Source organism: Colletotrichum aenigma (assembly GCF_013390185.1).
Source record: "Colletotrichum aenigma strain Cg56 chromosome Unknown KSG_Cg56_contig09, whole genome shotgun sequence".
NCBI lineage: Eukaryota > Fungi > Ascomycota > Sordariomycetes > Glomerellales > Glomerellaceae > Colletotrichum > Colletotrichum aenigma.
Window position 1 is genome coordinate 1,905,634 of NW_023500915.1, and position 60,948 is coordinate 1,966,581.

The following is a 60,948-nucleotide window of genomic DNA, read 5'->3' on the forward strand; positions in this document are numbered from 1 at the left end:
GAGGAGTGGCATTGTTTGACTGTTTGGGCGATTTGGTGTCACCCCCGGTCGAGGCGTCGGTCGGCGAAGTTCCCATGATGACGACGATGATGTATTATATTGGGGGAAAAGAGGGTTATTGACGTTTGTGGGGTAAGACGCCGATGGCAAAAAGTGACGGTAGCAGGGGGAGGTATGATGTGTGGTGGTGTTGGAAAAAGCCAGATGAGGTCAGAGGAGGATGGCACGCAGAAGGATAGGCTCAAAAGGATGACAGAGTGGAAGCGAAGGGGAGCGAAAATAGCCCCAAGGTGGGTTGGTAGGCGATACAGAGACAAGAGAGCCAAGTGTGAGAGGAAAGTTAGTCGTCAGAGGCAGCAGCTACGCTATTGCAGCGCTCCTCTGAATTGGAAGCGGCACAAGCTGGAATGGAGAAGCTTTCTGATGATCGACTGCGACGTATCTGGGAAGGGGGGAAGAGTCGTTGTTGACAGACTCTACGGCCGGCAACGAAGTCGTTCGAGAAAAAAAAAAATTACTGAGGTGGACTGCGTGTTGCGTCAGGTATGCGCTGGATGTGTGCACCAGCGGAAGCGGCCAGATGCGATGGTCTGGGAGGTGGTTCTGGTGCTGCTGCTAGGTTGGGGGTGCAGAACGAGTCGAGGCGAGAGAAGGTTGTTGGGAAAAAACGGCAGACGTCACAGGTCAAGTATGACGTTGCGGAGGACGATTTTAAAAAAGGCGAAGGCGCACGAGAGAAAAGAAAATGGGTGGGCGGCGGCGCACACTCTGACACCAGCACGCCCACGTTCAACCACGTCCACACGTCCATGTCCATGTCCCTGCCTGGCCCAGTGTCCCGTCTTGTCTTCTCTCTCTTTCTCGACGCCCACACCCATGCCCACGTCCACCGTCCACCCCCGTTCCCCCGTCCCGGTTCTTTCGTGTTTCTTTTCCTTGCCTCCAACAGCGAATGCGACCGGTGCTGCTTGCTAATCGCACACGTACCTCAAGATGGACTCATCCAGATTGCTTCAAGCGGGTACTTCAGTCTGCTACCGCTGGCTCAGGACCATGTCTTCCATGTTGCTCCTGCTTCCTGCGACTTCAGGCAGGTACTTCGTAGCTACCGGGCACGTAGCGAGCGCGCTTCACATCCACGTCCCCCATCCCCCCGGCCTGCGAGAAACGCTGGGACGAAAGTGGGACGGTGTTTCCCGCACTGTGCGCTGACTGACCCAGGATACCTATCCGTGGACGGCTTGCGAATGAGGAAAGGGTTCCACCACACCACATCCATCTGCCCAACAGGGTGCGCCAATGAGGAACGCATTTTTCTCGACAATGGCGTCGTTGGATTCTCCGTTCGCCGCCTCGCCTGGTGGTGAGGTGCGTCCATACCCGAGTTTCTGCCCGTCGTTGCAGTGCCCACTCCCAGGAGGTCGCGCGACTCTCTCTCCGTTCTACCTTCCTTCTCCTCACTGGGTCTTGCGCGCATCCCGTTGCCGTTCTGTATCAGCAGTGCCGATGGTGACATGGAGCTCAAAAAACACTAAGGTTGGGTCTCCGTCTTTGTACCCATCCATCAAACTCCGTCCCATCTTGCTGCGTCAAGAAAGGAACGGTAGACAAGTCTGCCGAAGCCGCGCACCATTCTCGCGTCCCGTCTTGTCGCTCGACTCGGGCTTCCTGCCTCCCCTCCAAATTTCAACTGTCCTCATGGTTTTGCCTTTCGCCTTCGCCCTATCTTTGATTTATCAGCTGAAGAAACTGGTCGTTGTTGCTGCGGTGCCTCGGCGGCTCGGCCAGTGCTTCCCCTGGCTGGCAATCTGCACACCACCATCCGTCGTTGTCCGTTACCGACATTGATATCGAAGTACTTCTCTCTACGACTATTATTGATCTCGTCGTCCACCGTGCCGCCCCCCGTCTTGTCGTCTTCGAGTCAAAATCCGACACACTGTATGATGCGATGTTGACCATTGTCCTGCAGAAGCGAGTCCGCCGAGACTCGAATTCGCACTGTAAGGTGCGGGCCACCCGCCGGCCTGCGTGTGCTGTCGACGTATGATATGGCTTGGAATGCAACCTTCAAGGGGGTCCGTACGCCCCCGTAATGCAGCAGCCAGTATATGCAGCCAACGTTTCCTACTGTGGCCCCCGCCCCATCTGGTGGCCCCTGCATTGATTGCATCACTTTTCTCTTAGTCGCAATCATCACAACCCGCCCGTCGTCGCTTTTGTCACTCTTCCACAGGCTGCTCGTGACTTTTTATTTTTTTTTCTCTCCCTTTCCGTCCCCTGCGCTCCCCGAAAGTGGCTCCGCGCCAGACTTCACGATCGCCCACTGCCCGGCCCTTCATAACTGCCTGCCGAGCCGCGCTCTTCTTCTCCTACATGAACCCGGGCTCATCCACCAAGGCACCAAAAACCCAGTACATTGTTCTCGCCAAACCAGCAATTCGCACGTCTGGCCTTGTCTTTCATGGTCTAGACCTGTCAACGCCATCGGACCATCTGCACCGTGTGTGCTATATCGAGTGCCTAAAGATGCAGGCGATCATCCGGAGGAATCTGGCCACCAAGAAGAGCGTTACGGTGAACTGATCGGCACTCATTATTGCTCTTTTGGGGCAAACGACACCCTCCCCCATCGCGATATGGTCTTTCAGCCTGAACAGTGCGACCATGAACTGTCTTCCGTATTGAATACCCTCCGCTCTCAATTGTCATCGACTTACGGCTGCCACGCGAAACTCTGCTGTGTCAGACTGTGTTGTTCCATCTGGGAGCAACCAAATCATGGCGGTCTTGTTCTTGTTTTCGCGGATTTCTAATCTGCATCTACATGACCCGGTTGCCGACACGAGCGAGGGATGGCCCTCGAGCGCATCTGGTGCCGTTTTCGAGAACTCTATCAATCTTCCGTCCCAAACTAAAAACAGATATTGTCAGTAAACCCGTGACGTAATGCGTGTCTGAAGGATGAGCCCATCGCGTCGCACACCCAAAAGACACTCCTGCGTACACGCGAAAGCTGCTACTTGTTGAACTTCATGCCAATTCGGGATCCGTATCGGTGATAGAAGATAGAGTTCGACAGTAATGGCAGTTTGCGTGCACTATCGAGAAAGGATTTTCGATACAGTGGTCAATAATGTGCTTTGCGCTCTCTGGGGTTTCTGTTCGTAAAGGGACTTGGTATGAGCGTGGCTCGACAGCGTGCTAGTGCTGTGACGCAATTTGTTGGAATCAGCAGTCGTCCAGTTAAGGCGGGGAGACTCGATGCCAGGCCTCCCTGGCCGAGTCCTCTCCATCGCAGGTTCTCATTGGAGGCGGGAGTCAGCAATTTGCCATTCCTATTGGCAACCGTTATGATTTCCGCTGTTTGCCCGGCCATGGCTTGGGCCAATGTCTGAACGAAAAGGGGGCGCACTGTCCCGGATACTTTTCAGCTTTTTTTCCTTCGCATTGGTGGCGTCACAGGACATGACGTAATTGTGTCTCGTCAAACTATCAACGAATGGGATACCTTTGTAGTCTCCCAGCGGAAGCAGCCAAGCAAACGATACCAGATGCCTTGCCGCGACTGGTCGTCCGGCACCATCGGGAGACGAATGTCGAGGGGAGGGGTGGTGCGCATGGTACGGAAAGCACATCGCATGCATCGCATCGTACAGCGAAGCATTGCCAGACAGTGAATAGCCCAAACACTTGACGGCACACTTCCTCCACCAGACGGGCGGTTCAGCCCAGTCGCGCGGACGGTGTCTCTAAGAACTGGAGCCTTCTCATCGACGATGAATCCGCGATCTCAACAGACCCCAATCCTCACAGTGGCCAGATCTTTGCAGAAGTTTTCTACACAGTCTTTCCGACCCACAGGTTCGCTACGAAATGACGGCGTGCTCCCGTCCACGTCCATGGTCGCTTCCGCTAGGATGGTGCCGATTCGGTTCAGTGCTTGGCCTCCGAGGCGTTGAGCTTTTGGACCGACCATGAGCGGCGCGAGACTGCAGATTCACATCAAAACGGATACGTTTCTCCGGAGCAGAGCTGCTTCGTCGGTTACCGTCTTATGACGCACTAGACCCAGAGTGCCGCCCCTGCGACCGCCCACCCACAGGATACACTGTGCTGAAAGTTTGAATTTCGCGACCGCGTCGCACCGCACTGTACGGATGACCTGCTGGCTCCATCCTTGATGCATCTGGAGCTCCAAGGCGCACCCCCCCGACGGCGCGATACGGTGACTTGGCTTTTCCTGGACGGAGCACGGAGGAGTCGCGTTTTGAGCAAACAATGTCCTCCTGCAGCATTCTGACCGAACAATGACGGATCGACAATTCTTGTCTATTGGACGCGACGGCTCGTCCGATATCCTTCAAGCTGGTTCTCGCTCGACGCTGTGCATCTCTCCTTATCTTGAGATAATCGATCTAGAGCCGATACGACGCCAGGACAACGGGAGGAATTCCAGCTCGGACTTCTCGACATATCGTCTCGCATCTTGGCACTACAAAATGGATTAATAATGGAAGCAAACATCAGATTCTGCTTAGCGTGGTATCCTGTGGTCCATCCCCTCGGTTCAGCACTATTCGGGTCTGTTTGAGCCTCATCTCGCATTCCTGCCTCGCGGAGAATCTCGTCCGATAGTCCTTGGCGGCCACCGGCATTCAGCTTCGCGACTTGACATCGCATCTTCAGAATGAATGTGTGCGTGCGCTCACCTGTCGCCTGATCCAGCCAAGAGCCTCACTGTCCATCCATTCATGGTGCTGCATCGCCAAATCTTGTCGACGATCTCATCCCCAACCCGTCGAACTTTCCACCCACCATCTTTGCTGAAGGGGCGTTAGTGAACCGCAGTCAAGGACACCTACCCCCCTGCCATCCCACCCAGATCGCTTTCGGATCTTGCATCGGAGTCGATGCCGGACGGGCGTCGTCAAAATTCACAGTTTACGCCGCGTGGCATTGCTGCTGCGCGTAGCACGAGACCTCACAATCTGTGGTGCTGCGTGAATGGCTGCCGCTAGATTCAAGGACCATGTTTCAGTGAACGCTAACGGCAGGCCATGCTGCGACCTCAGCTGCGCCAGCCATTGAACCTGCGAGCGCGTAGGCTCGCGACGCCTTGTTGGTTTCTTGGGTGGAACAATCTATGCCGATGGCAATGTCAACAAACCACATGCGGTTCAACGTCGAAAGCCATGGTTTTGCAACGACGAACCACAGGTATCAGAGCATGTCATTTAGCCTTTCAGCGGCCGTTGGCACATCTGTCCGTCTTACGACTGAGCGTAGCAGGTTTCGCCACTAAATGTCTTCAAGACGTTGATGATCACATTCCTCAACCGGCTCACAAGGTAAGATGGGCTCCAAATTCTCGATGGACAGCGATCAAGGATCTACCATTATGTTATGGCGCGTATTGGCTGAGGGTTGTAAGCATGTATTGATTCTAAGTCCAAGACAACACATGAAGACAGAAGCACTTCACTGCTCACACTGCTTCCCCAGACTCGGAATGAGGCTTTGAGCGCCATCGCATGATATGCAGGCAGCCCCCATGCCGCCATCACGGCCCGGGGACTCACAGCTTGGTGGGAGCTCTGCGTTCCTTGAAGCTGTCCCGCTTCTCCACCCGGAAGCCATGTCTCGGTGCGTGAACTCTCACCGAGCCTTTCTCTCCGCTGACCTCAATCACCACCTCATCCCCATTGATGCTCACAAGCTTCCCCGAGTCCTTGTGCGTAGCACCCGTGTCGGTAGGCCAGACGACCACTTCTTCGCCCGCCTTAAGGCCCGCAGCGGCCACAAGCGCGTCATTGGTTTCAACCTTGCCCTCGGGCTCGTTGTACGGCGACGCTGTCACAATCTTCGCGGCTTCATCTCCGGATACTGTCTCGACCTTGGGCGCCGCCTTCTTCGCAGCCGATATCTGCTTCTGGAACCGTGCAATCCAGGCGAATACCTTGGTGAACTTCTCAGCCGAGATGTACTCCTTGGGAAGCGCGCCGGGAATGCCAGTCAGCCAGTGAACCAGCCAAATAGCCTCGATATCTGCCAAACTAGGACCGTCCGTCTTGAGAACCCAGTCGCGACCGTCGGCCAGCAACGTCGTCTCAAGGAACTCCATGTTACGGCGCACCTCGTTGACTGCATCCGGCTTGTTGCGCTCCATGGCCTCAGCCGACAGCGGCGCACCGACGTAGCCGCTGCGGTCCTTGAACCACGCGGGGTCGCGCAGCATAGGTAAGTTGGTAGGGAGGACGCTCATCGCGTTGCGGAAGACGCCGCCGTCAATGGTCAGGACCTCGAGCAAGCGCTCGAGAGCAGCTTGGTCCGGGCCCGAAGCACCGAGACGCGGGCGCGAAGGGTAGAGGGATTCCAGCTTTCGAAGCATAAGCCGCGAATCCAAATAGACATCGCGGCCGATGGAAAGAATCGGGATTCGCCGGTGAGCGACGCCAAGTTTTTCAACGTCGGGCCGGGGCATCACCGGCGGTTGCATCTGGTGATATGTAAGCCGGGTTGCTTAATTGTGTACTGGTCCAAGGTACCCACGCATTGAACATAGGGAATGCCCCTCAAGGCAAGGTACCACACCACTCGTCTCGCATATGGCGAGGAAGGGTAGTGGTACAGCACTATTTTTCTCTCTTCACCAGACGAAGCCATTGTGAATGCTGCAATCAGGGCTATCAGAAGTTGACTACACAAAAGTGAACTTTGAGAGTTGACGATAGCCGGAAGTTGGTTGCTTCCCGTACTTTGAAATGCGGTCGACACGGGCCGGTTTTGCGAGGTACACTTTCTCCACGAAAGTGGGAATGCGTTGAAGATAATAGTGACATTGGGGTCCATGACGTGAGAGAGATTGGGTCCAGAACGAGATGCCGAGGCACCCAACACGGCACCGAGCTTCGAGCCAAGTCTGATGCGGGGTTCAGGGGCCTCCCTCCAGACCCAATGGCATTAGATTAATTGGACCCTCACCGAGGTGAGCGAGCCAATCGGGTGTTATACTTCAGACCTCACCACCTTCATCCTCGCGGTGCCTGAACACAACGACAGAGATCCTTTTTGAAGCAGCCACCAGTATTCACTGTTCCCAATGTCCATTTCAAGTCAATAAGTATGCAGACGCCCATCTTTGGTCAAGGCAGACTCGGACATCTAAGCCTACATGTCAGCCTTCCTGCCTGGATGCCCAAACCAATCAGATTTCAACACGTCATTCTCGCACTGCAGCTGGCGGGAAGTGCCAAATTCCAATTCGACTTCTGAAGCACCCACGAAGTCAAAGGTTCCAAGACTACAAGATTCGCGACAACCTCGCGCGATCCACCGGCGTGACATTGTTTTCTATCGAAACTCTCATCCCACAATTCCCGGGCACCAAAACACCAATCATGTCACACGAAAACGCCAAGCCAACCCTTTCAACAGAATGGAGCGACCTCTTCTCTATAAACCGCACGCATGAGCCAACATCGTACAAGGCCCTCGACAATCTCGACCGCAAGCCTACTCTCGCATTCCTGCATCATCTATTCTGGGACGAAATTCGGGCGTGGACGCAGAATGATGTTACCGAGATGTCTGAGATTACCCACCCGGACCTCACTGGCTCGGGAAAGATCTTCATCGGTGGCATGAACCACGCGCTCAACGAGGAAATCCTCGTCAGGCATGACATTCGCGCCGTGATCACGATACACCCCAAGGACTCGCTGGCATGGGATAAGAGCGACCCGAATGGGGGCCTGCGGCGATTCGAGAACGGGGGCAGCATTGTCGAGTGGCCGCTCATTATCCCGCTCGAGGACAACGCCAACTCGAACCTCATTGAGCACTTTGACGAGACCAACGAGTTCATCCAAAAACACTCCTCTGAGGGGAGGAACATTCTTATCCACTGCAAGTCGGGCAGGTCACGGTCGGTGGCCGTGCTAATTGCGTACCTCCAAAAGAAGTTCTACGACGAGAAGCTGCAGCCCGTCAACGACAAAGACGAGGCGAGAGATAAGATGCAGGAGTACCGCGAGGCTGCGACAGAGTCAATACGCAGCCAGAGGCTTCCCGTCATCGTCATCATGGAGCGGTTCCAGGATCTCTTGGCGCTGTACGACCTCCGACTCATCGACCACCCAGACTTCGAGAAGGACCAAAAGGCTCTCTTTCCCGCGCCCATGTCTGCCATTAGGATGATGCCGTCGCGCGTCGACTCTATTCTCAAAGACCCTGCCGATGAGAAGGCGCCCATCAACACTCCTGCCACGCCGCCCAACAGCAAGGTGGTGCAGACCAAGGGCGGCGCGGCGGTGCTCAAGATCTGTGTGGCGTGGGTGTTCTTCAGGAGTAACCAGAAGCCGACAGAGGCGGTGATTCACCAGTTCTTCGAGATTAACGAGGCGTATTTCTACGAGCTCGAGGGATTGGATTACAAGGGGCGGTCGTACGCAGGGGTGAAGCATATGTGCCCTGGTTTGGTGAAGTACTGTTTGGGTTATGCCCGGGAGTATAGACTTATACTGCCACGCCATACGGAGGAGCACGCCCTTTTGGTTATTGAGAAGGCGAAGTGAGATATTCGGCATATGAGCATAGAAAGGCAAATAGAAATGATTAGACGACCCGTATATAACTTGGGTAGCCTACTTAACGTGAAGGAGTTCCATAAGCACCTGATTTCATTTACACCATAGTTGTGCGCGCTCATGAACAAGTAAATAAGTGTAGACCCGCTAAATAAGATAGATATTCATGAGCACTGGGCCATTGGGTTTAGTACTACGTCAAAACCAGCCCATTGCTTATCCCCGTCGGTAACCTCTCATCCACATCTCCGACTGCAGATGAACACCACAGTTGGCAGTCTTCCATGGCGTCAGCGGATAGCAAATGCTGAAATCGAAACGACGGAACAGCTGCGGGACATCTCAGCGTTAGCAATCACAGCGAGCACAGCGAGAGAGAGGACCTTACCTCGAAAAACACCTTGTTCAGCTCCATCACCGCAACAGGCTTCCCCAGACACTGGTGCCGTCCGTAGCTAAAGACTAGCTCCCACACCCCCTCCATCTCACGGAGCTTCTCCGCAGACGTGCACGAACCGCCGTCCGCCTCCATGATCCAGCGCTCAGGGCGGAACTCTGCCGAATCCTTTCCCCATGTCTCCTGGCGCCGGAGGACAGCCCACACGGACCAGCCGATCCGCGTGCCGCCGGGGATGAAGGTGCCCTTCCAGACGTCTCCCTCCGGCGGCGCCTCCTTCGCGGCGAAGCTCGCTGCCGGCTGGAAGATGCGCAAGCCTTCCTTGATGACGGCTTGCAGATAGGGCAGGACGCGGGCCTCCGCGTCGGCGATCACGGGCTGGGCGGTGTGCGGGGCGGCGGCATCGATCTCGGCGAGGAGACGGTTGAGGACGCGGGGGTTGGTGATTACGTGGAGTATCGTGGCGCGGATTGTTGTTGCTGATGTGTCGGAGCCGGCGAAGCTATCAAGATGTCAGAGTGTATGTCATGTGTGAGAGGGACAGGGGAGACGGACACTTGGAGAAGAATCTCAGACTCTGCCTCTTCTTGAGTCATCCCGTGAGCGATGAAAGACCCCAGCATGTCCCGTTGGACTTTCTTGTCTGGGCCGAAGCGCTCAGCAGCATACTTTTTCGCGATGCTAGGCAATGTGTTAGCTTCGTTGGATACCCCCTTGAAAGACAGGAGCTCACCCCATGACTTTTCCCATCCCGATTATATCCTTGTCGGAAGGCAGCACCGATCTGAAGAGCGGGTTGGAAAGTATTCTCGTTACCACCCACGGGAAGACGGTGAGCGTTATGAAGGACGGCATAGCCTTTTCCGTTGTCTCAATGTAGTCGTACACATCACCATCTTCCGCCATGAAACCCATTGGGTCTCCAAAAGCCAGGTCCGTAATGACGTCCAACGTGAAGTACTGGACCTTGCGCGCAAAGTCAAAGGGCTGGCCAGCATCGATGTATCTCCCCAGAAGGCGGAAGAAGTTTGACAGATTGTTGTCAAGCTTCTTCGCAAAGTCTTGAACGTGTTTGCCGTTGTACTTTGAAAAATGTCAGTTCGATCCCATGAAGCATTTGAGATGAGGGTTGCGTTTACACCAGCGGCCATTTTGGCACGAAGTTTTGCATGCTCGTCTTCATCCCTCATGGACAAGACGTTATTCTTCTTGGGATGGAAGCGCACCGCGTCATACCAATCGGCCCTGCGGTAACTGCTCCGCGCACCGAGGACGCGCTTCACCAGCTCTGGGTCTTCCATGATGAGGTCATTGGGTCCAACACGGGCGAGGTTGCCTGGGAGCACAGTTGGTGGTTAGAAGCAAACTTTGAGTTGTCAAGTTGCTGTCCATTCGGCGCTGAGGTGTCGGCGATGACAGTTCCCCAACCTGTCTTCCGAAGAAGAATAGACAACAGCGGAGTTTACTCACCATATTTCTTGACTACATCGTAGAAGTCGAGATGCGCTTTCGGCCCCCAGACAGTCTTCAGATGCCACAGCTTAGAGAAGGCTGCCAAGGGTGGGCCTCTGAAGTGCCGGAGGCGCAGGTATTGTTTCACGGTAGAGAATAGCCACCACAGGATAAATATCCCGAGTATGCAGTTTGCGGCGGCACGCGTGGGGCTGGACTCTCTGGGCACGGCTCTTTGGGCGGCCTGCAGGAGGTCAGAGATGGCAGCCATGTCTGAATATCTGCGGAAGACAGCCGCGAGGACTTGATTTCAAAGAGAGATTCAGGGACAAGACTAGAAGAAGAGACGGAAGAAACACCTAGTTTTAAATAAGGAAGATTATCCCATTCCTCACTGGATGCGCGGGGTAACACAGGAGCTATGCGAAACAAGAGGAATCTGGTCACTCTGTCACCAACATTACGGAGGCCTTAGAGGCTTTTTTCTTCCCAGCATCCTTCTCGTCTAAGGACTCCATACAGCCTTAGCCTTGCCCTTGCAAGCGTGTTGGTGACCAATTACATCACCCTGCCGAGGTGTAAGCCGGCGGGCGCGTTGCTTTTTCGTTCTCCCGAGATGCAAGGGACTTGAGCAGTCCGTGATGGGTCACTCGTGGGGCGATTAGGAAAGAGGTAGGGGGTGATAAATGGTAAAACGGTTAGTATTGTTCGTGTAATCAGCGAACGGTTTTCCTGCTTCGCCCTCCCCCATGTTTGCTTCTGGAGCCGGGCAAACAACGGGGCCTTTTCAGATGACGAGGCAGCAAGGGGGTTGGTGAAAGCTGCCCGGGTGCTGGTACGGTATCTTGCATCTTGCACCCAAAAGACTTGCCAACTTGACTCGTTTGATGCAGGTGCATATGAGGTTGCCAAGGGTTGATACTCGCTAACCAATCCTGTTGGCTGTGCCTCATTCACACATGCAGCTTATGCGCTTGGCCCTGGACAGATGCAACGGCTGGTTGATGCCTAGCGTTGATTGAACCCCTGTCAACAGACCATGAACCACGATGGAAAATTTGCTGCAGAATTGATAATTGAGTTCGACTACTGCGGCAAGATGTCCAGATAGCGGCGAGCGCCGGACAGGATCCCGGGGTTTCGTTCGCGGTCTTGAGACCGGACTTGCCCTGCCAAGACCCCACGCCGGGGGCTAACAACCCGGGCAGCCGTTCGGAAGCGGCTAGATGTTTTCAGCCTCCCAACAACGGGCCGCGGTGGGGTGATGGGGAGCAACAGTTGCGCGATTATCGGGGTGAGACCCGCATGGAAAGGATAGGCAGCCATGTGTGCGATCGGGCTGGGTCAATCTCTCTTGTTCCAACCGAAAGCGCTTGCCGAGTTGTTGGCACATGGTAAAACGGTAAAGCATGAACAGAACCGGAGACCGCACAACGAGAACCCCCGTTACTAGATCGCCGATGAAGTATCGGTGTGGTTCAGTCTGAGATACTCTGATAAGGAATCATCAATGCCAGAGATCAGAGATTGCCGTCCCGGCCCAGTCGGTCCGGAATCATGTTCGGTAGGATTGCCGGAAGCATATAGTTTTCCTGAAGCATTCAGTCACCAGGAGGAATCTAAATATGAAAAGGGAAGGGGAAATATAACAGTTTTTAAACCGGAACGAGGACTCCATCGCGATCTATCTTTCCGCAGTACACGAACAGCAACCTCAGCTTGCAACTCTCAAGTGCCAAATTGTTGGCTTGATGAAAGCTGCACACCAACAACAGTCCTGTTCGTGATCAGAATCTTTAGCGATGTCTTAGTAGTAGTTTCTCATCGAGACCACCTATGTTTGCTGTGATAAAGCATCCACTTTTCTCATTGCTATACTCCACTACCGTCGTCGTCGTCGTCGTCGTCGTCGTCGCTGCTACCATCATTACTTCTACTATAGTCTTCGATAGGAGTAACTAAGTCCACATAACATAGCCGCGCAGATACATCTCAGACGACATTTTATTACCTCTTACCTACGTCCATGTCTAACCGCAGGTCTGACCGTGAGCGTACATGAGAACATCCTCCTCTCTGTGCTCTCTCGATACAGGGAAATCCTAGACATTCCCGGAACTGCACAGGGAATTGCCCGACAATTCATCTGATTATTTGACTCCGGATGGTCTCGCAAGTGCTTCCGGTTCCCCGGAACCTTACTGAAAACCCGATTGTAGCCCGACAAATCGGAAAGATTGGCAAGTTCGACACATCCCATTGCTGGGAGTTGCAATGTTGCAGTACCGAATGAAACAACGGAGCCTGGCCCGGTCCAATTAGTGAAGATCGCGAATTCCTGGACAACTATTTGCTTTCAGTTGCATAGACCGTCCGAGTCGCTGAGTGCTTGCCGCTCTGATGCTAGAGCTGGAGCTTGCTTACATCAAACCCCAAGCCGACTCGAAGGCCGGAAACTGGTGTCAATGATACCTCTTGGTAGGTGCTCTACTTCTAATCCTTCGATATGTATGAAGACGACGAAGAGGTATCTGAGCAGCCGGTGGGCTGACAAGCTTGATCGAAAGAGGTCACCATTGGGAGCGCTTGCTTGAGCTCACGGCTTTCGCAAGACTGCCGATCGAGGTATTGATCGAAATCACGATTCACATTGGAATGCGTCCGCCTGCTGTTTCGAAACGGACTGAAGATTGTCCCCGGATCAAATATGATTGGGAGCTGATGTTGATGCTTTCAACTTCATCGAAACGCTGCAGCTGGTTTGCGCCGAGCCCAGGTCGCAACATGCGGAATGCAGGGCTCGAAGTCTACACCCGGACAGCACTGACCCACAAGACTTGCAAGACACACAAAGTCAGCCAGGGTAGCAAGTAGGAGAAGCACCATGTCACGCACGCATGGGCTGAAATGGCAAGCTGAGAGCAACTGGACCCAAGCGAACGCAGCCTTGGGACGGAATGGAATGGGGAGCCGGAGCGGCGCGCCATGTGGAAAGTGTAAACGCGGGGAACTGGCGTAAGCTGCCGTGTTGACCAAGGCAATATTGGCTTGCTGACAAGAAAGTGCAGATTGGGACCGTGTCCCAATCAAACGCAGCGGTGCTACAAGCCGTGTACACCGCCTTGGATGGCGGTCCTTCTCCTGAGGGTGGCATGGAGGCGTCGGATGGCTACCGAGCCGCGACCACAACAGAAATGGAACAGCCAGTCAGTCTTGAAGGCATGGAAAGCGTTGCACACCGCAATTTTGCGTGTTGCAGCAGACGTTCAAGAGAGGCCGGTATGCCTGCAACTAGGTTAGCTAGATGAGATGAGGTTATTCATTGGCCGCCCAAGCTTGAAAATCTGGAGGAAGCTTCAGCCCAAGCGTGACGGGAGTTGCAGATGAAGGCCTCTGCAGACTGAAGCACGTAAGTCGCATCCACGGTGCACCGTTAGCGGTATCATGGGTTGGGGAACGAATAAGGCGAAGGTCAAACTGTGACCCTTGTCGAAGCGCAAGTCCCCGGAGAGGAGCCGGGAGGCGTGGTCCAGCCTGTAACCGCTGGCATGATGATGAAATGAGAGCTTCATGTTTGCTCAATCTGCTCAAGGATGCGCATAGGCACAGCCGTGACGGCAGCGGGCTGAGCCACCCGTTGATGAGAAGTTCTGAATGAATGGTTGTACACCCCTGTCTCGAGTACAATAGGAACGCCCTGAACATTTCAAACCACCAGACGATCGAGGAAACGTGGCGAAGTGAAATATACCTGGAGTATGGTCTGGTGTATCCGAAGAAATGAGTCAAAGTCCAGGGGATGACATCGGCGATGGTTGGTAGGAAGTCTATGTTGATTTGGCGAGGTGATTGTACGACCGAGGCGTGCTTTTGCTGCGAACTCCAAAATAAAGATTGACCATGACTCCTGACGAGGCTGGCGGAAAGGTGTAAGTGGCAGAGCGCCACGTCTTGCTCGAGATTTTTGGGCAGCCTTTCTGCCAGATTCTGTCAGCTTGGTCTCTACTCGTACCAAGAATGCCCGGTAATCAGCCCTTGTCTTGTCGGCCAGCTGTCATGTTTGGGGTTAGCAGGTGCGCCTCGTGGCAGATACAGCGCAAGGAAGGAGTGTGTGGTTGCTCGCCCGGCGTGCCGGCGTATCTCTATGAAGGTAGAGGGAAGGCAAGTTGTCGGTGCCCGGAGGAGGGACGTGGAGGGGGGGAGGCAAGGAGGGAGCCGTGAGTCTCCCGTCCCCCAGAGTTTTGGGAATGTAGGAAGTTGGGGTTTCCTTACTGGCGGCCTTCTCCGCAAACTGTAAACCTGAAAAAGTGAGGTGCAGGACATGGGTGTCCACCCCAAACTCAAACCCCACATTCCCCTTGCGTAACTTCTGGGGGACCTCACCGAGGGAAGTTCCAGGTTCCCGTCTTTCAATTTTTTCCCACCCCTCTCGGTTGTCCAATGTGCGTATATCCGTACAGCGCACGAATGAATACTCGCCGTGCAGTGCCCGTCTTTCGTCCCGTCCCACGAAGAGGTCGGACTCTTGTAATTGTACGCACCAGGCAGAAGTTACTTATCTCAACAATGATCGGACGTGGACGTCGTGGGATGGTGTAGCTAGCCAGAGGGCAGTGTGTGCATCTGATACCTACCTTGCTTGCCCTTGTATTCAACAAGTATTGTCCCAGGGCGCGCCATGACCAGCTAGGTATCACAATTGGAGGATATTTCCATCTATCTCGTTCGTGTCTTTCTGCCGGTTCCTGATTACATTGCCCTGTCGCTTCTGCAATCAGACAGGGATCGCTGAAACTAGCCGGTTCTGGTGCTGCGTTGCTGTGCCTTTCGGCGGCAAATCTCTTTGCTAAATGGCAACAGGACAAATAAGGTCGCTGATCCTCCAATCCACTCTCCAAAAACCAATGGTCAAGATGGTTTAGGGGGTCAGTGAGGCAACACTAGATGGAATGAAAGCCTGGGAGATGCGAGCTGCAGACCTGATCTATCGATCTCGACTGCTGCCTTGCTACCTGGCGGCATTCTTGAGCTGGAAATGTATCCAAGGATGGAACCTGGAAATGGGTATGTGTTCCGACTTCCGGCCGATGGAACGACCTTGCAGTCGTCGAGCGAGCTCTCGCGCCTTACTTTTCGTCCCGTCAATCCGTTTGGTTCACACTTATCCTAAAAGCAAGGTCCAGGCTACCGTGGGATCATTCCCGTGTCCACATAAGCAAAAAACACCTGCGAATTGCCTTCTTCATAAGGTGATAGGAGGAAAGACACCACCACTGGGATTATCCAAGGCAACTGGCGGTAAACGAAGAACCCTCAGTGCCCAGAACAAAATTCGCTTCTGCTTGCTTCCCCAACCGAATTACATCCGCAATTTCTGGCGCTGCCCCATCAGCACATTACCCGCCGATGCGATTCATGGATAGGATACGCAATCGGCAACTTGTGCGGTACAGATACGAAAACACCTTGCTCCAAACCCAACCAAGCTGCCCCGAGAAACGCAGCCCGCGAGTTTGGACGCAACAAGAAGTTACAAGATAGATACGCGCGATACCAGCTCAACCCCTTTGGCTTCTATTGTTCTCCTTGTATCGCCAGGTAAATTACCCCCATTTTCCGACACTCCCCTCTTACACCGAACACCCGAACGGTCAGCCCATCCGGCCGCTTCCCGAGCTCTCTCTCAAAGGGGTAAGCTGCCCTAATCCTGGTCGGAGAACATGTCCACCCTTGACCCCCCAGCTGTCATGGAACATTCCTCCCCTTCTACCCTTCCCCATAAGCCGGGGAGTATCTGGGAGCTTGTTTGGGGCTAGCCAACATAGCAGGACGACACCGACAGAGGAAGAAAAAAACAAGACGCGACACAACATGAAGGCTTGGCCCATCGCCTAGTTAGCTGCCTTTTCTGTGGACAAGAAATTTATTTTGCCCTGCTTCGAGTAAGGTACATCACCACCCCCAAATGTCAGTGTACATACCTCTTCTGGTACATCAGACGGCTGCTCCTCATAAATCATAAATAAGTCCGGCCATTTCCACTGAGACAACGTCTTGCGCAATCGTCCGCACTCAGTCCAGTCATCTTCAGCCAGATACTCACTGATTGCCCGTCTCAAACCTCCGATTGTCATTAGATTACGACATTGCACATCGCAAGCCTCAGCGTGCCAGCTCCGCACTCTTCATCTGCCTCTTGTTTGCTTTGGATCTGGCCGTGTCTCTGTCTCTGACCCTCTTTCCTCCCCCAGTCGTGCTCATCTCCCTTTCTTCGTCCATCCTCAACCCCTGACTCTCTTCCCCACGCCTTCCGTTGGATTCTCTCCCGGCTGCTGCAACCTTACCCGTGCTGCGTTGATTCGGCCCTCTGCCCATAGCCCACACTTTCGACCATTCGGTTGGGTCTTTTGCCCAAGCATTCCACACACCCTCGCCGTGTTTGCGCACCGACTTGCCCAGCCTTTGGGGCCGACGATACAAGGAGAGGAATTGTGAAATCTCTGTTACGGATCGCGCACAAACGCCCGGCCGCACCCTTTCCTCTGTCTCTCTACTGCTCGGTCAGCCGATTCTGATCCAGGCCGTCCAGTTTAAATATTCCGCCATCTGCACTCACTCAGACCCGGCACACTCCAGCTACACACCACATCAACCTCACATCAAGGCCATCCCTCTCCACATTACCGCCTGTTTCGGCACCTACATCAGCCTCTTCGTAACTATCGGACAAGACAACGGACCCCGTTCTTCATAAAAAGACCCGTCTCTTCCCCGGACTCATCTTCTCGGATCCATCCTCTTCAGTACGTGGACCCCCGGAACCGGAGCATCAGCCAGCTGTCTCGTCTAACACTGCTTGCCAGCAACTCCCTCCATCAAAATGCCCGCCAGCCAGATCGCATCACCTCTTCCCATCCCTCCCCAGAGGAGGAATCTTCGTCTGATGACAGGCCAAGATCTTTATACCAGCCTGAACGCGACTCTGGCTTCAACCACCCACCGTCCGGTGACGCCTGTCCACATGATCCAAGAGCAGGACTACAGCGTCCCGGCGCCTCCACCGCCGAGTCCCGTCTCTTTTGCCGCAGAGCACTGGCAATCTTCAATTCGTCATTAGACACCAGTAGCCAGCAGAGGGGACGGTGATTAGCAAGGCAAGATATCCTGTTTGATACAGGATATATTCAACATCATGTACAATCAGCATACGGACGAACGACAACGGGAGTCTTGGGCGAATACGGAGCGGGAAAAAGTCATTTCATTTGAAACTGGATTTTTACAAAAGTAGGATTATCATGGGCATTAGGGTTTTCTTCTCAGCATTCTTCGGAGAAGCAGTAACAACCTGTACTGGCTTGAGACGAAGGACGACTTCTCGGAGCAGCTAGCAATCGGTTTCTCTCACTTCTGCGTATTGTTTGACATGCAGTCGTCGGCAAATTGAACCTAATAATGAAGACTCATAAGGTCGCTTCGCATGGATACGGTGTTTGGGCGCTCAAGGATGGTGACTCGTTCGATGAATCGTTCACCTTGCGCAAAAAGACCGTCCCATGTTTGTCCAATAGCGCTTCATGGTGTGATCCCCAGGTTTGAACACGCAGAGATCTGAGGCGGCCAGGGACAAGCAAGTGAGCAACGTCGGGCGATGCTTAAATAGCGACTGCCTAAAATGGATTGCGACGTCAACTGTCTGGGAGGAGCTCGCTGAGAAATGCCAAGCAGCAGCTTCACCGAGCTGGAGTATTATTTTTTTTATTACTTTTTTTCCCCTCCCGGTGCCCTTTCCCCCATTCCCCTGCTTGCCGTTTTGGTCTGTTGCCATGCCGTTGGGAAGGATGTTGCCGAGGTTGGCCCGTCACGGGAGCACGGACCATCCACACCAACGCGCCCCACCTCTTTACGCGACTTCCATCGTGAATTGCAGCCAAAACGCGTCCAGAAGTCGCGTCCGCGGCCCCTGACCGGGGCGCGTAGCTGCGATCCATGCTTGCTCATTTTGACCTCCCCACTCTACTTTCCAATATACAAAACCTCTGCACATACGTCGTGACTTCCCTGACGACCCAACGTTCCAAATTCTTCCCAATTAAGGACTTCAGTTGTACTTGCCAACTAACAAACCCCATCCCCTCCTTCCAGACTCCGTTCACCGTCCTATCGACCTCTACTCACCTTCCCAAGAGCTTTTCGATACAGACAGCAGCTGCACATCTCGACGCAATGGCTCGCGCAGCTTCACGCCGACAGGTCAAGCCTGCCGCGCCTCCTGCTTCCAACCTCATCAGCAAGTACACTCGCGTATCCAAGGCCCAGGCTCTTCCCGTGGATGATGCCGTGAAGAAGGCCTTCTACATTGAGCTCCCGACGCAGAGCATCTCGACCGCGGAAGTCACAATCAAGACCGAGGACTCTCCTGTCAAGAACCTTCCTACACCTCCTCCCACACTGTCCGCCACGCCGTCCAGGAAGCGCAAGGCGGCTTCCGTCGAAGAAAACACCTCCCCCGTCAGGAAAGCCAGGAGCAATGCCCCTTCGCCCGAGTCTCTGAAGCGTCAACGCATCTCCAAGGACGGCTGGAAGGACGAGCCCGTTCCCGCCAAGAAGGAGTTTAACTCTCCCAAGGCGACGACTACTTCCCCCAAGAACACCACTGCCACTGCCGTCGACGCCCACCGCAGGTCTCAAAAGTCGACCCTCATCTCCCACGCCAAGACCGAAGGACGCAAAGCCACGAAGGTCACGCGATCGAAGAGACGCAACGCCCCTACCGAGCCGACGATCGAGGAGGAGCCTGCGACGAAGCAACTGCCTGCCGAGCTCCTCGAGCTTCTGGACCTGCAACGGGCCATCCTGAAGACCGTCGCGCTCCAGATCACACACCAGAACAGCAACGCTCCGCTGGACATCAGCACCATCACTCCTCACATCACGCGGACATGGGGGAAGCGCAAGGTCACTATGGACGACATCCGCAGGTGCATCGCCATCCAAGATATGAAGCCTACTGGCCAGGAACAGCAAATGCTCGGGTCCCCGTTCATTGTAACCGACTACGGCCGCGGCAAGCTCTGCCTGGAGATGGACTTCACAAAGAGCAACGGCCGCATTGACGAGCAGAAGCTCTGCGAGCAATTCGAGGAGAACCTCCACATCGTCTGCACGGAGCGGGCTACCGACGAGATGACCGACCTGGACGTGTGCTTCGAGAACCTGAGCTTCAACGACCTGCCCAAGTCCGAAATCATCGTCCGCAACAACATCTTCAAGACAAACCCGACCCTCGCCAAGGGACAGCGCGCGCTGACCGAGCTCAAGAACGGCATTGTCATGAAGAAGCAGGAGCAGGAGGCCAAGACACAAGCTGCCAAGGCTGCTGCGACCAACCCCAACGGCACCAAGATGAGCCTTCTCGACAGACTGAGGGCCAAGGAGATTGCCAACTCGCAGATCGAGCTTCCCAGCGGCCCCGAGATGGTGAGAAGGCGGGCGCTGCACCGCATCGGCGACATCGCGGCCATCATCTCCATGCTCGTCGCTGCGTCAAACTCTGCTGGACAGCCAGTCATGTCTTTCCAGATGCCCGTTCTGCAGCAGAAGCTGAAGGACTCGGTCAGAGTGCCTATGCCTGTGGAGGAGGGCATTGAGACGGTGCGCATGCTGGCCACCGACGTCGCGCCAGAGTGGCTGAAGATTGCGAGAATTGGCGGAAAGGACCACGTCGTCATCCAGACAAGGCGCAAGCCGTATGATGCTGAGCTCGCGGCGAGAGTGAAGAGACTTTCTTGATGGACACACCAAACTTGTGGAGGATATATACAGGGTTTCGACTGACGACGCATGGCATAGCGTGTTTTTGCATATGGAGTTTGGAAGATACCACGAGTGCTGGAATTTGACGCGGGAGGAAATGGCTCACGTACATAGAGAGCCGCTGCGAGTCACGATACCAAATGCCTCGAGTAATGAAATAAAAGTTGTAATCGTCAGCCTCGGTGTGCCAACTTCATCTATTGTGCTGTAAAAACGTCTAGGAACCGTAACCTTCATAAAGCCAGCCGCAAGACATTTATTTTTCAGTCTTGTTCATGCTATGCAACCCCAGGTCGTGGAAAATGACCAAATTTCTTTTCGCCTTCCAAAGACCACAGACTCCCAGGCGTGGGAAGAGAGCAAGAAGGGGGGCCGCGCACGCCGTTCTGGCCCGCTTCGCTCCATAAGGTATCCCAATCGCTGCATCCCGTCGCTCTACCCCCCCTCCCTTCGGCGATCAGCCCAAGGCAAACAAAATGAAAACACCGCGAGTCGCTTATTTCTTCTTGGCGAAACGAGGGGCGCCGATGTCGTTGCCCCTCAGCTTGACGTTGAGGACACGCTCCATCGCGGCGAGGACCTTCTGGTCGGGGGCGGCGGAGCCGCGCTCGAACTCGGCGACAACGGTCTGGGTGGTGTTGCACTTGGTGGCGAGGTCCTTCTGGGTCATCTTGGGCTCCATCTTCTGGCGCGTCTGGGAGATGGCGTCGCCAACCTCCTTGCCGACGGTGTTGGGCTTGATGATGTCGTCGGAGCGGTCGACCTTTGTCAGGCGCTGACCCTCGACACCGGGTCTGGAGGACTGTCACGGAGCATCAAATGTCAGCAACCGATTCTGAAAAGTATTCAATTGCTTTGGGGCAGAGCTCAAGGCCGGGTTTGGCTTTGGGAGATGCCATCATGAGAGTGGGTCATGGAGGGGTTGGGCGCGGTGATGTCAAGGGCGCGAATTCTGGCAAGGAGGAAGGAGGAGGATGGGGAGGTTGGCAACGTACAGCATTGCCGGCAGCGAACTTCTTCTCAGTGCCAATGACGGAACCACTGCGCTGGGCGGCGTTGAGGGCGCTCTTTCCCTTGATGACAGTCTCTCTCGAAGAGGCTCCGCCGCGGGCCTTGGAGCCGATCTTGGTGACGTTGTCCCAGTCATCCATTTTGGCGGTGTCGTGTGTGTGGAAGGTATGTAGGTTGCTTAGGTGGTGCTTATCGGCGGGGTACAGAAAAGAACAGGTGTTGATGTTCTTTCCCTTTGGCTGTTGGTATTGTGTGGGTTTAGGTGGTGTGTAGGAGTTCACGACCCTTTCAAGTTTTTTGTTGCGTCAGTTTTTTTGGAATGCAGTCCCGGTTTGGCAGGCTGGAGGGGTGGTGGACAATGGCTCGGAATAAATATGGTGGTGGAAGACGATGGACGGGGATGGATGGCAAAATCGGTGGACCTGAGTCAACCAGCGGAGGGAAGAGGGGCGGCCATCCCTGCATAACGCAAGTGCGCCTACCTTAGGCGAAGAAGGGGCAGAAGGAGGAGGGATTTTTGGCGGGGTGAGGCTGCTGCTAAGCTGCCGGCTGCTTGCTTTCTCCAGCCCAGCGCCCAGCTGACGGGCCACGGCGCAGAACTCGCCCAACCTGCTTATTTTTACTCCCAGGTCAATGACTGCGCCACACGGAGACGGCGCTGCGGCTTGGGCAGCCAGAGGTCTGGCCGTAGAGGTGTCCCCAGGTGCTTGCTCATCGGACAAGACCGCTAAAATCCGAAAGCGGCCTCCTAGCTGAGTGACTCTTCCCCGGTTCCATACTGACGTCGGATGCCCCTTCGGCGTTTACTTACCCGTTGCACGATACGGTATCCTCGTCCTCGGCACGTGAGGTCTTCTTTGTCATCTCGAGTTTGTGACCACTGTAGTCTGTTTGCTTCTATTATTCTCATCATACCTACCGATATGCTATGTGCGTTACAGATGCAACTTCTGTTCAGTCAATAGGGCACGCATTGACTTCATACAACAAAACCTCATCAAGCAAACAATGCTCTGCCTCGAGATGGTTGGTGTGATTATCGTTCCCAGCTGACTAAGGCACTCGGACTCCCACTCTCACACTCCAAATGTCTTGATCTCATCGAACATGTGCATCGGCCCACAACCCGCACCTCCTCCACTGAACCGGAGCCAGATCTGGCCAAAGGAAACTGTTAGACCTGGTCGCACTCCACCCCCAAGACCACGATAGCAAAACCGTTTCTCGTTTGATAGCACTTGTTTATGTACCGTGCGCATTCCGTTCCCGCGAAGAAACCATGAACCCTTCTTCGTCGTAGAACTCCCTGGTGCCTCTGAGCGCCATATACTTAATTCACACTACCCACGCCGCGCCTTTGCTCCTCGGCCGCCCGGGTTACAACCTCCACTGTCCCGTCCCGTCTCACCCAGAGGCCCGGAACTCCTGTAAACCTTCAACAACATGCGGACCGCTGATCCGGGACCGCTCCGGCCATTCGCCCTGCTGGCGGGCCTCGGCTACTTTGCGCTCGCCGGCGGCTGGCTGGACACCCTCCTCGTGCTCGTCCTTTCAGCGTGGCAGAACCGGCACGCCGTCACGGACCTGGTCGAGGAACACGTAGACGCCGCAACGCTCCAGCATGCAGTCTACACGCTCCCCGGCGCCGCGCTCGCCCTGCTGGTCTTGGCGTTGATCCGCTTCGGCGGCTCTTTCTTGGAGGAGGATGATGGAACGAAAGCCAAATTCACGACGCCGATGCGGCCGTTGCTGATCCCCGCCAAAACGACGCATCGGCGGACGTTTCCCGAGAAGCACGACTTTGCGTACTCGTATCTCGTTGTCGGCATCCCGGTTGGCTGGACAGGAAACTACGGCGGCATGGTCTCGAGCGGGATTGACAAGCGCAACTGGTCGTCGTGGCTCGTCTCGTGGTTCTCGTTGCTGTCGCCGCCCTCGAAGGGATGGTTCGACATCGATCCGGCGGACTACCTCGAGAGGGGCAGTGGGCATCTTGGGCTGAGGGGGAAGCTAGATGCATACTTGACTTCCCAAGTACGTCGAGTCACTCAACTTCTGAGAACTGCATAGCTAACCTGAAGCAGGGCGCGGATCCGGCGCAGTATCCAACTGCCTATCTAGTCACCGCCGCGAGGTTTCTGGGATACCACTTTAATCCCGTCTCCTTCTGGTATCTCTATTCCAAGGAAAATGAGCTGACGGCCATGATCCTTGAGGTGAACAACACCTTTGACGAAAGGAGGATGTACTTCCTCACCTCGGACGTCATCTCTGCCGGCCAGCGTGTCGAGGGGAGCGAAAAGGTAAAGGCCTCCTCGCAAGACTCGCTGGCCAGCAATGAGTCCACGCAGACGTCGGCCGTGAGAATGACCAAGCACTGGCCCAAGGACTTCCACGTCTCCCCGTTCAACTCGCGAAAGGGCTCCTATTCCCTCTCGGCCGTCGACTTCTTCAGCACCGGCCCCCACGGCCTGCCTAACCTCGACACCACCATTACCTTGAAATCCTCCAAAGATCACCCAAAACTCATCGCCCGCCTCTTCTCGTCCGCCCCCGCAATCGACCCGGCCATCATGCCCCTCTCACAGAAGCTCACCTTTTTGTGCAGCTGGTGGTGGGTAGGCTTCGTTACCTTCCCACGCATCGTCCACCAGGCCGCCCTGCTCTTCTTCCGCAGGAGCCTGCACGTCTGGTTCCGTCCGGAGCCCCTCAAACAAAGCATGGGCAGGAACGCCGACGCGGCAGAACGAGGCCTGGAGCCCTTCTTCCGGGACTACCTCCGCCACCTCGTCGAAAAGTCATCCGCCGCCCTATCCGTGAAGTACACCCCCTCCGGCATCGCAGCTGACTTGGCGCCCACGGAAGTGATGCTCTCCCCCGCCGCCCAAAAGCAGCCGAAGCGCACAGAGGAACTGGAGTTCAAGGTCCTCACGCCGGCCTTCTACTCCCGCTTCGTGCACTACGCCCACGACCTCGAGGCCGTCTGCTGCGAGTTCCAGGACAACTGCACAATCCACATCTCTCGCCCCGACCTTCTTCCCAAACTCATCCTTAAGAAGCCCACCCCGCCGCTCAAGACGACAAACCTGATGGATTTCATCTACTTCAGGGCCATCCGCGCCCTTCGGAGGAGGCCTGAACGTATCGAGAGGCCGCTCACATCCAGCGCTACACCGGCGTCCTCTACAGCCGGCAAAGACGTGGAGAAGATTGACATCCGCGACTTCCGGATATCTTCGATGGACGGTTTCGTTCTCGGGGGCGACGACTCAGCAAAGCGCAGCGCATACAGGTCCCTGGTCTTGCGGACGTTCCTTGCCGACCGCTTCGCCCTGGGAAGCGTCGAGCTCCTGGGTATGCAACACTTCATCCTGCGCGCCGGCTTTGCCTGGATTCTCGCGTCGACGATTGCTCCGCTGCTCGTGAGATCGTGAAACCATGTAGGACGCTACAAAAGGTGAGTAAGCGCCACGCATGACCATGCCGGTCTGTGGAATTAGATGAGGTCTTCCGTCAGAGAGAGAGAGACAGGAGGCCAGGCCAGACACGTTTAGTTTCTGGATAAAACACGTCGAAAAATACAAGCAAAAAAAGAAATAAAATGATTCCAAACTATCTCCCGGAACGTCCCAAAACGTGGCGCAAGGGGAAAACATGCAAGTTTCTCCAGTCGATTTTAGGCTTCATGTAGGTAGACGGTGATCAAACATGCGACCGCCGTGCCGGACTGCGTCGCCCAGCGTCTAGATCGTCCTGACGCGAGTGAGTTGTCTCCGTGGCCCGTCGTCATTGGGGGAGAGAGCTTGCTTTCCTCTCTCTCTCCCCTCAGATAAGGCCGGGCGGGCCCCAAGGCAAACATGACAGGTCACCCACATATTCGTTTAACCTGATGTGCTCGTTGCAGCAGACATACGCAACTCTGATGACGGTGCATCTTGTCTGCCGCGGAGATGCCAATGGGATGCCACCAATTTTGTTAATCCATCAAACTGTGGAGCTGTGTATTCATGTTTGCGTTCCGGTACAGGCGGTATTTCAAATACCGCCATCGTGCATGGTCTTCCACGGTGGATACATATCCGGCGGGATTTTCGTTGGCTTTTCGAGGGGGCGGTGACGCCGCATTGCATAGTATTTGCATAAGGTCCCTTTCGCTGGTTGGGGTCACCTTACCTTGCCTTTTCTGGCCCTGGGCAAGCTTTGGGACAGCAAGCTACCTCCCAGACTCTAGTCCTGCAGCTTGCCCTGTCCGTGTCCTTACCCGTCCTTCTATCGTTCGGTCTGAAGTCCCTCTCACCAGGGAGAATTTGTCAAAAGGAGAGTTTGTCCGATGTGCCACTTTGACAGATATCAGTCATCCAATAACGCAACGGCCGCTGGTGTATGGTGTAAGGTATGGATGGTGGCAGCTTACTCGGGCTTGCCTCCCGATCTTCAAATGGAGCTTACCCGGCGCTCACTGCCCCGCCATGAGTGGTTCCCCGACTTCTGGGAGGCCAGGGGATCATGGAGGGGGAGCCGCGGGTGGATGTCTTGGGGGTTTGGGTAACGTCACGCGCCCCATGAGGCAGCTGGCCCAGAAATCGACTCGTACCGTATCTGGTGGCTGCAGCTTCCCCATCTGTGATGATTTGCGAAGCCCTCGCAGGTGCGCTTGGCTCAACCACGCAGTCGGCAAGCCGTGTGGTGTTTGGCCTCGACTCGAGGTGCCGGGCGCTAAGGTAGGCAGGTAACTACCATTGCTAGCCCGGGCACCCGCTGCTCTGGCGTAGGTAGGTAGTGTGCTTAAGGTACCGGGAAGGTGCAGGAGCGCTAGGACAGGCCCCGCATCAAATTCCAAATCGTCCCGTTGTCAAGGCGGGGCAGCTTTCGAGAATGCCTCCAACACTTCGAGAAGCTCGACGCCCGAGCTGTCAGCAAACCGCAGCTGAGGATAAACGAGAACTCATCCAAAGCTTGATATTAGATGATGGGGATGGACTCAAATGACAAATACGCATGCCAAAAGTGAATTGAGAGCTTTGCCCCAGGAGCTGGCCGTCAACGTTCCAAAACTGAGGTTCGGTTTGATCTCCCTCTGCTCCGGGCCCCTCCGTGTGCCTCCGTGGGGTTGTTTGTTCGACTTCGAGACAGGAACATGCTATGCTCGCCTGACTAGGAATAGCTCTGTCGTGACACGCATCCCACGCGCTGCAGTCTTGATTGGAACCCCAGGAGGGATCGATGACTGTCCATCGTCGTGTCTGAGCAAGAGTGTTTCTTGTCTCCCGTCACGCTGCCCTGTCCAACAAACGTGAACAAGGATGGTTTGTCCAACGACACTGAACATGACATGCCAGGATGCCAGGATCGCCATGGCCTGCAGCGCTGACAGAAACGTTTCTTGGCTGAGGTGGGCCCTTCTCCTCACTGCCCCTCGGAGGCGTTCGAGCAAAACTTCGTCGTCCATGTTGCGTTCGAGGTAGAAGCCATGGTTCAGGCGTACAGCCACGGCGCAGGCGTCGAGGAGACTTCGAAGACGGTCGATGTCGTGTATATAAGAACAGGTCCGTGGTCTGCCATCGACACAGCATTTCTTTCGTCACTCTCCCGGACAAACGAACTCCCTCGCAAGAAAGCCTTCCCCAACAACATCAGCTTGAGTCGCGTCGGTAGCCATTCCGCCGTCGGAAAACTCCAATTTCACGGTTTCGGTCCATCTCCCCACCTGTCCGATTCTACCCCAAGTCTCGATAGGGTAAGTGACGTCGTCATAAAGAGGTCAGCGCGCAAGGCGCCAGGGAGCCACCAGCTAAAACTTGCAGCGGAATCAGATCAGAGATACCCCGCCCCCTCCATCGACAGAAAACAAAAAGGGCTCGTCCCCGTCTGTAATCGTTCGGTAGCCTTCACGTCGAAGTTTGCTGCACTGCACTGTCTCTTGTCAACTCAAAATCACCTTTCTCGAAGCTTAAGAACCCTTCTCTGACCCCAGCCTCATCGTACATCATGCCTCTGTCCGGACACTGCCTTTGCAAGGCCGTCACCTACAAGGTTGACGTTGACGCCCCCCTCATCACTGGTTATGACCACTGCGATGACTGTCAGCGCCAAAGCGGCTCAACCTATTGTGAGTAGAACCTAATGACAGGCCGATCAGCAGCCGAGAGCGTGCTGGATCGTTTTCGGATGAATGATCTCCTGGGCAACTCTTTCCCAACGTCTTGCTGACTCTGAGAAGCCCTCGTTGTCGTCGTTCCAAAGGACAAGCTTACCATCAACGGTCCCACCAAGAGCTGGGCTGGAAAGGGCTCTTCCGGCAAGGCCGTCCACCGTATCTTCTGCTCTGAGTGTGGCTCTCCGATTGCCCACGACCCCGATGCGGCCCCAGAGATCATTGCTCTGAAGGGCGGAACCCTCGACTCCGAGATCAAGAAGACATTGAAGCCTGTGAGTCGCGCCATCGCTCTCTGGCGTCGCCGTGCGCGGCACGATAAAGTGCAAGCCGAAGCTAACCACCGACTTTTAGGATACCGAAATTTGGACCGTCGGCAAGCTGCCCTTCTGCCAGGAGCATCTGGAGAAGCCTTTCGAGCACATGCCTCAGTAAATGCCGGTCATAGCTGGCGACGCAGAAGAAAGAGAAGTAGATATGGAACACGGAATCCAGCATGACGAAGGGTCTAGGGTCGGACTTATATCCATAGAGGGGTCCTTGACTAGGATGCCTTTAGGTGTGCCCAGGTGGAGTGCCCCAGGTTTGGTGCTGCTGCGAAGTGGGTTGGAGTGAGAACCCGGAGGGTTATGATGGAATCGGACCCAACTCAACCAGTCCGACCCAGTTCCGTCGTTACCTAGATCCTCCAAGATAGCGGGAGCGTCCCTTAAGAAGGACCCTCTCATGCAATGAAAGAAATAGCTCTCATCCGCTGGCTACAACCTTTCTTTTGATTCGCTGCGTCCGTTGTGCGGCCCGTGGCAGGCATCAAGGAAGCTTTGATTTAAGTCGCACCTACTTTCAGAAGTGCAATCGCATCAACACCAAAAAACGGCAATTTAGAGGAAACGGAATTTTGCATGGCTCGTTACTACTTCAAATCGTCTGTTTCATCCTCATTAAGCCTGTCAGTCCGTGAACAACTTTCAATTCTAAGTCTCCTTCTCAGCAACATGTCCTTACAATCCAGCGAAAACAGCCAAACCAGCGGCACCGGCGACAAGACCACCAGCAGCGGCAAAGGTAGGCATAGCACCGCTGCCAGAAGAAGAGGAGCTGGCGGCAGCGCCAGAAGCTGTGCCAGAGCCGGCCGAGGTGGTGGCAGCCGACGTCGAGCTGCCCGACGTCGAGCGGGTCGTAGCGGTGTTAGTGGGCTCCGCGGTTGTGGACTCGGCGGCGGTCGTCTCGCCTCCGGTGCCCGCCGCGCTGGCAGCTGCTCCGGTTATGCTGCCGGGTCCTTGGGGACCACTGGCCGTGTAATACAAAGAGATGGCCGTGTTACTGACGGCGCGGTCACTAGTGGCAGTGCCCCCGGTGGTGACAGGAGTGGCAGCCTGTTGGATAGATGAGTAGACGCTGGCGAAGACGGCTGTGGGAGTGCCGGTGCAGAGAGCGTTGGAGGCTGATGACAGAATGCCACTATAGTACGCCAGGTCTCTTTCGCTCCTCAGACCATGAACGTAAAGGCAACGTTCGCAGGCAAGCTTCTCGGCGAAGAAGGAGCCGCCGCACATGCACTGGGCATGGGCTTCGTAGTAAACGGCGTCGGTACCGTTAGGTTTGCAGGCGACCTCAATGTTCTCAATCTGGACACAAGGGGGCAGTTGGCCAGTTGTCTCGGGCTTGCAAACCACATCCTGGTAGGGAGCCTTATCCTGACGGGCGCCCAGGAAGCTCGGGGTGTAGAAGGCCATGGCCGTGGACGGAAGAAAGGCCGTGAGGCCGGAGAGGATAGTCGTCTGTCTCATGTTGTTCGTCTGGGAGGAGCTTTGCAATTGCGGTGTCGGATACCAAAAAGACAAAAAATTTGTTTAATGGTGGGGTCAATGATATCAACGTCCTCAATATGGGTATTGGGGATGAAAATGCGTGAGGTCTTGGTAGTGTAAGTCGTGATGCTAACTGTGGGTTGGGAATGAACAGATCATGTTGGAAGAAGAGCTCGACGGCGAAGACGACCACAGAAAAGTGGGAGAAGGACGAAGAAATTGGCCGACGATGGACTCGCTGCCAAGGGAAGCAGCAGTCCAAATCACGAGGTGCCTGACGCTTGCCGAATTGTCTGCCTAAACAGCTGGGCACCTTTCCCAATCTGCGTACCTTACCTCCCTCGCCTTGTTCGTGCAGCATCATGGGTTGGTGCAGGAGCGAATGCGTGGGCTGCCATCTTGGCCACAGCCAAACGGGAAGGCGTCGCGGGTGCGCCGTACAAAGTTTGGATCTTTCGTACGACACCATGCCCTTTTGACGCGGAGCTTGGCAGCTTGGGTCAGAATTTTGCCGTCATTACCGTCAAAAATGCGCTATTAAAGGGACACGATGTTGGTTGAGAATGTCGAACGAGAGCTTTGGCGGCCGACTATCTCACCGCGGAAATTGATCTTGCGGCACAGTCAATCAGTGACTCGATGTGCTGTGATTGACCAGTCACAGAAGGGGGAGCTCTCGCACAGAGTTGCACCGGGGGGCATTTCTTTCCATTTAGAGACTGGATCGACAGGGATCAGCTGCATGGTTCTTTAAGCTCGGGCGCAAGACGTGGAGCCCGGGGAGCTCAACACAGCAAATACATCGCCGTCTTTCTGCTCCTCCCTCTTGCTATCCCACCACGCTCGGAAAAGAAGCGATCGTAGGTAGGTACTCGAGACGTGTGCGACGTACTACATTCCACAACATGCTACTCGAACAACATTCAGGACGACCCTGTCCGTCATTTGCATTCTTCTCTACACTTATCGTCCTTAAAAAAGTATTAGGTGACGATTGAAGCCATGGGACACTGCCCAGCTAGCAATGACTCTTACGGATATAGCCGTCACCCAATGGTCAAGTGTCTATCAAGAGCAAATAGCACGAACATGGGCAGATCTGCCTCTGCCCTTGAGAAAGTTGAGAGCACGCAGAGATTTGTACCAAACCCCCTTACCCCGGACTTTCCTTCCAGCTGAATTAAGCTTGATTGCCGAAGCATGGTCTAGCCTGTTCATCCATGTGGATGCTTCTCCAAGCGGAAGACACCCGGACGATCATCTTGACACGGCCGCTCTTGTGAGAGCCACTGCATAGAACGTTGCTTGCAACAGCTTGCAACATCAAACGATGATAGACAGGGCTCAAGACGTCCAACACAAATGCAGACCTTTCTGTCTATTTTCGATGGATTCTTGGCTATCCACTCGGTTGTATCAACTTGAATCCAGTAACGCACTCTAAGGGCCTGCGAGGTTAGCTTGATGCTAAACTTCGCCGGACTCGACGCCTCCGACTTCAGCCCTACTGCTGGCGTGCTCCGCTGCACGATACGCTATCCCAACGACCTCGACTTTCATTGTTCTCGCGCTGAGGCTTGCCTCGCAGCTGACAAGACATTGCAACACAGGGAGACTTGCCCGACCTCAGCCATAAGCAAGGCTGGCCATTCACATCAAACGTTTGTCTTTTTGAACCCCGAATTACGAGCCATGAGGCTTTGTTTCAACGGGACAATTCGCTGGTCTTCTCGGGCTTTGCTACACCAAGCCCGCCCTAGCTAGCCTCCTTGCAGCTGGCCATGCTCGGGCTGGCGTGCGAATCCGTCTGGGCAATGGCGAGGTCGCGGGGAGGCTACCAGCAAGACAGCTCGAATGTGAGTAGCCAAGAGTCTTGCGGCTTACGACGTGCTCAGAGGCGCCCGAAGACTTTAAAGCTGTCCTCCTTCCTCTATGTGCAGCCTTCTTGTCGCCAGGGCCTTTTCGTCTTCCTTATGCGATGAGCTTGGAAGGCACCTTCGTCGACCATGCATCTCCTCCAGATCTACACGTTGGCAATTGCTTGCTCCCCATTAGCCTCAGCATGGGGCAATCTCGAGCAGCGCCAGGCCTCTACACAGAGCCTGATCGATGCGCTGGGCAACTATACCGACCTCTCAAGCTTCCAGTCAATCTTGAAGAATGCACCGGGTCTCATCACTGCCAACGCCCAGAGAGGTGCCACCGTCCTGGTGCCGACAAACGAAGCCCTCGAGGCGTACGTGAAGCAGAACAATGCCACCAACATATCCCAGTTGCCGATCAAGAAGCTTTCGAGCATCTTCCAGTACCATACCCTAGACGCTGCTCTCACCTCGGCAAATTTCAGCGTCCCAAAGGGTCTCACGGTTCCGACGAAGCTCACAGACAAGGCTAATAACCTGCGAAGCCCCGGCCCCGCCTTGCTCCGCCAGTTCGGCGCGGAAGCTACCGGCCAGGTGCTTTACATCTCCAAGGATACCAGTGCCAGCGCCTCCAAATTCCGGGTCAGACAGGGGACTTCGGGTGAAAAGTCGGAGCTGCAGGCTGGCTTGGGCCAGACGGGGGAGCTGACTGGGATCGATGGGGTGTGGGACGGCGGCTATTTCCAAGTCGTCAACACGTGGGTTTCTCTGTGAACCATCACGACGGAGAGCTGCACTGACGAACTATGCAGTGTTCTAGAGGCGCCAGACGTGTGCTCCACGACGATCAAGAAACTCTCCGACACACTCTCTGGCCTCGACGCGGCGCTGCGAAAGGTCAGCTTGTGGAAAGAACTCGACAAGACACCCAACGTCACCTGTCTGGGTCCTAGCACCGACGCCTTCAATGCGGCGGGCAATCCGGAGAAAACTCTCAACAACACCGCTCTCACGAATGCATTGCTGTGAGTCTGGATCTCCAATATTGGATCCTTGGAAAACTAACGTGCGACCAAGCTTCCACACTCTTCCCGAGGTGGCATACAGCAACTTCCTGACCGACGGCATGAAGTTTACCAGTCTCCAAAACGCCACAGTTACGGTCACGGTGAAGGATAATCAGATCTGGTTCAACGACGCCAAGGTCATCCAGCCCAATGTCTTGTAAGTTGAACTCACCGCTGTAGAGCCGCCATCCTCTGACACTGTACTCGCTAGAACAAACAACGGCCTCATTCATGTGCTTGACCGCGTCATGTCTGCTGAAGGTGTGCCAGACACTTCTTCTTCGCCGTCCTCCACGTCTGGTTCGTCGCCATCAGGCACCGCTGGTCCTACCTCGACCAGCACGCCAGGCAATTTGGGAACCACCCTATCTGGCAATCTGCATGTGGCGGGTATTATCGCGTTTGCTGCTGTCATCTTGCTTATATAGAGTCGAAGAAACGCGATCAAAAATAAGATTTGGCTTTCATCATTAGGATGTCTACCCTCTGAGTTGTACTAATGACCCATTTCGCGACTGATGCTCTTCGTGTGTTATGCAAATTTCGATTCTTGAGACCCATCTCTCGTTCAGCCATTCGTTTCGTTTCGTTCGTAAAAAGATCCTTATAACGCCGCCCTATGCATCTTGTGTATACCTCAAAACAACGCAGCAAGCATTGACAATGCTACAACCGCAAAGGATGCAACAACTCTCGACCCAGAGTTGGGGAACTGCTTCTGTATCTCTCCTGTCTGTGTTGATGAGCTGGTGGTGCAGCTCGCCGTTCCACACGCATATCCGCTGGGGCAGCAGCCGGGGACAGGTCCTCCTTCCTCTCCGCACAAGAACCAACCGCCCGCACATGTCTCTGTCGCCGAGGCCGGAACGTCGGTAACAGGCACGATGACGGTCGCTCCGTTGGAGATGATGGTGGTAGATGGCGTGGGCGGACATGAGGTAGTAGCACAGTCTCGTCCTGTCTGGCAGCAGCCTCCACCAGCGCGAGCCAGGCAGGCGTAGAATCCTGTCGGGCAGAAAGGTGCCGTGTTGGTGTCCCCTTCGGTGGTGGACGTCGGTCTGAAGGGAGGGACTGCGCCGCCAGTGCTGACCGCCGTAGTTGCTGGGGCTGTTGTAGGGTTTGCAGGCGTCTCGATGGAGGTCGAAGTGCTGGTCGTCGTGACGGTTCCGGGCCGCTGCGTGACTGTGACGATGATGACCACGGTCGTGGTGCTACCATCCGCGAGTGTCGTCGTCGAGACGGTCGTGCTGGTGACGGTCCGGACTGAAGTAACAGTCCCCCCTCCTCCAGTGCTGCCTCCACCACCGCCGCCTCCTCCTCCTCCTCCACCACCTCCATTGGTGGCCGTTGCCGTTGCTGTTGCCGTCGTGGCCGTGGCAATATGGCTAGGCACACCTTCTTCAAGTCAGTCAAAGTCCTTTGGGAGTTTGAAAGTGTACTTACAGCCGGAACCCTGGCAGACGTAACCCGGAATGCAGCACCCGCCGCCGACATCCGCCGCACAGCTTGTTGTGCCAATGGGGCAGATTCCAACAGGTCCGTTGCAAGATGCGCCCGCCGGACAGCAAGCGACGTTTCCAACACTCTCATCCACCACCTTCACACACACCTCGTTGGTCATGCAGCACTTATCCGGCGAACCGATGGTCTCACAGCTGTTCATCTTCGTGGGGCAAGCTTGTCTTTTCTCGAGGAGGTTCAACACGTCGATGGCACGGCGGAAGTGCTCCCAGCCCAAACCAGCCTGGGAGCTGTGTGATGCAAAGGGCGGGCGATGCGGGTAGGAGGCGTTGTAGAGGAAAGGGTCGTCGGCCATCCGGGCAGCAAGAAGTTTCTCGTGAGGTGTCAGCGGCGTATCGAAGACATCCTTGGCGAAGGCAAGATCGTCGGGGAGCAGCTTCTCGCCGGCGTTTGGTGACATTTTGCGGATTGCCGTGGGGTTCTCTGCGCCGACATGGGCTGTAATAAGCAGCAGCAGAGACGAGGGAAGGCCGACAAGTGAGAAGGCCCGCATCGTGACGACTGTGAGGCCAAGCCTTCGTCAAGACCAGAAGTCGTTGTCTGTTGTGAGTTCTCAGAGTGTGTTGTTCGTGTGTTTAGTTTAGGTGAGTGACAGGCCGGCCCAAGCTCCGGACGCCAAGTCTTGAGTGTGTGCTTTTGGTCGATGTCAGTTAGACTGAGGTACTGATGAGCGTGAGGTCGATCGGAGATTTGGCGTGAGCGACGATCTTGCTGCAGAAAGATGTCGCTCGGATTTCAAGTAGCGTGCAGTTCTTTGATGGGAAATTGCAGAGGCGTCGGGCGTCTTGAGGTTTCGTGGGACAAGTCGGTGCGGGAAAGCGGTGGCTGGGCGACTGGGCAACCTGCAAGATGATGGAGCTGCTTGGGCTCGCGAAACCTCACCGCCCTGTATTCGTGTCTGATCCCGAGAGGCAGTCTGTGGTCCCGCAGCGAGACACGTCGCCGGGGGTATCAGATTTCAACAATGCGTTTGTTGCGTGGACTTTTCCCGTATTTTTGTCTAGGTTGGAAAAGAAGCTGATTGCTGCTGATCTTATCGACCGTTGAACAGAGGTGCTGCACTGCTGACAGGACCCCTTCCTTGCATGTTCTTTTTTTTTTCAGGTGGCTGGGCATGGATGACAGCTGCTAAAGATACGTCATCCAGGGCGAGGGCGGGTCGAAAAGCCGCCGGCTGTCAAGCTTCAGGGGAAGAGCCGGATGTCTCGCCCGCCGTCAGGGGTCTGGTCTAAGCTTTACCAGGGTAGCTTCAGAGGACCGGCGCGCCGGCTGGGAAACGCCTGCGCCGACGACTTGGTTTTGCCTTGCAGCAGCCGAGATCGCCAATCCATGCACGACGGGAAGTACTTCGAGTGGGCACTTACCGGTGCCTTGCAGATGCCGTGTTATGTGCAAGACTGTCCCAGACCATCATATATCACAATAGAGTCAAGCTGCCAGAAGAGAATAATTCATTTGTGCCGAGAGGTATTCGTATTCTATACATGGTAGTTTTACAGATGATTGTACAAATGTTACATCATGGCATTATGCTTTTCCTGTTGTGCACCAACTGCGCATCAAAACAGAGTCTCTCCACCGTCTGCTTTACGAGCATCGATGTGCAGCCTCTCGGTCAGTGTCAGAGGATCTTTCTGGCGCACTCCTCGCAAAAAGGAGTTGCAGAGCAGCGCCGCAGCAACGCTCACGTTCAAGCTGTCCACAGAGCTTGCGGTTGAAGCCACTCTTGGAATTGTGACCTCGTGCGTCGCCTTCTTCCTAATGTCGTAGGGAAGACCGGTGCCCTCGTTACCGAGAACGAGGATGCAAGGCTCTTTTTCAAGAGGTTTGAAGTCCTCGATGTAGTCCGGAGTCCACTGACGGTTCGAACGCGACCCAAGCGTGGGTGCAACGGCAGCGTATGACGTCCAGCCAGCCTCTTGCGAGAGACTCAAAAACCGCCCTGGGTCTTCAACAGTGAAGAGCTTGATCTCTTCCGCAGCCCCAGCCGCGGCTTTTAACACGGTGGATGTGATAGAAGAGGATGTCCGATCTGTAATGGCCACAGCTGACACGCCAAGGAAGCAAGCTGTACGAAGAATCGCACCCAAGTTACCAGGGTCCAAAATCTCGTTCAGCAGGAGGACTAGCGGCCGAGACTGACCCTGCCTGCAAGGGATGGAGCCTTCCGTGCCGTTGATTTCGAGGTCTTCCTTGGACTGGTGAGCCACGGAGACTGTGTAGCCGTTTGAATCGGCCGACAACCCCCCAAGGCTGACAAGCGGCAGCTGAGGGAGAGGAGATGCCTCGAGAACAAGACCGTTGTGTGGTCTACCCTTGCTCATCTTGTCCAGCAGCTTCTGATCGGCCTCGTAGACGCTTTTGACCTTGATCCCCTTCTTCTCTGCCATAGACACGATCCAGGCGTCGTCCTTCGTGTCCTTCTTGTTGCTCCCCTGGTAGACATACAGATTGTAAAGCTTGCGCTGAGAGTTTCTCAGAGCCGCCTTCACCACCGATCGGCCAAATAGAAACTGCGATGCTGCTGTCGTGTACTGAATCGACAGTGGGAATTCGGCCGGTCTGTTGGCGGAAGAATCGTCGTCTGATCCTCGAGTCTGTCTCCGAGGCGCAGCACCATCTCGCTCAAACTCCCTCCTTACGCCATCTCTCATCTGTCTCATCGAATCGCGACCACCGTCTCTTCTGGGAGTTGTCGATTTCCAATCTCCATCTCTTCTAGGTCTTGCCGAATTCCAATCACCATCCCTCCTCTGACTTGTTGAGTTCCAATCTCCATCTCTTCTGGGCTTCGAGGCGTCCCGATTGAGATCTCTCCATGCGGAGCCTGACCGCGGATATTCCGTCTTATCTTCATTCATCCCCTCCTTGTCCAATAGCTTGGAGACCTTATCCTTCAACTCGCCGCGGTTGAGCTGGTACACCATGCTCTTCTTCCCGAACGAATACTCTGGGTTGTTGAACCGCTTGCTCCTTGACTTTCTCCCTCCCTCCTCTTCTTCTTGCTCGCGCTCTTGCATCTTTTGAAACGCTTTCTTCGGCTTGAAATGACGTTCGCGACCGCCAATCGCGCCATTGAATTTGTTGGCAAAGGCATCCGGCTTCGATGGAAGATTTCGGCTCGGGTTACGACCACGAGACTCGGTCAGGCGGGGCTTGAAGTCTGGGCGTCTCGTGCGATTATCCTGACGATTTCTCGAATTCGGACTTGTCGCGCGACCGTTTGAGGAACCGGCTCTTGCCGACTGTCGAAGACCCCGATGGATACCTGAGAGAGATGCATGGCGCACCTGTCCGGTGGTGCCAGTGAGCTGGAAGGCTCTATGGGTCGTTGTATGCGGGCGAACGGCGCTCCATCTCAGAAGTTGACTCATCGCATAGCATGCATGGAGTAAGTCCAGGCTTCAGTACGTGTAGTGGTGTCGATGTCTTCCAACATGGCGACAATGTGCAAAACGTCGTAGCGCCCAAATCGCAAGTCTTCGATGGTGGCACTTTTTTTTTTCTGCCACATTCTTGCAGCAGGGACCCGAGCGGTAAGTAGACCCTGGCTCTCTGGTTGGCCAACGAGTCTTCGATGGGCCCTTTCCATCGGCGCAACCACCCCACCAAGAGCGGGCTGGCGGTACGTACCCGTGCTTTACACGCTACGGCAGCTCAACTTTAATGGCAACGCGGTTTGAGCGTCGCGTCGAAGTGTGAAGTCTTCCCAGTCTCAAAGGCCGTCCTTTCTCTGAGTGCGCTCACCCACAACCGATTCCCTGCCTTTGCAGGACAATTCTTCCATTTCATTTTCGCCTTCTTCTTTTCAGTCTTTCCTTCAAGCGACTTCTAAATATCCGACGCAGTCCGCGCGACACCCCACCCGCCCCGACCCTATGCCTTCACGTTCCGAGCAGTCGCATCATGGAGGACTTCACGAACACCGCTGACGACGACATCGTCCAGTCTGTTACAGGCTCTCCAAGCGATGCCCTGATAGGCCTCGACCAATCCGATCCCGCTGTCAACGAGGAGATTCTCGAAGAGGCTACAATCGATACCTTCAACGGCGCATTCCCCACCGATGCCGCGACGAAAGGCCACCTGCCGCAGGGCGCGACGATACAAGACTCAGACGGGTTTGACCCAGAAGAACCATTGGCTTCGATAGACACTTACGAGGAGGTGGCGCCTGTTGCTACAATGTCGGAACCAGTCGTCGGCCTGGATACTGCGTCTACCAACATGGAGGCTGCGGAAGGAGTTCCCGAAGAGGTTACGCATGACCGAGTTCGCCCAGTCCGGATAGAAATTGTTCTGCGGCGTCTATCCCCCGAAGAGTGCGCGCAATACCGTGCCATCAAGAGCGACATCGTTGACGAAGTCATTGGAGAGGTGGAAGGCCCCGAATCAGAGTTGTGGTACAGCGTCGAGTTTACAGATGGACGACAAGATATTGTGAGTTACTATTTCCTTCTATTTTCTCTCAGTCGAACGTTCTTTCCTTTTTTTTACTGCTGCTCTTGCCCTCTTCAACTACTTCTATTCATCTATATAAATTCACAGCCTCTTCACTCTCCACTTTCCACTCTCCACAGTTCATCCTCTCCCTCTCAAGTCACTTCCACCCAACCACAATCCAGGCTTCACATATCTTCTCTTAAGCACTTTCCCCTCAGACTTCCTAGTGCTTGGCTTCATTTAACCGACTGCTGCTGCACACCGGTTCGTCCAGAGAACTTGCCAATCTGAGGAAAGCGCGGCTATCAGGTGTTTGAATTGTGTTGCGGGTTGCTTCCAAGACCATATCTCATCGCACATCACCCTCGCAACCCTACTTGTGCGAACATCTACTATGGAGCTGTATCAAGCAAGACCGCGCTTGGCGGATAGGAATCTACCACCACAAACTCTTCAAGGACACTTCGCTAACTCCACCGAGATACCGTTCGGAGACCTTATTGCCTACGACGGGGGTGAATCTGCTCTTCAGAAAATGCAGGGCGACGTGGACTCTGAGGTCGAGACTGGCGCCTTCCACGGGCAGAAGCGATCTTGGGAAGACACTTTGGAGGATTCCGAGGCCGATTCTCAGGCGGACCTGGATCTCATGGAACTTGATGAAGAAGAGTTACCTCGCCAATCGAAACGTCAACGAAGCGTCGTTCAGCGCAGCGCCCGCCTCACATCCATCATTGATTCCGATGATGAAGACGAAGACGAAGTTTCTTCCCGTCGTTCGCGACGTCAACGCACGACCACCAGACAGAGCACCCGCCAAAACTCCCATGCTGCTGTCTCTGACGACGAAGATGAGAACCGGCGGACTCGTTCACGAAGACACGAGTCTTCCCAGCCACAGCGACAACTGAGAGAACGAACTCAAAAGCAGCTCACACTCACTAGCATGGCTTTCGGAAACCCCAGTTTGACTCGCGATGATGACATGGATGAACTTTCCCAAGATCCCCCTCCTCAGCAATCTGACGGAGAAGACGACGATTTCACGTTCATTACATCGGACCTTCAGCCAAAGCCAGGCCGAGGCAGGCGCAAGCAGCCTAGACGATCAAAATCCTCTAAGGCAAAGCCCGAAGCGAAACCCAGATCACGCGATTCTTCGATCGAGTTTGAGGATCGCCGTCGATCCGGCAGATCTACCAGAAATAAGGCTAGCATGCTCGACTCCGCCCCGATGGACGAGGAATCCTTTTACATCGAGGACACTGCTCCGGTTGGAGCACCAAGAGTGATGAATGTCAAGGAGGTCTTCAAGCAACTTCCACATGATTCGCCATTCTTGACCTTCCACTCAGATATCTGCAGCAGTTGCAACGTTGGGCCCGCTGCCAACAAAGGTGCTCTTATCAGCTGCCAGGGCTGCTCCATGTCATTTCACAAAGTTTGCCTGGGCTACAGATCAGCCAGAGAACACTTGGTTACGAAGGTTGGGGCGGAAGACTTCGTCCTTCAGTGCAAGTACTGCATTGGCTTCTACGGCAAGAAGGATAAGCATGCCCCTCGTCATCACAACTGCCAGGGATGCGAAAAGCCGGGACGTTCTTGTGCAGCATTTTCGCCAAGGAGAACGCCAAAGCAAGAAGAAAAGCTTCGCGTTGAGAACGGAGGCGAGGATCCCATCGCACCTGTGGACCCAGCTCTCGTCCACAATGCAGAAAACGTCCTCTTTCGGTGCACCTCATGCAAGCGTGGCTGGCACTATGAACACCTGCCGTCTTCTCAGATGGACACCGACTTATCCAATGTCCGTGACCAACGTCTCTCTGAGTACTCAGTGGACTGGAAGTGCCATGATTGCGCCATGGTTTCCCACAAGATTCAGACCTTGGTTGCCTGGAGACTTACAAAGAAGGACTCATTTTCAGACGGAATGACATACAGCGACTTCTATGAAGACGAGAAAGACTACCTCATCAAATGGGCGGACTGTTCATACCTTCACTGTACCTGGATGCCTGGGGCCTGGGTGTTTCACATGGCTCCTGGAGCTATGCGGAATTCATTTGCGAAGAGGGACGCAGAGCAAAATCTGTGTTTGAGATGGACAACTGATGAGGCTATCCCGGAGGAGTACCTTCTTACAGACGTCATCCTCGCTGCCAAGGTCAAGAACGGACGATCACGAAGCCTGCAGGACGACATGGAGCGGATCGGGAGTGTCGACAAGATTTACGTCAAGTTCCAAGGCTTAGGGTACGATGAGGCCGTTTGGGATAAGCCCCCAAAGCCAGACACTGGGGAGATCTACAATACGTTCAAGGCTGCCTACTACGAGTACCTCACTGGCAAATATTTCGTCAGTCCCACGAACCACAAGATGAAACAGCGAGTGAATGATTGGAAGGAGGAAAAGTTCGTCGCTTTAACCGAGCAGCCCAAAGCAATCCGACGGGGCAACCTCATGGCCTACCAGCTCGAAGGCGTCAACTGGCTGTTGTACAACTACCACGAAGACAAGAATGTCATTCTTGCCGACGAGATGGGACTCGGGAAGACAGTTCAAGTCGTTAGCTTGATCTCTGCCCTGGCTCTAGGCGAACCTAAGGTATTTCTGCCCTGCCTAATCTGCGATCGTGACTAACTCAGAGTGTAGTGTTGGCCATTTCTGGTCGTTGTACCAAATGCTACTTGTCCAAACTGGCGCCGCGAGATCAAGCAATGGGCCCCAGAGCTTCGAGTTGTGACCTACCATGGCGGCAAGCAACCCCAGGAACTAGCCTACAAATACGAGCTCTTCCCCAACGGCTCGTCAGACATCAAGGCCCATGTCGTGGTCATGTCATACGACTCCGCTCAGGATGACCGTACGAGGAACCTGTTTCGCTCTGTGCAGTGGGCTGGGTTGATCGTTGATGAAGGTCAACGACTCAAGAATGACAAGAGCTTGCTGTACCTAGCATTGCGCGCGATGCGGTTTCCCTTCCGACTTCTCCTGACAGGCACGCCATTGCAAAACAACAAGCGAGAGCTCTTCAATTTGTTGCAATTCATCGACCCTACGCAGAATGCTGAGAAGTTGGACGAACAGTACCAGGAGTTGAACGCACAGAACCTGCCAGAACTTCATGGGCGAATCAAGCAATATTTCTTGAGACGAACGAAAGCTCAGGTTCTGAAGTTCCTGCCTCCAATGGCGCAGATCATTGTGCCAGTCTCGATGTCGATCCTTCAGGAGAAGCTATGCAAATCTATTATGGCGAAAAGCCCCGACCTCATCAAGGCAATCTTTGCAGATGATAAGATCAACAAGAAAGAGCGTGGTAGTCTGAACAACATCCTCATGCAGTTGCGGAAGTGTCTTTGCCATCCTTTCATGTATAGCGATGCGATCGAGGAGAGGGCTGTGGACCACGTCAAGATGCATGAGAACCTGGTTTCTGCGTCTGGCAAGCTGATGCTGCTTAGTATCATGTTGCCCAAACTCAAGGAGCGTGGACACCGTGTGCTCATCTTCAGCCAGTTCTTGGATCAACTGGATATCGTTGAGGACTTTTTGAACGGCCTGGGCTTCTTGCACAGGCGTCTTGACGGCAAGATCAACAGCCACGAGAAACAGAAGCATATCGACGCATTCAACGCCCCGGATTCCGAAGTCTTCGCCTTTCTCCTCTCAACCAGAGCAGGAGGCGTAGGCATCAACCTTGCAACAGCAGATACTGTCATCATCCTAGATCCTGATTTCAACCCCCACCAGGATATTCAAGCCATCTCTCGCGCGCACAGAATCGGCCAGAAGCACAAGGTTCTCTGTTTCCAGCTCATGACGAAGAACTCCGCGGAGGAGAAGATCATGCAGATTGGCCGCAAGAAGATGGCTCTTGATCATGTGTTGATTGAGGCTATGGACGACACAGGGGAGCCGGATGATTTGGAATCGATCCTCAAATTCGGAGCTACCGCGCTTTTCAGCGATGACCAAAACGAAAAGGACATCATACGTTACGATGAGGCAAGTGTTGAAAAACTTCTCGATCGCTCTCATATCGAGCAAACAAGCACTGGCCAAGATGAATCCGCCGAATCGACATTTTCGTTCGCTCGCGTCTGGGCTAACGACAAGGGCGGGTTCGAGGACAACCTGGCAGAGGAGAACGAACCTACCGTGAACCCTAATGTTTGGGAGGAGATTCTTGCTGAGAGAGAGGCCGAGGCCAAAAGACTAGCGGAGTTGAATAAGGAAGTTCTTGGTCGTGGAGGACGTCGCCGCCAGGTTAGTCAGCACATCGATTTGATGAACATGGTATGCTAACAACCGCCTCAGGCTGTGAACTACAAGACGAACGCCCCCATTGCTACTGATCTTGCTGTCGACCACAGCGGTAGTTCCGATAACGACGAGGACTTCGTGGGTGGTGAGGACGAAGAGCCTGATACTGACCCAGAGGACAGGAACACGATGAGCAAAGGTAAAGCCAGGAAATCTTCTTCTCAGTCTACGTCACCTCATTCAACTCCCAAAAAGACACCGAATCGCAAGAAACAACAAGTTAACTCTTCGACTCCACAGAAGACGCCCTCTACGCGGAAAACACCAAAGAGAGACGCCGCGGCATCCTCCAAGACGTCAAAGTCGGCCAAGTCAACCCCCCAAAAACGAGCTCCAAGAAAGACGCCAAAGTCAACCCCAAACAAAACCAAAACCAAAACCACCACATCCAAAGCCACTCCATCCAAGGCTACCCCAACCAAGGCCTCCAGCCAGGCAGCCAAGTCAACCAAGGATTCCACGGCATCGCAGCCCAAAGAGCCTACCAAAACGGAACGCAGTATTCTACTACCGACCCCCCAGGATACTCCAACCCCGTCCAGCCCGGCTTGCAGATCTTCCCGCTCGCCATCGGTGGAAAACGAGGCCGACCCCCAAAGTACGGCCGACCATTAAAGTATGACATGGCATGGCTTGACAATGTCCACATCTCCAGTACGGGGTCTGGCCCACAACTTCCAGGCTCCGGGCCACAACTACCAAATTCTGCGAACTTCAATAAGGCAGAAAAGTCTTCTCGAAAGACCTCATCTGGCCCATTTCAGATGCACCCCAACGCAGTTGCTTGTGCCACTTGCGGCCTGCGGCATCTTTTGCCTCAATGCCCAGTTTTTACAACTGAGATACAATTACGACTTGCTCTTGATACCTTCCAACACTGGCCAGCGAAAGCCAGAACACCTGCAGCAGAGCAGGTCTTACGAGAGAAGCTACACAGGATAGCTTTGCAACACAGAACATAATGACATTTGCTACCGACCTGCCAGGCGTATGGGTTTGGATTTAGACGGCAAGGATGGGACATTAGCCAGAGGATTGCAAACAAATCCTCTCGCCCGGCTATTTCATTAACGCTTACACAGCTTAGCTTAGATGATGCATGCATGTAGGCCAATAGACATTGCATTGCTTTCAGTCGCATCAACGCAGTGCGATATTTTTGAGGATCAATCTATGGTTTGACTTGTTCAACAGTGAAGGCACAGCTGTTTGTCACGTGGTGAGGTACAAACCAAGAATGCAGGTAACCGTATGAGTGCAGCGGACCTTATTTCGGTCGAGCAAACGACGATGGCAACGAATCTTTTTTTCGTCCTGGTACAGCGACTGTTTTGATTAAAGGATCTCGCGTCCTAGGCATCAGGCTCTCATGTCTGAGCCTTTGGCATCTTGGTCCGGAATCCGCCTTCGTGCTGCATGCTGCAGAGAACGTCAAAGTCGTCTTTAATCACGTACCTCGGCGACTCCAGAGGTGCTGATCACGGTCGACGGCATTATAGATAGGGTAACGTATTGGCATCTCCCCGTTTGCACCTTGCCAGGACTAAGACTTTCCACCGTGCCCTAGACTTGTCCTTTTCTCTTCTCCTCATCCTTCTTCTTTTCGTAACTTCTCACTTTCTCTTCTCACACCCAGTATGGACTCGATGTTAATTCACTCCTCTTCCGACAAGTCTTGTTCGCCCCCGGCATCAAGAACCTCGACGCGCGGTACGACACCTGACTTTGACCCGTCAGCATCGATCACGAACGGAATCAGTGGCGTGCGGATTTGCGGCATGGAAACATCCACCTCTCTCCAGGCGAGGGACCACCGATACCCTGGCGAGATGCCTCCTGCCTCCTTCCGTCGTTACCAACCTCAACACCATCACCAACAAGAGGCGCCGATGAGGCACATGCTCGCCAACGCCGCCCCCGCGCCACGCAGCATCGACGCTCCAAACTGGCGGATGGGTATGAACATGACGACAGCTACTGCCCAAGTTCACGGTCATTACCACACGCCCAGTCTGACCAGCGGTCCTGAATACATGGCTATGGGAGCCCCTACCGCAGAGCATCAACCTGCTACGGACCAAGGTCAGGACGTGGGCGTCGACACATCGGGCTTTTACGCCTACTGCCTCGACCGCGGCAACGGCAACTACACCAGACTCGTTCCTGCTGATACTCTCCCACCCTTGGTCGGCATCCCAGCTGTGCAGCACGGTGCTGAGGGCATGCTTGTACTGCCCTCGCCGCGAGGGCTGGATCACCAGAATCCGTCGGGTGGTACCATACAGCCGGTCGCGTTCAAGGTACGGCATTCCTTCCTCTAGTCATTTTCCAAGCACCAGAATTTTGGCGCTGAACATCTCAGACCCCTCCATCGTCTCCGGCACCGGTCTCTGATGCTCTTCAGGTAATGATGACCCTCCACCTGTTGCCCTCCTACCGTGTTTTGATGCCGACTGCCTGAATCTGAGTCACGCTGACGTTTTGTGCTACAGAAGAGAATCGACCACATCGTTGCCTCCTCTCCCGCCCCGCCCAAGAAGCCCAAGATTTACTGCGACAAGTGGGTTCACGAGGGCGTTTGCGCCTTCACGCAGCAAGGATGCAAGTACAAGCACGAGATGCCGCTGGACAAGGCTACTCAACACTCCCTCGGTCTGTTCCATGGCCTGCCGACCTGGTGGAAGAAGCAGCAAGCGGAGCTGCAACGCCAGCAACAACAGCAACAACAGCAGGAAGCAAGCGGCACCGAGACGTTCTACGACTCACGCCAGCCCCAGCAAGGAGCACTTCCGTCACCCATCAGGTCTGAGAAGGACCTCTCAAGTCCAGCGAGAGCATCGCAGTCATGGAGACGAGTCGAAGGTGCAAGGCCGCAGGGTCACATGCGCTCGTCGTCGCCCACAAGACAGAACGAAAGCGGTTACAGGACTACCGCAGGTAAGTTCCCCTCTGCACCGGCTCATGAAGCCAGAATTGACATTCGAGGCAGAGCAGAGGACTGCGTATCCCCAGGGCATGATTTCTCCTGCTTCCCCTTGCGTCTGGGGTCCCATCGGCCCTCCGTCGAAGCGAACGGCCGACCACCCCCACAGGTACCACCAGAGCCTGGGTGGCTTCGGAATGCCGAACAACTTTTCTATGCTGAACGATATGGGTGAACGAGATAATGGATCTCGGTACTAAGGTCTTTGAAGGCCAGTCTTGGCTGAAATGTGGATTACCTAAATAGGAGAGACAGGGGCAACTGGCAATGAGATATGAGATGACGATAGGATGGGGATCTTCCAAAAAGAAAAACACAGCTTTGTCGACTTGAGATACTGTATGTATTATAGAACACATACACCAGCAATGGATGTTCGCAATCACCGCCATTGTTCTTCCTATTACTAGCTGTCGCTCACGAAGGCCGCCAAAATGATTGTTGAACTTTTTACAGCCAGCTAAGGGTCCAGGTCTCCTTACCAGCGCGGAAAGGAACGACCTGAATACCAGAGCCCTCGAGGACCTGGTTGATGACAGCACCACCACGAGTAAGGCGGATTCGCTCTGCCTTCTGTTCCTCGAAGCCGCCGTAGAACTTGCGGCCGTAGTTCGCCACGAAGCCCTCGATAGCCTCCAGAGTGATGTCCGCGTCCTTGAGCTCTCCGCGGACGACAGCCTCGTCGAGCGCGGTGAGGAGGTACTGCACGGCATACGGCTGGGTGAAGACACCTGCGGCGGCCTTGGAGGGGCCCGTCTTGGAGGTGATGGGGTGAGGGGCAGAGTCAGTGCCCAGGAAGAATTTGCCGTTGCTGTTGACGACGGCGTTGAGGAGGGCCCTACGGTCGTGGGGAAGCTTGGCAACGGGCTTGCAGAAGTTCATCTATGTGCAGTGAGGTCAGCATGATGACAGGGAAAGGGACAGGGACTGGGTCGGTCGTACGGCGTCACCAACGACATCGTCGATGGTAATGAAGAGGTGGTGACTAAATATGTCAGTTTACAAGCCTTGAAGGACCTTTGTGGTAAACTTACACAGTAATCGTTCCCGAGACGTTGGGACCACTTGAATATGGTCAGCTTTGCTAAATAATGTTCATCCAAAAGAACTTACCACGACTTGACGGCCTCGACAGCCTCGGCAGTTGTGCAGTGCTCGAGGACTATTGCACGAGTCAATATCATTCAGTAGCGTGGTTAGTTTGACTCACTGATCCTCAGCTTCGGGTACTTGTTGTGAAGAACCTTCAACGTAGGGAGGAACTGAGACTGCGTCAGGACATCCGGTTCATTAGCACAGAATGCCTGGCCTACCCACCTTGGACTCAGCGTTAAGAGTAGTGATGTCGCTGCCAGCATGGGAAGGGCACTCTCCATGAAGGCAAAGAAGCAGGTCAACCTCCTCCATGGCCTTGAAGACCTCGTGGAAAGCATCGTAGTCGACGACACCAGCAGAGCTGTTGGTTGTGACGCCGGCAGGGTAACTGAAGGACATCCAGATCAGACCAAACCTCGAAACAGGGCTCAAGTAGATGTCAATTACCTTTTTACTGCGGCAACTCCAGCCTTCTTGGCTTCTCTGATAACTTCAGGGGTAACATCGGGGTGAAGGTAGAGTGTCATCAGTAGCTTCACCTCATCGTTTCCCAGAGCCTCCTTGATACGAGAAGAATAGTCCAACGCCATCTTCGTGCTGGTCACGGGAGGAGTAAGGTTGGGCATGATTAAAGCAGAGTTGGCACCACCGGATCGGATAGTAGGAGCAACAAGCTAAATAATCAGCATGTTTGCGACTGAGCCTGAGGGAGGCGGTTTCACGCTCACACACCTTCAACATGTCGCCATCACGCACGTGGACGTGGGCATCGAATGCTGCAGGCAGCTCAATGGTGTCGGGAAGAGGCATCTTGGAGGTGGTCGAGGAAATGGTATGCTGCAGTTTGTTAGTCGCTGGGTATCACAGAGGAGAGGCAACGTGAGCTGCGAGAAGGGCACCGCGATCGAGACAAAATCACTGACTGGGTGTCTGCTGTCGGCGAGGCAGAATTGCTATCGGTTATCAATTGATGTTTGCTTATGATACTTGTTGCTCAGGTGTGCTTTTTTGGCAACTCTGCACCGTAGTTTTGCGACCGATCTCGGAGTGTGCTTTCCACTAGATAGGGGCAGATGTAGATAGAGTAGAGACTTCTATCTCGAAATGTTTTTCGTTGGAGTATGGTGGGGGCGGGGTAACCAGGTTGCCCAAGCTTTTATCTCAGCTATGAAGCACTTGACACAGGCTCAACGGTCAATCACTCGACGATGCACTTCTTGTATTTATTTCGTTCCGACTTCAGCGATTTTCAAACTACTGTCCTCACGACTGTATTTTTTATTGTTGGAAGTATTCGATGACCACACATAACACTGCCAAATCTCGGTGTAAGAGGGGTAGTGCCCCGCTGCTCAACTACCTTAGTGTCGACTAATCTATTCCTTCACCTTGCTTACCGAGGAGCAGCTGGTATGGAGGAGACTGGCGAAATCAGCACTTTCCAGCTCAATTTTGTGACTTCTTCCGAATGGCCTTTGGGGTTTCTACCTCATTCGAGTTATGTCCAGACCTTGCTTTATGTAAGAAAAGGAACCTGTAGGCAATGGAATGCAGCTGGTAAGGATTGCCAGTTTATCCGAGAAACAAGCGACTGGGGAAGCTTCGGATAAGCTACGATGAGCACGGACCGTGCAAGGCACCCCACCACGGGTCGCCAGCTCTACCGTACCTTCCTTGCGGGAGGACCACTGTGGGTGCCATCAAGCTTCCATATCCTCCAGGCTGCCAACAGGTACCGCAACCTAAATTCGCGATCACTACTTTCCAAATTTCACAAACTACACTGCCTTTCCTGCGAGTCTGTCTCTGTCTCTTGCAAGAGAACACTCGTCGATAACCTAGCCGACTTCTTCGGCTGCTGTCCCGTTGGTCTCCGCGCAAGCTTGCCGACTTCGCTTCGCATCTCAGTCCCGGCAAGGCGCCAACACGACGGCAAGATGGATGCCACCCTCCTCTCCTTTGAACCCGACCAGGGCATGTCCGATGAGGTCTACGACAGCGCGCTCAAGAACCATATCGCACAGATCTCGAGGCTTTTCAAGGACCTGGGAAACGAAGTCGTGGCCAATGCCCCTCAGCTCCTAGAGGTCCGTTGGCGCTTGCTACTGTCGTCGTTTGACGTTTGCTGACCCATGTCCCAGATCGTGAACCCCGCCACGCACTCGGTTGCCTTCCTTGCGATTCTCAACACCTTGAAGCGCCTCGAAGATACCGGTCGTTCCATAGCTGCCGACGCCTTCCGAGAATACACCCTCAAGTTCCTGCTGTCCTTCGATCCGAGACAAATACGCTACGTTGGTGATGCCTTTTCCGATCTGGTTAAGGATGTCGTGGATTGCAAGTTCTACCCGGTATGATAAATTAGCTTGCGATATGCTTTCTGCATGGCTAATTTCTGCTTTCCTAGGCCCGTCAAGCTATCGAGATTGTCGCGATCGTGCTCAGAAGACTCGACCCCGATTGCGCGGTGCTCACGAGCCACCATGTTGCAGTGGTCAAAATGGCCTACGAGACCGATAACATTGACCAAGCGCTTCCCTTGGTCGAGAAGCCATGGGTTTTCCTCCCCGGAATGAAAGACCAAAGCCAGCCAGCCTACCTCTGCGATGTGACAGCCTCCCCCGCCTCGTACATCAACACAGGCACACACCTTAGCCAGAAACTCACCCGGGAGGAGGTCATGCAACACGAATGGGTCACCGCTCAGATATTCACCGCCAAGCTGAGGTGGGCTGATGCGCACAAGGCATACCAGAGAATCATCAGTTGGCCAACAAGGGACGGAGCTACGAGCAAAATCATGACCGACGCCCACAAGCGATGGATTCTCACAGGCCTCCTGACCCTCGGCCAAACCCCCACTCCTCCGAGCTTCATCGCACCCGCTGCCACCAAGAACTACGCCTCACTCTCGAAGCTTTACACCGATATTGGCTCGCTATTTTCCACTGTCAACGCCGAGGAGCTCAAGAGCGCGGTCGAGGCAGGTACACCAACCTGGGTCGATGACCAGACTACAACACTGCTGAAGGAAGTTGTGAAGGCGTACCAAAAGTGGCAGATTCTTGGCCTTGCAGACGTCTATCAGAAGATTGGCGTCTCAGAGATTCGCGAGAAAACTCTTAGTGCAGAGACAGCGAAGAGTTTGGAGACAGACGTCGAGACAGAGGCGCTTCTCCAAGATATGATCAGTAGTGGAATGCTTGTGGGCGCGCTGGAGACCAGCCCTGACGGCGCGAAGTGCCTTACGTTTCTCCCACGCGATCAAGAGATTGAGCACACCGAGTATAAGAGGAAGATCACGGACGATGCTCGCATTGAGACGCTCAACAAATGGGCTAAGGCAAGCGACGCCCGGCTCATGTTTTCGAAGGACTACGCTAGGCACATTGACCGCGAGGCTAAGCGTTCACAAAAGGATTCGTCCAGCCAGCATGTCGAGATGTTCGAGACATCTATCGAGGACGAGGATCTCATGACTGGCATTCAACCGACTCGCTAGAAGCCACCCTATTTGATGCTGGGGTCCAGATATGATGATACGCGAGCCTTATGAAGCAATGAAGGCACGAGACGGGATCATGGTGACAAAGGCCTACAGGAGTGCGGTTGGAGAAGGCACGGTATTTGTTGTCATTGATCCGAGGAGCTTCCACGTGAGGTGGTGGGCATTAGGCCGGCGTTACGAGAGCAGGTTTATTGGGAATTGCTTTGTAGCCCACAAGTGGCATTTTCTCCGCGACTTGCATCAAGGCGGGCTCGGGTTCCATAACCCGAGGACTAGAGGAAACGTAGCAAAATGGTCATCTCGTCTGCCATTAAGTTTTTGTTCATTGTGCGAAACATTTACGTTGACAATTGTGACCAATGGTCCTTGCCTCGTAGCTCATGAGATTCTAGTCATCCACTCCTATCTGCTCCTTTCCACCACCATTTTCTATAGCTTGGCAAACCGCGCCAAATCTCTTTCCATAACGTACAGCAGCGCCGTCAAATTTTATGAGCTGATGCCAAACTGCTTGATGAGGTCGGCGAGCTTAGCGCCCTCCGACTTGAAATCGATTTGGGTGGCACTCATGACCTGGTAGCGAACTCTGCGTTGTTTGTTAGCATTGTGCTGGATCACACTAAGCAGTGGACGTCACGTCACATACCTCTGAGACTCTCCAAAAGTATCCATCTTGGCACGGCAACGGAAGTTGAGCTTGCGGCAGTTCGCTTCCTCGAACGCCTGAGCCAACTTTGTCTCATCATCCTCGCGCAGGGCCATGAGATCGTCAGCAGACATACCCATGACAATCCGGCCAACGTCGTCGAAGCAGCTGAGCCACAGCTGGTTGGTGTGGTCGCAGACGTTGACGGACATGATGTAGCGGTACTCGGGCCTCGGATGAGAGATGTCACACTTCTCGCAGCGCCAAGTACCGTCGCCCATGTCAGTAACCTTCTTGCTGCAGCCTTCGGACATGCATGCAGGGTAGGCGAAGTTGTCCTGCTTGATGTACACGATGGTAGCCTTGAGGTTGAAGTAGTCTTGCTGCTCCATGCCAAGATTCTCCTCCTTTACCTGCACAATCGACTTGTCCTGGTCCTTGCGGCCAGTTGCATTGCCCATGCTTGCCATGTTGTTGTGGGTGTTGAAGGCATCATTGCGGCCAGACGAGTCGTACCATCCTTTCAGACGGTGGGCTTCCGTAATATCGGGGTCAATTGACATGGTACCGGAGGAAAGCAAGCTCAAACTTCGGCCACCAAAGTCGGAGACCTTGACGCCCTTGAAGGCCACAACGGATTCTGGCTTGACATCGAAGCCCGTAGCGCTCTTGCCCCAGATGGTGACCCGGACGGAGTAGTTGGTGTCGTCGACGAGGGTCAGCTCTCGCTTTTCGTAGGGCTTACCAGTCGACTTGGAAACAATTTGTGATACCTCAGCAACGTCCTTCAGAACACCAATGACGTCAACAGTTGCATCCTTCTCGACCTCCTGCAGTTCTTGAATATTGCAGAAGTTGAACCGCACCTGCGGCACGTTGCTCTGGTCCTCGGCCTTCTCAATGAGTGTATCACGCTCAAAGGTGAGTTCGTAATCGTTGGGGAGGTTCGTGAACTGCTTCTTGGCAAGCTGGACCTTGCACGGGTTGGAGATGTAGTAGACGCTTCCCTCCTGGAGCAAGTCGTAGTATTGGTCGACCTGCTCGTTGAAGCCAGTGGCCTTGATCTCGCCGCTCTCGTCAAGCAGGTTCACACTGAATAGCTTGCCCTCTCCGCTAGGCTTGTGCCATGTTCTAATGTCCGACTTTTGGGTGACACGAGCCTTGATGGTCCATTTGTGGGCATAGGGAGAGAGGGCTTCGATAGGGTAGATGTTGTTGCTTCCGTGTTGGCCACTGGCTCCTCCGGCGGTTCGTGTTGGTATCGACTGTTGGGGCTTGGGCTTTGTCTCTTCCTGCTTGACTCCATAGAAGTTCTGACCGCCGATTGTGGTGTTGGCGGCTGGTGGGGCCTTGGCCTCGAAGGCTTGGGGCTCGCCAATCTTGTCTGGTGTTCCAAGGTTCTCGATCACCTCGAGGCCCAAGATGATCAGGATGCTGAGGGGGGTTAGCGTCATCTTTTACAGCAAGAGAGAGCAAGAATACATACTTCTTTCCCTTGACAGCGTTTGCCTGGTATTGGGTGATGCGCACGATACAGTTTCTCACCAGCTTACCGTCATGGACGACGTGGTTCACTTGGGTGGCCAGCATGCACTGGACGTAGTTGTTCACATCGCTCAAGACAATGCGATATCTCTCGGCACCGCCGCCTGCTTGTGCGGCCAAAGGCTTGATCTGCAGGCACTGGAGGACAGGAACGGGGAATCTGGAAGCGGCATTGTCACCATCACTGAAGATGGCACTGTGAAAGTTCTCCGTCAGTACCACACGGGAGAAAGGACGAGGGGAAATAGAGAAAAACACGTACTCCAAGGCACCCTTCGTAATTTTGGATTCGGCTTCCATCTTGATGTCAGTCGAAGCGTATATTTTGGTCGTGAACAATTCGATCGGCTAAAGATTGTGTTGGGTTGTGAGGGATGTGCAGCAAGTTCTTCGCGAGGTGCGGGAGGCAAGGACGCGTCGGACGCGTTCTGTTTAATGACTACTACACGTCCCTGGTGCGATGGCGGGGTTCGTTCTCTGCCTAGCTACCGACCTTAGGTAAGCTGGTCCCTGCACTATCTCACATGCCGGGATGGGGTCAGTGGTCAGACACGCACCTTACCTCAGCAAGCGCCAGGCGCAGCGGGGGCATCTGTGTTCGCGGGGCAGCTCTAGGTACCAGCATCAAGCTGAGACGTCATCCCTGGAGGAGTACCTCACGGAGCTACCTGTACACGTACGCTGTAATGTACTAACTTACCGCTCTGAAGGGCTGTGCAAAGGGAGACGTGACCGACAACTCGCTTGTATGCCAATGTTTGTCGCAACCACCCAGTTAGCCCTACCTTCATCTCAACCAGCCGTTCGCTTCAACTCCAAACGCAGCTCTTTTCTTGTAGCTCTCCACCTTTATCGTGATACCTAAGAACCACACTTGCCCCGACACCCCGCCGTACATCATGACCCAAGTCGACGTAGCGACGAAAGCTCCCGAGAGCGATGCCGCCGAGACGGTATCCGAGAGTGTGACTGAGCCCACGACAGAGGCCACCTCTGCTGCCGACACACCAGCTCAGTCTACTAGCCCGACTACCACAACTGCAGGAGCTGGAGAGCACAGCGAGCACTGCGTGACGGACCGCCCGACTCGTGAGTGCGCCGACAAAGCATCTGACCGTTATGCGCCTTACTGATATTCCACAGCTGCTGGCCAGTCTTCGAGTGGAGAGATCATCAAGATCAACGGTGTTGATGTGAGTAGCTCCATGCGTCGCAAGCGTTGTCGTTATGCGCCTCATCGATTCCAAGCTGACTTTCTGCAGGTCTACGTCTCCAAGCCCGCCGACTATCCTCATGCGCCCTCCAGACTCCTCCTCCTCCTGACCGGCGGCACGGGCCTCAAGTCGACGAACAACCAGATCCAGGCAGACAAGTTCGCGAGCGAGGGCTTCGTGGTGGTCATGCCTGACTTGTTCAATGGTGATGCCGCGCCCAACTCGTCAAGATTTGACGACACCGAGGACACTGGCTCGTTCCTCGACACCTTCAAGCTCAAGATCGTCGAGACGGCAAAGAGCTTCCAGATTGATATGTGGCTCGCGCGGCAGACGGAGGAGAAGGTCCTGCCCATCCTCTACAAGGTGGTTGACGGGTGCAAGGAGAAGTTCAGTGACGCGGTCAAGAACGGTGACGGCGTCTATGCTGTCGGCTACTGCATCGGTGGACGATACATTCTGCACCTCGGATCCGACGGAAGTGTGCCAACAGGTGGCCAGGGCCCGGCGGCTGATGCTGAAGCTGGGGAGGTCAAAAAGGGACCCTTTATCAAGGTCGGTGCCATTGCACACGGAGCATCTGTCATTCCAGACGATTTCAACGGCATCAAAGTACCGATATCTTTGGTTTGTGTCGAGAACGATCCTCTCTTCCCTGAGGAGGTCCGCACCCACGGCGAGGATGTCATGTCCAAGGCGAATTTGGAACATGAAGTCCAAGTTTACCCCGGCGTGCCTCACGGTAAGACTCCGTTTCTGATGCCTGTCGACGAAACATAATGCTGATAGTTATCTAGGATTTGCTGTTGTCGGTGAATACCAGGATGCGTCGATCCAGGAAGCCCAAACCACCGCGTATGAGCAGATGCTCAAGTGGATCAAGGAGCATTAAGGAGTTGATGAGGAATGCTTATGTTTGATTGCTTGAGCCCATGATTCTTTTATGATAGTCCAGGTCGCAACCTATGATGTACACGGTTCTTCGGTGAGCCTTTTCCCGATAGCTCGAGGGGTATTCCGTATTCAATACTACATGACTTCCGATTCCCAAATTCCCCAGCCAGAAACGCCAAATATTTCAGTTCCATATGATACACAGTGTTTCCAAAATCCCGACGCCATATTTACATCTTGAAGTCTGTCTCGCTTGCAAAACTTGAGGCAGCATGACTTGTGTTTGGCGTGGTCGCGCTGCTGCATACGCTCTTGTCGGCCAATGCCGTCGTAGCACTGGGTGAGTTGACTGCAACTCGCAACTCGAGTGATCGATCCTGGAGCACTCTATGAGATCTGCGACGTGACGAGTCGCCTGTTCCAGATCTGCCTGTCAGGTTGGTAGTGACATCTCTGAACTGGCGAGTGCCCTCTCGCAAGAGCTGTCGTGCGTTAGGCATGCAGGAGACGACAACTCCAGTGCACAGCTCGATGCAGGACCAGATGATAGTTCCGCGCGCGTCAGCAGTGGCGTTGGATGACGTCGCGAAGTACACCAAGCTCTTGACACGAATGATGCTGACGACAGTGAGACTGGACCCATGTTAGCTTTCAAACTTGTCCCTTGGCATTTGCGGCACGAGAGCTACTCACAAGATGCCGACGCAGAACATGGCCATGATGCCAAGCTTCTTTCTCAGTTTGAGGTTCAACTTGTACAGTTGCGTCAGGGGCAGCACGAGCATCCACACGTCAAGCGCAATGTTCATGCCGCCGTGGGCCAATCCCAGTTTGTTGAGATCGAGGACGACACCGCGGGGGTCCTTGTCGCGCCAGCCCTCCCAGATGAGCCATGTAGGCTGTCTCTGGACGAAGCTTAGGACAATGAAGATGAAGCCGACGAAGAGATCGTAGGCCAATGTCACCCAGACAGCCCTCCTGAACCACTTGTCCGGGAAGATTCTAAGGAAAAAGTAGAGAATGGAGGCTTTGATGATTGCCAGAATGAAAATGTAGTGAGTTTGTACGGCCAGAAGAAGCTGTCGAATGTTAGGGATGATGCTTAGCAGGTTTCGGTGACCAATAAGGTACTGACCCTTAGAAAAGAAGTGATTTGATTTTCGTTGAGGGCCCATATGTCGAGACCAAGCCCCTGAGGGATCACTGAAGTCATCAGTCAGTTTTGACTCTGGTCAACGTTTTGCTCTATGAACTTACTGTATTGGATCAACACTATGAATGGGATCAAGAAGGCCTGAGATGGGTTCATGTCAGTGAATGAATGTCATCTGAACTTGGCTGCATGGGCATACATATGCGACGACCATCAAACTATCATCGAATCCCCATGAAGAGAACCGGAGGACCTTAACGGCAAGACGGCATGCGAAGAAGACGGTTGCGACGCCGAACATGGCGAGACTCGTCACCTTCGCCTCGTCGCGATGGTCTGCCTCGGGCAGGCCGCATAGTGTCCTCGAGATGTTGAGGAAAGCTGCGACAGTGTTAGCCACCCCCGTGAACTCTTCAAAGCCATACCCCAGCGTTCAATCTACTTACACAGCGACTCTATGACGGTACATGCTGGTTGTACACATCCACTGACAGCGGTGTTGAAGCCTTCATCAACACACAGCTGGGCCTGTGTCTTGTTGGCGAACTGTGGTTGAGCCAGCGCCTGGCCAAGGCATTTGAGCTGGAGGTCGCCAGTATGTTAGCATCAGATCAGTGCACCGCGGTCAAAGCAGAGTTTCTGCCTTCACTTCCAGATACGTCCAAAAGCAAACATGAGATGAGGTGAGAATACTAACGGCGCATGGTGGAGCATCAGCCAGGGACTGGGCGACCGTGAGCGTCAACAGGCACGACACTCCCAAGAGGACGAGAAGCCGCAGAGTCAGCATCATGGGACTGTTCTGACACAGAGACAATGGGAAAGACAGGACAAGAGAGTCAGACCCGGTGGGAGGACGGACCAGGTGCAGCTTTTGTCTTCTACTCAGTTTATGACGGAGACGATTGCACCAACAGCACAGGGAAAACAACAAAAGCGCCGCCAGGCGCTACTTCCCTCTCCCCTCTTCATCCTCTTCTTTGGATCCGAAAATGACGAGCGCGGGCGACGGTACCGACACAAAGATGGGCGCGAATGGTCCTATAGCGCCAGGGCCTAGGGCTCGATAGGTCGTTAGCGGCGTCGACCGTACCTTTATCCGTTGCCAGTCCGGCTCGAAGGCCAAGCACATCGCAATCCAGGGACTGGACGGACCACTCAACGGGGAATTCCCAAAGGACTAGAGGACCTTCCCAGAGAAAGAAAATAGGGGGGGCCTCGCCACGTCTTGGAATGTCTCACATCCCGCCATATGCACCCCGCAACCAGTCAGAACACGCTGAGACTTGGACCAGACAGGGCCAGACGAAGATCCACGAAAGGCGCGAGGTTTTCGGGGTGTTATTACGATGCGAATGCCACAGAATTGGGGAAAGCAGCAAGCTAAGCGAGAAGCTTGCCAGCGCCGCAAGCGTCCAGCCTCAAAAACTCTAAAGGAGGGAATTCTCTGCCATCCAGACCACAGAATGCTCGAGCGTCCCGGGGATGGGTTTTACCGGTGATAAGACACCGAGCTGGAAGGTGGACATTCCTCGAAGAGGCAAGGTGCTGTCAGTGTCAACCTGCTCGTCTGCAATTTGTGAGATGACCTGGGACAGCCACACGAGGCGAAATCGAATGACGAGTGCCTTTGTTCACATTGGTGGTCGCCCAGGGGAAGTCGGAAACCGCTGAGAAGACCGTCTCGTTCAGCTTCGTACCGTTGGGTGGCGACGCCAGCCAAGCTGATCGGTGACAGCGGCCGCCAGAGCTGGCGAAAGGGCCTCGGCCGTTATCCTACCGGGTCCGCCCCTCGCGAATGGCGGGGAGAGGATCCAACTATCACCGACGATGCATCAGCTCGAGAATATGTGACAAGCTTGGCGTCTGTTTGACACTCTACGGAGGCTCTGTGGCTTCTTCGGCACTTAAGAGATGGTACAGATAATCTTGCCCGAGTTCTTGTTCGCCTCCAGCAACGCATGGGCCTGCTGGATCTCCTCCCAGGGGAGCACGGTGTCGATGACGACCTTCAGCGCGCCCGTCTTGAAATGCGGAATGTACTCCTCCAACCGGTCCCTCAGCTTGCCCTGGTACTCGACATCCCGGCTGCGCAAGGTGCTGCCCTCGATCCTGATGCGCTTGTATAGCAAAGGCCCGATGTTAGCGTTCTCGATCTGCGGACCGCCGAGCAGGCCTAGCAGCACGATATGCGCGTCCCGCGCCGCGACGTCGAGGTTCTTTTGAAAGTAGGTGCCGCCGACAAAGTCCACAATGAGGTCCACGCCCTTGCCGCCGGTCGCTTCCTTGATCTTCTCGGCCCAGTCCTCCTCCTTGTAGTTGAAAGCTGCAGTGGCGCCAATGTCCTTGACGACGAAGTCGCACTTCTCTTTCGAGCCGGCCGTTGCATAGACGGCGGAGGCACCCGCGTCCTTGGAGAGCTGGATGCCAGCGATGGACACGCCAGAGGCACCGGCGTGCCAGAGAACAGACTTGCCCTTTGAGAACTCACCAACGAGAATGAGGGCTTGTGTCGCCGTTATCCAGGTCTACCGTAGTGTTAGTGAAGGAGAAAAATCCGCGCCGTTGTGATGCCGTTGAAAAGGGGTGGAAAAGAAGTGGGGTTCTTCGGCAGTTGTGCTCCTTCAAGCTCACCTCCGGGATACCAGCGGCCTGCTCCCAGGAGAGGAAGTCAGGCTTGTGCAGCAGCATCTTGCTGTTGACGGCAATGTACTCGGCATATGCGCCGCCGTACGCAAGGCCGAACACCTCGTCGCCAGTCTTGAAACTGCCGTGCTCGCCATCTCCAAAGGACTCGATCGTGCCGCTGAACTCGACGCCGAGGGTCTTGGGCGCCTGGGGCGGGAGCGGGTAGTTGCCCATGCGTTGGATCTGGTCCATGCGGTTGATGCCGAAAGCCTTGATCTTCACGAGAGCCTCGCCATTGCCCGGTTCCGGCTTCGGGGTGTCGGCGTTGATGAAAAGGTTCTCCTTCGGACCCTTGCCATCCTTGATGTCTGTGAATATGTGAGCCGGCGAAGTGAGACTATGGCCGCAGGACCGCTTACCGACAGCTTTCATTTTTGAAGCCATTTTCACGTCAATTCACTTTCACAATAAGCTGACTCGAGGAGCTGGTAGGGGAATTTTAGATTCCAAAGGGTGTGTTTTATGAATTTGCCGCGCTCTGGGGCTGTCTACCGATGGAGCTGGAGTGACGCCGAATTCCGGTGCCCCTCACTCCGAGTGCTGAATGACGTTCCGCGGTTCCGTCCTGTTCCACTTACTAATACACACAGTCGGAGCGCCGCCAAATGTGGTCGTGGAGCTCGAGCGGCGATCAAGACCGACATTCCCGTCCCGTCCCCGCCCGTATGCGGGCGGACCCTCCAACCTAAAACAACCGTGGTTGATCGCCATCCAGCCCTATCTGAGGTGCTCAGCCAGGGTTCGATATCGCAAGCACCCACACTTGACACAATCTGGACCACATCCGACAAGTTATCGGGGTAGGAACTGGTCTAAGGTAGATTCGTTCTCGCAACGGTCGTGCTGGCTGGGCCTTCTGGTTGGTCATTGATGCTCATCTCGCCAATCGTAGTTTATTAGGAGAATTTGCAGATATTGGGGATGCTTTTCGATCGGTGGGTCTTTGATTGGGAACAGGCTGCATCGCATCCGCGGTCGCGTTGACGGCAACTACTTTCTGCTCAGGATCATGGCTGAAATGAATCCTTGTGTAGTTGTCAGTGTTCCTTCTTCTATAATTGCGGAGGAGACGTCGTTGCAGCTGAATAGCTCCGCCGGTTCGAAGCCAACGAAGATGGATTTTCGACGTGCGAGGCATGGAGACAAGCTGTAGCACTGGTTCAGACAATGGCTCATGAGGATTTCTCTACAAAGCAGATGAGCCTAGAGAGCCTTCAGAACTTTCAGGGCCAGGCCGAAACGTTGGCTCAAGCAGACGAGTGGTCCCATTCCCAGCTGCTACGCGGTGAGTTCGTTAAGCAACGCTTTTTTCTCCTTGAGACTGGCCGGCCTGTGCTGGGTGGCGGACTTGGTTCGAAGAGTGATTTTGTCAGACTGCACCCACCAGGAAAAGACCGCGTTTGCTTGCTAAACGATCAACTTGAAAACATTCTTGACGATGGTCTCGCAATGAAGATGTTTTCTCAGGCGGCCGTGATGAGTGGCTAGCGTTGTCCTTAGATTTCCACTTGGGTTCCATTAACCGACAGAGACCAACTCATACTTCCCATAGAGTCCTGGTGTTTGTCGGCCGGGTAATCGTCTACTCGCAGTTGAAAATGATTACTGCACTCCCAGACGGCGATGTGATGAGAACAGTAGAGCGACTAGCCCACACAACAGAACTGACATGCTTCACCTGGGGTTGGCTCGGATGTGATGTGCGGCCGGCTCAGCAGCCGAAAGACTGTCGATTCTACCCCGGAAATCCCCTGCCAAGCGGAGAATCTGCAACTTGGGCTGAAAGAAGAGGAACTCTGAGCCTATCGAAATATGGTGACAGGACAATAATCCATGGGATATGCGGCTGTCAATTTCGGCAGGCCGGAGATGCAGCATCTTCTCGGAAATGTGACAACCAGTGGGGCCAATCGGAAGGATACGAGGTGAATCGAGAGAAAAACGAAGGCCGGAAATATTGAATTGAAGGCGCCAAAACATCCACAAGGAGTAAAATGATGACGCGACATGGACTTGGGGCGCCTTTATGCCTGGTCGACGAGGTTATCTCGGACCATTGCCTTCCTTGAAGCCCAAAAGCAGGAAGAAGATGCTGCAGGTACGATGCCATCCACTTCCCGTGCCACGTACCACAGGTGAGCTGACAGAGTGGAAGGAAGAGGAGGAGTAGGAGTAGGAGCAGGAAGAAGGAGGAGGAGGGGTGGAATGATGAGGATCGGTCAATAGTTCATCTGAGTCGTTCAAGGTCTGTGTATTGTGGAAATTAGATGATGTGGAAGGCCAGCCCATATTTGCGGCACAGACCACCACCATCACCACCGGGCACCATCTGCAGGCCGCCTGGCCACCGGGGGCGAACGACCCGCGGCGGGAAGCTGGACCGGCGTCGGTGCTTGCGTGTTCTCTGGGTTCTCGCCAGTGATGCTTTGCAGGCTGTTCGCTAAAACTTGTCGACAGCTTCATGTCCAGGCCAAGCCATGCCGACGGCCAGGCGCGAAGCGGCCGTTCCTAAACCCTCGGTGGCTGTCAAGATACAACAGAGGCGGACAACCGGGACCGCTTCCATCTGGCCCGCCCAGCCCGGCCCAACCCAGCAGAACCATCACCAATGGTCGGCGCCTTGGTGTGACATTTCTCGCCATTCGTCCGGTTCTTGGCTACGTAGACGCTGTAGGATGCCTTTGAAAAGATATTGTTAATGGATGGGATCCTAGGAAAAGCTTCCCAGGTCACGGCGCCTACAGAAAAAGCTCATGACATGATAGGAGGAGGA

General features: G+C 54.5%; 20 protein-coding genes across 20 annotated transcripts in view; 9 read left to right on the plus strand and 11 right to left on the minus strand.

Annotated features, from left to right (window-relative positions):
- The window catches only part of atf1-0 (Transcription factor atf1), a gene marked incomplete at both ends in the record, with an annotated part of 1,761 nt that extends 1,685 nt beyond the window's left edge, over positions 1–76 (minus strand). The window contains one exon of the mRNA XM_037328431.1: positions 1–76. This exon is cut by the window's left edge and continues 9 nt beyond it. Coding sequence (XP_037173041.1) covers positions 1–76 — 76 coding nt within the window.
- Positions 77–5,578: 5,502 nt separating this feature from the next.
- On the minus strand, positions 5,579–6,666 carry CGCA056_v013188 (uncharacterized protein; the record flags this gene model as incomplete). Its single annotated transcript, XM_037328432.1, has 2 exons — positions 5,579–6,499; positions 6,553–6,666. The coding sequence occupies 2 exons, from the start codon at positions 6,664–6,666 to the stop codon at positions 5,579–5,581; spliced, it is 1,035 nt and encodes a 344-aa protein (XP_037173044.1).
- Positions 6,667–7,400: 734 nt separating this feature from the next.
- AMV078 (putative tyrosine-protein phosphatase) lies at positions 7,401–8,576 on the plus strand (the record flags this gene model as incomplete). Its single annotated transcript, XM_037328433.1, has 1 exon — positions 7,401–8,576. The coding sequence occupies one exon, from the start codon at positions 7,401–7,403 to the stop codon at positions 8,574–8,576; it is 1,176 nt and encodes a 391-aa protein (XP_037173045.1).
- Positions 8,577–8,804: 228 nt separating this feature from the next.
- Positions 8,805–10,708, minus strand: lolP1-2 (Cytochrome P450 monooxygenase lolP1; the record flags this gene model as incomplete). The annotated part of the gene is made up of 6 exons (XM_037328434.1): positions 8,805–8,918; positions 8,977–9,487; positions 9,541–9,666; positions 9,719–10,068; positions 10,125–10,321; positions 10,456–10,708. The coding sequence occupies 6 exons, from the start codon at positions 10,706–10,708 to the stop codon at positions 8,805–8,807; spliced, it is 1,551 nt and encodes a 516-aa protein (XP_037173566.1).
- Positions 10,709–18,663: 7,955 nt separating this feature from the next.
- Positions 18,664–20,229, plus strand: CGCA056_v013191 (uncharacterized protein; the record flags this gene model as incomplete). The annotated part of the gene is made up of 1 exon (XM_037328435.1): positions 18,664–20,229. One exon carries the CDS (start codon positions 18,664–18,666, stop codon positions 20,227–20,229), a length of 1,566 nt encoding a protein of 521 aa, XP_037173565.1.
- Positions 20,230–20,749: 520 nt separating this feature from the next.
- On the minus strand, positions 20,750–21,404 carry MBF1 (Multiprotein-bridging factor 1; the record flags this gene model as incomplete). The annotated part of the gene is made up of 2 exons (XM_037328436.1): positions 20,750–21,055; positions 21,249–21,404. The coding sequence occupies 2 exons, from the start codon at positions 21,402–21,404 to the stop codon at positions 20,750–20,752; spliced, it is 462 nt and encodes a 153-aa protein (XP_037173568.1).
- A 1,303-nt stretch (positions 21,405–22,707) lies between these two features.
- CGCA056_v013193 (uncharacterized protein) lies at positions 22,708–24,698 on the plus strand (the record flags this gene model as incomplete). The annotated part of the gene is made up of 2 exons (XM_037328437.1): positions 22,708–23,298; positions 23,349–24,698. The coding sequence occupies 2 exons, from the start codon at positions 22,708–22,710 to the stop codon at positions 24,696–24,698; spliced, it is 1,941 nt and encodes a 646-aa protein (XP_037173567.1).
- A 2,036-nt stretch (positions 24,699–26,734) lies between these two features.
- On the plus strand, positions 26,735–27,149 carry CGCA056_v013194 (uncharacterized protein; the record flags this gene model as incomplete). Its single annotated transcript, XM_037328438.1, has 2 exons — positions 26,735–27,001; positions 27,078–27,149. 2 exons carry the CDS (start codon positions 26,735–26,737, stop codon positions 27,147–27,149), a joined length of 339 nt encoding a protein of 112 aa, XP_037173312.1.
- Positions 27,150–27,252: 103 nt separating this feature from the next.
- CGCA056_v013195 (uncharacterized protein) lies at positions 27,253–27,853 on the plus strand (the record flags this gene model as incomplete). Its single annotated transcript, XM_037328439.1, has 3 exons — positions 27,253–27,373; positions 27,485–27,693; positions 27,773–27,853. The coding sequence occupies 3 exons, from the start codon at positions 27,253–27,255 to the stop codon at positions 27,851–27,853; spliced, it is 411 nt and encodes a 136-aa protein (XP_037173562.1).
- Positions 27,854–28,419: 566 nt separating this feature from the next.
- CGCA056_v013196 (uncharacterized protein) lies at positions 28,420–29,208 on the minus strand (the record flags this gene model as incomplete). The annotated part of the gene is made up of 1 exon (XM_037328440.1): positions 28,420–29,208. The coding sequence occupies one exon, from the start codon at positions 29,206–29,208 to the stop codon at positions 28,420–28,422; it is 789 nt and encodes a 262-aa protein (XP_037173564.1).
- A 2,027-nt stretch (positions 29,209–31,235) lies between these two features.
- On the plus strand, positions 31,236–32,586 carry CGCA056_v013197 (Uncharacterized protein; the record flags this gene model as incomplete). Its single annotated transcript, XM_037328441.1, has 4 exons — positions 31,236–31,849; positions 31,904–32,116; positions 32,169–32,315; positions 32,370–32,586. 4 exons carry the CDS (start codon positions 31,236–31,238, stop codon positions 32,584–32,586), a joined length of 1,191 nt encoding a protein of 396 aa, XP_037173563.1.
- Positions 32,587–32,795: 209 nt separating this feature from the next.
- Positions 32,796–34,172, minus strand: CGCA056_v013198 (uncharacterized protein; the record flags this gene model as incomplete). The annotated part of the gene is made up of 2 exons (XM_037328442.1): positions 32,796–33,553; positions 33,602–34,172. 2 exons carry the CDS (start codon positions 34,170–34,172, stop codon positions 32,796–32,798), a joined length of 1,329 nt encoding a protein of 442 aa, XP_037173570.1.
- Positions 34,173–35,238: 1,066 nt separating this feature from the next.
- CGCA056_v013199 (rRNA methyltransferase 1) lies at positions 35,239–36,699 on the minus strand (the record flags this gene model as incomplete). Its single annotated transcript, XM_037328443.1, has 1 exon — positions 35,239–36,699. One exon carries the CDS (start codon positions 36,697–36,699, stop codon positions 35,239–35,241), a length of 1,461 nt encoding a protein of 486 aa, XP_037173569.1.
- Positions 36,700–37,585: 886 nt separating this feature from the next.
- Positions 37,586–45,632, plus strand: mit1 (Chromatin remodeling factor mit1; the record flags this gene model as incomplete). The annotated part of the gene is made up of 8 exons (XM_037328444.1): positions 37,586–38,119; positions 38,604–40,727; positions 40,776–42,392; positions 42,444–42,588; positions 42,690–43,103; positions 44,187–44,749; positions 44,942–45,386; positions 45,439–45,632. The coding sequence occupies 8 exons, from the start codon at positions 37,586–37,588 to the stop codon at positions 45,630–45,632; spliced, it is 6,036 nt and encodes a 2,011-aa protein (XP_037173140.1).
- Positions 45,633–45,882: 250 nt separating this feature from the next.
- ura2 (putative dihydroorotase) lies at positions 45,883–47,337 on the minus strand (the record flags this gene model as incomplete). Its single annotated transcript, XM_037328445.1, has 8 exons — positions 45,883–46,314; positions 46,375–46,417; positions 46,467–46,496; positions 46,546–46,594; positions 46,643–46,694; positions 46,750–46,915; positions 46,975–47,201; positions 47,260–47,337. 8 exons carry the CDS (start codon positions 47,335–47,337, stop codon positions 45,883–45,885), a joined length of 1,077 nt encoding a protein of 358 aa, XP_037173139.1.
- Positions 47,338–48,464: 1,127 nt separating this feature from the next.
- On the plus strand, positions 48,465–50,029 carry csn-3 (COP9 signalosome complex subunit 3; the record flags this gene model as incomplete). The annotated part of the gene is made up of 3 exons (XM_037328446.1): positions 48,465–48,614; positions 48,669–48,878; positions 48,935–50,029. 3 exons carry the CDS (start codon positions 48,465–48,467, stop codon positions 50,027–50,029), a joined length of 1,455 nt encoding a protein of 484 aa, XP_037172523.1.
- Positions 50,030–50,524: 495 nt separating this feature from the next.
- Positions 50,525–52,526, minus strand: ssb1 (Replication factor A protein 1; the record flags this gene model as incomplete). The annotated part of the gene is made up of 4 exons (XM_037328447.1): positions 50,525–50,621; positions 50,682–52,115; positions 52,168–52,422; positions 52,489–52,526. 4 exons carry the CDS (start codon positions 52,524–52,526, stop codon positions 50,525–50,527), a joined length of 1,824 nt encoding a protein of 607 aa, XP_037172570.1.
- Positions 52,527–53,125: 599 nt separating this feature from the next.
- tropI-1 (Hydrolase tropI) lies at positions 53,126–54,332 on the plus strand (the record flags this gene model as incomplete). Its single annotated transcript, XM_037328448.1, has 4 exons — positions 53,126–53,315; positions 53,370–53,419; positions 53,489–54,182; positions 54,238–54,332. 4 exons carry the CDS (start codon positions 53,126–53,128, stop codon positions 54,330–54,332), a joined length of 1,029 nt encoding a protein of 342 aa, XP_037173301.1.
- Positions 54,333–54,564: 232 nt separating this feature from the next.
- Positions 54,565–56,277, minus strand: CGCA056_v013205 (uncharacterized protein; the record flags this gene model as incomplete). Its single annotated transcript, XM_037328449.1, has 7 exons — positions 54,565–54,967; positions 55,028–55,413; positions 55,470–55,537; positions 55,592–55,628; positions 55,687–55,868; positions 55,934–56,069; positions 56,185–56,277. The coding sequence occupies 7 exons, from the start codon at positions 56,275–56,277 to the stop codon at positions 54,565–54,567; spliced, it is 1,305 nt and encodes a 434-aa protein (XP_037173300.1).
- Positions 56,278–57,394: 1,117 nt separating this feature from the next.
- Positions 57,395–58,547, minus strand: TP53I3 (Quinone oxidoreductase PIG3; the record flags this gene model as incomplete). The annotated part of the gene is made up of 3 exons (XM_037328450.1): positions 57,395–58,015; positions 58,122–58,483; positions 58,535–58,547. The coding sequence occupies 3 exons, from the start codon at positions 58,545–58,547 to the stop codon at positions 57,395–57,397; spliced, it is 996 nt and encodes a 331-aa protein (XP_037173142.1).
- Between the last annotated feature and the right edge of the window lie 2,401 nt (positions 58,548–60,948).